The sequence below is a fragment of the Phaethon aethereus genome (genome assembly GCF_964289735.1).
Source record: "Phaethon aethereus genome assembly, chromosome: 2".
NCBI lineage: Eukaryota > Metazoa > Chordata > Aves > Phaethontiformes > Phaethontidae > Phaethon > Phaethon aethereus.
The window spans coordinates 88,908,281-88,980,369 of record NC_138582.1 but is presented as its reverse complement, the minus strand read 5'-3'; positions in this window follow the sequence as shown (position 1 = coordinate 88,980,369).

The window sequence follows — 72,089 nt, the reverse complement described above, 5'->3', positions numbered from 1 at the left end:
TGCATTCATGGAAAAATACTGCTTTCCAAATGAGAGAACACAGAGAAGATACATGTTGCAACCAAATTCCCAAAGGAGTTGCTTAAAAAAAAAAAAGGGTCTTGATACAAGTTAAGTTCTTCAAAACTTAAAAAACCCCAAGCTTTTGCTTGCGCGCTATCGCACATTGAACTGGATCATAATTCAACCTACAGTGAAATACAAAACTACACTTAGAGCAAAATGGTTCACTATGTCATCAAGTGTCTTCAGAATGAAACACTGGGGCTACATCTTCTCTGCTACACAATGGTAACAAATTCCTTCCATATGTATAAAAGCATAACAGAAATGGTAAAACTGGTATGAAGAGAGAATGAAGAAGAATATCCAGGTGTGGAAACCCTGGAGAAATGAGAAGAATGGTTATGAGAACAAGGTGTCATCAGGGTCAAAGCACATCTCCATTGAGCTTCTCAGAACAGCTAGATTAGGAAAACAGAGAGGATGGCCTAGACACACACTAAAACAAACACTTAACAGCTGAAGAAATGATGGGAAAAAGACAGAGAACATAGGTTTGGTACCCTGAGACATCTAGATAAGAAAACAAAAGTCAGTGAGTAAATCCTAATAATCAGAGGGGCGAAAAGATGGAGATGAAAGGCTGCAATCACCATCAGCTCCCAGAGAGAATTAAAAAAGGCTCTGTTTAAAGAAAACCCTCTGGCCAATGAAAGAAGAACCCAGAAGGCATGAGGTGGTCTCACTAGCTGACGGTCTTCATTCAACGTCACTTTGAATGAAATCCTTAGCAGGTCTCTTTGATACAAACATTTCGGTGCCTGAATGCTGGGCAAGTTTTACGAGTTTGTAAGTATGAGAATTTAAGAAAATAAAATTAAAAAAAAAAATTAGTCACCTTCCTCTCCTACAAGATTTCACATTGAGAGTTGCTCCATTTTTGCTAGTTTTCTAGTTCTTCTAGTTCTGTTGTTACACTGATACCAGGATAAACTTTGCAATGCACAAAAAATGGTTTGTCTTATAATAAACAATAGCACTTATTGCCTCTGATAATATCAGAGTCTTCATTATTGTGAGCGGGCAGCTTTAATATCATCACCCCTTGGACAATTGTTATTTTATTTAAAAGTCTGGGACGAGAGAAGTATTTTTACTAGACAAGAGGTCAATGGAATCAGAGGTACATTTTGTTTTGTCTTTAAGGATTATATTAAAGAGTGGAGTGTGACATTGGTATTACTCCATGGAAAGCTATTCTGTGTTTGTTTCTTGTCTTTTTTTTTGTTTCTCTCCAGCTACTCCTTCGATTACCAAGTGATATCCTTAACACAGTGACACAATCCCTCTGGATCACACCACTCTATTATACTACTCCTATACTACTTTTTTCACAGATCTAAACTAAACCCATTTGAGATCTACATTTTCCCCATCCCACACATCAAGAAGTGCTCCAGTCAACATTCTACATAAACTACCTGCTGGACAATTTTGATGGCTGGTTGGAAATCCCTTGACATAACAACTCTTTTTTTTTTTCTTTTTTACTTTTTTCCCCCTGAAATGCACCTGCTGTCATCCAGTTATGACACTACTTATTTTGAACACTTCACCATCCATATAATGAAAAGCACACTGGTGACAAAAAAATCTACAGGCTCCAAATCAAAACTTCTATTGGAATGAATGCTGATGTGTGGTTAAAATTATTGGAGAAATTATCTTAGGAAACAAGAATTAACAGAGGTTGGAGATAGAAATAAGGATTGCAGAAGAATCAGGTTCATGTATGTGGCTTATTTCAATAGACAAACATCTCTGCTTTGGAATAGCAACTTTTCCTTTCTGGATAAGAAGTATCTAAAAATTCAAGCTACGAACTTCATTAATTTGAGTAAAGAACAATGATTTGACCACCTACCAGTCTATCATAACTGATCACTCAGGCCCTATGTTTCCTTCCACCAATGTCAACAGTAGAACTTCTTTTTATTTGGAGCTTTTTTAATAGGCTTATTGTGAATATATATAATTGCTTGTACTTACACGTAACACAATTCTGGAATGCTAGCTGTAGCATAGAAAATTCCTACTGTAGTGCAAACAGGTTAATTTTATTTAATATAAAAAATCATTCTGCATAGAGTCATGTGTAATTAACAGAATAGTTTAGCTTAACAGAACTGCAAAAGCATTCAATTAGCACATTCAGATTCTTAAAAAGCTTCAGATACATACCCTTGGGTATTTATTATTTGCTAGGTCTTTCTAAGATTATGGATATTCATGTGAGAATCAGATGTTTGCATAAGAATCAAAGGTATTAGTTCCCCATTCAGTATTAAAAAGACTATTGGTTTTGTTTTATTATAGTTGTTAGCTTGAACATTATAACACAGGGACATGCTTTAGCTTTCTGGCTTTGTTTTACTGCTTTCTAAGAATCTGTTTAAAAAATGGGTTTCAAATTATCTCTGTTGTCCTTATGCCAGCAGTTCTTCATAATGTATACACATATAATGACAGAAACCAAAATATCTTCCCTCAGAAGGGGTCAAAATATTACAGTACAGAGTTGCAGGTTAAGTACATGTCATAGTTCATCGTTAGCTACACTGTGGCTTTATTCATATCTAAACACTGTAAAAATGTTTTGGAAGGGAAGAAAGAAGTAGGAAAAAAAGTGGTTTTGTGACTTCAGGGAAAAAAAGTCAAGAATAAGTTTTAAAAATGAACTCTTCTGTTCAGAGATAAAAATATGTGTATCAAAGAGAGTATGAACTGTATGTTTGAAATCTTCCTCAGGCCTGAATATCTGAGAAACCTGATCTAGTTGAAGATGGCCCTGCTCATTGCGAGGAGGGGGCGTGGACTAGATGACCTTTAAAGGTCCCTTCCAACCCAAACTATTCTATGATTTTTTGATTCTATGATCTTATTTCTGCAAACATTTCAATGCAGAATTTTGACACTCCAAGTCACTTATGACTACCCTGGCAAGAGATATATGAAGTAATTTAAATATGCGTAAGTATAATTTATAAAGCTGTTACACAGAGAAACAGATTTGAGGTCTTGTCATACACCGTACACAGATCTTGGTTATTTTTGTTATGTTTGATATCCACTGCCAACATTTCATCTGCAAATACCTCTCAAAGCCTCCAAAAACTGGCATACAACACAACAAATGCATCAGCATATCTTTAGATAAATTTATTATGCAGCCAGAACTGTTATTTCACCCTTTATGACTGTATTGTCACTTACTCATCCAGTTTCTATAATGATTTAAAGAATTTGTAGCAATAAATTTCATTAGAAAGCATGATTTTTAGGTTCCAAACTAATTAAATGTTTTTCTTGCATTGCATCTGTCTATAGTTATATTTTTTCCAGTATCTCAAGCTATTCTTCCTCTTTTGATACTCATTATATATAACTGCAGGATCAAAATGTTATTTTTTAAGTTGAACATCAGATACACATTTCAGAAAGATGAGAAAAAAACAAAGCACATGCTATGATTCTATTTAGAGTTTTGTTCTATTAACATCTTTTTCCCTCACAAGAGATAGAGGATTCAGAATTATTAAATTTCTGGGGAAAAAAGAGCACTTTGTAAGTACACAAATATTTGCTTTCATCTCTGAAATCAAGGTCATTTTAAAGCCTCTAGAATTAATCAAAATTAATGATAAATAATTTTACAAAAGTGTCAAAATGAAAGAGAAAACTCCGAACTTTCTCACCATAGCTACAATTCATACCAAATTAAGACCTGTACAACAGAAAGCCAATACAAAACTGGGAGCCAACTGACAAATATTGCTTTCACAGCAATGTCTATAAATAATTTCTTATCAAATAAATAAAATATTATAATCACAACTTTCAATTCAGTCAAGAACATTTCCCAGCATTATCTGAATAGAAGATGTCAATAACAAGGCTGGAGCTATCAGCATTAGGTTAGACAAAGCAATGGGCAATGTGATGTCAAAACAGTACAAAATTTGTGTACACTGCTCACAGGCAAAGATTTCTAAACTATCTTGAAAAGCTCCACATAAAGACATTGGAACTTCTGAAAGGGATATTTAGATCAGCTCTTTGATATCGGAGTATAAAAAGGAACCAAATGTAGAAGTGGTCAAAGTATGTCAAGAACTAATCAGTAAAAATGAGACAGTTCAAAAAGTATCAAGAAAATTGATGACAAAAGACAACAGCATCATTCTCAATCCACAGAAAATCAACTAAGATACAAACCTATTTTGCTATATATGATAGTGTCAAATATCACAACTATGACTGTTTTCCCTTGAACGAAGCCAAAAATTTAGATAAAGGAGGCCACACAGAGCTAAGAGAAAGGAAGTAAATAAACCAGAATCAAAATTAGCTCTGCAAAAATGTCAGAAACAAACAAACAAATCCCAAAACTGTAATGAAACAGAGAGCAGATTAAAAAATTGTTGTGGATAATATTGTAACATTTAATGGATGAAGCAGCTGTTAAAAGGCATGGTGATAACATTTTTATGGGTTCAGTAAGTACCAAGTAAGCTGTTAAGTTTCCACCACCCAGCCTGCCCAAGAGAAACGGGTTAAGAAGTTAGCAGAAGAGAAAACATGCCAATTCAGAGAATACTATCAAGACCAGAAAAACAGACAAATATCAGAAAAAGAAATGTCTCTGACGAATTTATTTCACGGAATTAGGCTCTGTAATGTATCTTAGCAAACCAAAGGTATGAAAGGTGCAGTTATATGATCAGTTTTTTAAAAGTACAGGAAAGAACAAGTTAATAGAAATAACGCTGAAAATTCACAATACTTCAAGTTACAAAACTCTAAGATTTCAATCAGGAAAGCATCTAAAACAATGATGAAGTAACATATTTCAAGTGTTAAAATAATGGAATTGTATGCAATTGCAGGACAGCATGAAATATACTTCTCTAGAAATAAACTGTTTTGAGGCATCATTTTAGACAGAACTAAGAAATTGTTATGGAGAAGCTTATGGCAGTCTATCATTAGGACTCAAATGATCATATATTAAGCAGGTATTACAAGAAAAGGAGGTAGGAAACTATAGTTAGAAGTATATAGGAGCAAAAATTACTTATGATAAACTTCAGGTATTTCAATACAACATTTCTCCAATTCTATCTTAACTCAGAACCTTTTATAATACATATCTCAAGACAAAATTTATTTCCATGATAATATAGGGATGGAGGAGCTGAAAAATCAAAAATCTCCAGACAAATCTTAGCACCTTTATAAGGAAAATACCATAAGCACATTTAGTGTTAAATGGTGATTACCAGCATTCATGGGAGAAATCAAGTTTCTTTCCTCAGATATGCAGAAAAGGAAGAGTCAAGATGGCAAAACTGTCAGCAGTGAGGTTAGGACCCCAGAGAGAATTCTCTGCTGGAAGAGGAAAGCCACTGTGGAAACACAGGAACAAAAGACTGAATATTGAAGGTTCAGTCAAGTGCCATTAACAAGGCATCCTCTTTCCCCTTCTCCCTCAACAAAACCAAGTTCAAGGTCTTGCACTTGAACTCGGAAACTATCAATACTAACAAGGCTATAACAAGCCTGTTTAGCTGTAGTCAACATCTCTTAAACTAGGAAAGATTTCAAGGTAAACTATAAAATTGTTATTCCACTATATATTTTATCCTGTAGTATGTATTTTAAAGGAATTGTGATAACAAAATTTGCTTTTTTTGAGAGACTCCATAGGCTGAGATTAATGTACAAATGAAGTTATGCACAATGTACCAAACTTACACAGGAAACTAGGTTTGCGGATTGCAGAAAGCAGACATTTGAAATACTTGAGATTTCTGAGCGCTTGCAGGTTGCTTACAGTTTCAGTAGCACTTACAACACTTATTTCACTATGATCCACAGTACCACCAGCAAGCCCTACTTCATTTCCCTTTGAAAATTTTCAAGAATTAATATGCAATATGCATCTATGAAAAATGAAGAAAATTTATATAAATATCTGAACAGACCAATAACAGACAAGTAAGCATTGGAATTTCACAGATTCCAATCAAAGACTTACAAATTTGAAAAGGTACATTTCTAATCTTGTTACAGATTTTGAAAGGCATCAATATTTTTAAGTGTTGTATGAGGAAATTTTCATCATCTGATGAATGAAAATAATGTGAATCTTTTGAAACCCAGGCCTCACCTTTTCCTCCTTTCTTAGAAGCTCTTCAAGATCAGAAAGGATTGCAATCTTTACCCTCTGCTGTGAACGGGCTTCCAAGTGGATCTGTATATGTTAGTTTAACTAACCCACTTGAAAATCTTACTGGCCTCTAACACATCATGACTGTGTTATTTATGTAAAAAGTGAGTTTTAACTGTTGCAAAGATCGGATGCCAAACACCAAGTCACAGCTGTTCACCGAACAGATCGGAAAGGTTATGGTATTTGAATATTTCATTATTAGTGAGACAGGTCACATAACAAGACATAAATCATCTGTTTAGAGGCACTTTATTTGGTGCAAAATAGGACTTCTTTTTGTTTTTACACCTTGATAGTTTTCATCACTGACAAAGTCAGCCATCTTCATACTGAATGTGTAAATAGTGTGCAAATTGTACCTCAGAGCAAACAGGCATTACATATGATGCCCGATGCCAACTTTTTTTAGACATACACATAAATCATGTATTTACTAATATTTTTCATATATTATGTAACTAGTATATATGATACCATATGTGAGAGGGATAAAATGTTCTTTTTTTCAGAGTATGAGGGGACATGTCTTTGCTTTTGAAAGAAAAATAATTATGTTAGTATATCATAGAAAATACAACACACAGACTAGAAAATAAGAAAAATAATGCACAGAGGCTGTTTTCCAAGTGTCAGTTATATGGTAACAGAAGACCAAACTGCAGTAGGATCTGAAACAGAAAGGGAATTTAAAACACAGAAAAGCTAGAAGCCATGGGTACTAAATTTAGCAATATGAACCATTTCTTGTCATTAGCTAAGAGAGATTAAATAAACCAGTTGAGCTCTATCTATCTTTATACCAGTGGTTTACACTGAGATCTGATATGTGTTTTCATTCTACTTTTTTGCATTTACTGAGGGTTTTTTATCCTATTAAAAAAAGTGACTGTGAAAAATACAAAAGTATTTTACTTCAACACTGTAAAACCCAAAAGTCTTGAACCATAAATAACCTAGCTTCCTAAACCAACGACCATTTCCTCCACAGCACATCCAGAGATTCAATTGCATGAAAGACGGAAAGTAAGGAACTTTATGATGAAAAAGTAATATTGTCAATTTTAAGTAAAAAATAGGAATGGGATACAGAAACAGGAATACGGATAGAAAATGGAAGTTTTTAAGTGTGCAAAATGTTTCCTCTTCATAAGGAATCATAAACTTAAAAGGGCCTTCTCTGAACACCCTTATCCTTACGAAATTCTGTGTCATGACAGAAACTACTAAGACCGCCATGTCGTAACTGTTTAACTTGATTTTCAAGAACACCTTTAAGAAAATCCAACATTAAGTTTCCATAAGTTTTGTTAAAACAGGTGGATGTGACATTGGATTTTCAACACATCTTCCCCTTCTTATCTTGCTAATTTATTTTTAAGTATGACATAAAATTCTTCAAATTATCACCAAAATACTTCAGGAAGCGAGTGGTGAGGAAAACAAAGGTGAATTCAAGACTAAAAGCAATCATTTTTCCAGGTAACTTAAATATCTGAATCCTGCCAGAGCTCCAAATTTGATTTAGAAAGCAAAATCCACCTCATGCTTAGGACCACACTTTTGACTTCCAAAATCCTGAGTTATATGACATTTATTGTCTGGGTTTTTTTGGTTTTTTTTGTTTTTTTTTTTAATGGCTGATGGATGAGAAACCACAAACTCCTAAAACAGGAGGAAGGAAATGGCATTGTACATATGCCTCCATCGGAGTCCTTCAGCATGTTCAGAAGGCATTGCTACAGGACATTACCTTGGACTTAAGGGATCGGACACAAACTATCATCCTTATAATAGTTTGTCCTGCTGTACAAGAGGTCAATATAAAAGAAGGCAAAATATTTGGGAAATAAATTGAAAGATGAGCTTCACTTGGCATATAATATGAAGGTTATAAAATATTTTCCCAAAATACTTTACTAGCTTTTGATTTCCCTAAGGAAATGCATCCATTTACCAACTTGTCTCTGTAAAGTATTATCTTCTTTTAATATCTGACAGTCATATGAAAAGAATCTAATGTCTTAGTTTGGAGTCAGCAGAAATGGATTATTTCTGTTAGGAAAGTGAAAAGCATCTCACCTCTTTAAAGGTACTCGCCTAAACAGAGTGAACTGGCATAGAACAAATAGTGATTTACTGTTTGTCCTTTATAATATAGTGAATGTGTCACATTTGCATTGAATGTATTGTAACTGCTGACACCACACCTCAGTTGGCTCAGAGTCATATCTAGGATAAACAACATGTCTCAGTAAAAAGTTCTGGACAAATGTCAAAATTGCTTAGCCTATAAACAAGAATAATTCCGAGTGAAAAATTCATAAAGCAATGATGGAGAAGTCGTCTATTTTGGGTATCTTATGAAACAACTATGTGTTTTTCTTGTTATCATCATCTTTTCTTAACAATATATCTCCTGTAATATAGACAGTTGATTTGCTCCGTCATTGGCAGTATAATTTGAAGGAGCGTGTCACCTCAGAAAATGTCAAGTAACAGCAAAATTTAGCTGAAGAGAAGATGGTTGTTTATGCCTCACTCTTCAGCAAAGGAGAACACCGAGACCTGTTCCCTGGGATATTGCTTTTTGCCATTTTACTAACATGCAACACTTAATGTCAAAATCAAAGTGATCAAAACATGCTGTAAAAATAAAATACCATTCTAAGAATATAAAAGGCTGCATAATATATTTGCTCTTCTAACCCACAGAACAACAAGGCAAGAGCAACCAGAGATGATTAAAACATTGGAAGCAATTGAATGACAAGGGTTTTCCTGGTCTCCCGCATATAACAAGATAACTGCTTCTCCCAGCCAAAACTGTATCTTTAATGCCAGCTTGGTTTTCATATTTTCCAACACTGAAGAGTTAAATTTTGATTTGGTAATGCATTTTAAAGTGTGTATAGAGGTTTCTTAGCTTTTATACTTTAAAAAAAAACAAGAGACAATGACAGATCACAGAAGCAGAAAATATATTGGATTTTAAAATCAGAATAGCCATACATTTTAATAAATGTGTGCATCTTAACCATAAATTTCAAATATAAGTTTATAGAATGCTAGACACAGAATAGTATTAAGTCCTGGAGAGAAGGGTTTATAACCTACATGTGTATTTGAACAAGTTTTCTGTTCAAGTGTGACAGATAAAGTCCAGTAAAACCTTTTTCTACAGCCGTATCTAATTTCCAGACCCTCACTTATTTGTCTGTACAAGCATTTCTGGTGAATGGTGCTGGAGTTGACAAGCCACGTAGTATGAATAAAATTAAACTCTTGGTTGCAGGGGGCCAGGCAAAATCCATAATCGGTTTATAAGTAAGTATGTGAATTAAACAATGGAAGTATTGTCATCCTTAATTTCCTTGTGATTATTTTACTTCCCTTTTACTTAACAAATGGAGCAAGACACAAAATTATGGTTCTATGCAGTTTAAAAATATTTATTCTGATAATGAAGATAACGTTTCTTGACAATAATAACATAAGTTGAATCTGGATGAATCCTCAATAAAAACTGTTAGTATTTGCTTAACTGCAAAATTCTATGGTTTTCTAAACTAACTTATCATCTAGAGAAAAGTCAAGGGCAAATAACATAGATAGAGTTAGAGTTTAATATTATAATGACTTTACTTTCAATTTTCTTAAAAAGTTTGTTTCTGGAAATTTGGAAAAAATATATTCTTATCCTTTTGAGTAACATGCTAATTTTTAGCTCAAACTTTTATTCAAAAGTCATGTGAATTAAAACAGGACTTTTCAGAACCATGTGGTGAAATTTTAACTACATGAATGCAACAACTTAAGCAATAAATTACAAGCCACCCTTTTCTATGTCCTTCAGTTTCTTGACTGTGAGTTTTGTCTGAGAGTCACTTTTTATATGAAATACTACCAGTAACATTATATCAATCAGGATTTTAAGACAATCAATATAAATACTTGTTGAAGTCACTGATATTCATTGTAATTATATTCATCATCTTAGCTCACTGATCATTGCAGGCACTTAAAATACACGCAAAAACATGTATTTTCTTAAGTGACTGATATGCTTCTGGCCAGGATGCCTTCCAGCAGTTCTGTCTCCTTTTCACTTACTCGCTAGACCCATGCTTACTGTGATTAATATCATCTTGAATACCAAAATACGATCATACCATAAATAGAGCATTGATATAAAGCAAGCTACTTATTTCCATAAGGTTAAATCCACAAATGAAATACCAAATGAAATACACTCTCTTTAGGATTCTTTTGGTTTTACCAGTTTCTTTCTTCCACAGTCTTTCATCTAAAAAAAAAAAATATATACACACACACACACACATATATATATATATACACACACACACAAACACATAAAAAAACTATTGGCTTTATTCCCCAGCAGTAAGTTTAAAGGCTTGGGCCCACTGCATGCTATGTTTAAGTTTTACCTTCTTGGGTTTTTTTATTTTCTTTGTTTGACCTTTTTTAATCTCCAACTTTCCATTTTAATATTTAATTTCTGTTTTAACATCTAATTTTAATTTTCTTTTAATAAACAGTTATAACTGATCCCAAATGACAGCTATCCTCTTAAACCTTTGATATAAGATACTCATCACAATGTGGAAATATTATACAAAGAAAGGTGGTTTAGAATTTAAAACCCCTTCTGTTCCAATGAACAGTTCAAGTTGCAAAAAGTATATTGAGCAATATTCTCCTCTACTTAAGTGCATTACCAAGAGAAAAGGCAGAGAATATTAATTGGTGAGGTTGAAGTTAACAATCCTATTAAAAATTCTACAATGAGAACAGAACCTATCAAACACTGTCCCATCAAACCCTGGCTTTGCATTACAATCACCCTGTTCTGTTATATTAACTCCAGAGCATTAACCGAAAATGACTGCAGAAACCATGCATAAAATAAATAAATTGTGTATACTTTTGCACACAGAAGTACTACATAAAGTCAGTCCTTCTCACATGCCAAGTAGGTTTTGCCTGCAACCACTACTAACTGCAATTATGTGACTATACACATATAAATCCATGATAAGCACAGGTTAATGACTGTTGTGCCTATTATCTTCAGTTCAACACTGCTGATTTGGATTGATCCTTGAAATAACTATGATTTGTTTTCAAGACCAGCTTGTGTATGTAAAGAGCTCTTGCATGTGCTTTGACATAGGTCAAACATTTGACATTTACCTGTAGGTAAACAATTCATATTGTTGTACATAAACTAATTTGTTTAATAAACTCAAGGGTCACAAATAATAGCTGATGTATTCCACTAATACCTACAGTATTATAAGTGGTTTTGTAAAACATTTTCACCATCAGATACATTAGTCTATAACTGTATACTAAAGGTCACATTAAGATGTGGATGTCGTGCTAAGCTGGAACATGTCAGTTGTTACTAGCTCAAAATTTATCTAAACAGGTGAAAATTCTCAATCTTACTTGTTTTTATGAAGTCAAAATTCCTTTGCGATACAATAAGTGGTTAAATAACATTCATTTTGAAATACATGTGTGTAACTTCAAAAATTATTATACTGTAGTGTTACAGTCTCTTCCTCTATGGAAGCTGCCAACAGGAAGGTGTTACCTGAGTGCAGTAACTATTGTCTAAGTTCAATTTCTGATTAATTTTTCTTGGGAAAGATTAAAACCAGATTAACAGGTCATCTTTTAAAGCCAGTATCCCCTGTCCACCCCTCCTTTGCTCCCATTTGAGAAATTTTGCCCAAAACTGGTTCGCCACGACAGGCCTTTTGCATAAACTATTGAGAAGTTTTCATGCAAAAATTATTGATTATGCATTTTCAAAAAAATATCAGAAATAAGACCACTTATTATTGCAGTGACATACATATATCATATGCTAGTATGAAATTGAAAGGAGTTCTCAGGAGTGTCTGATCCAATATGACACTCTGGGAAGGAACAGTAGCAGAAGAGGGAGGGGTTTCTGACCTTTTTTGACCTCTACAACAAAAGCACAGAAGACTGGTGACTGCATTGAGAATACTCTGTAAGACATTGTCTATTCTTGACGTAGCACTGACAGAAGTGATGTAACAGACAGTGAAAGCCTTGCACAGCATATTCAACTTGCAGTGGGAAATGACTCCTTGCATTTACACTGGCAAAGGACTAGTTTTTGCTACATTGTTTTTACCTACAAAAATTCATGTCAACATATTTTGGGGTTAAAATATTTCCTGCAAGAGTTTGTCTTTGCTTTACTTCAAGCACTCTTAAAAGTTCTGGCATGCTTTTCTATTAATAACACAATAAGTGAAAGTGCCTATTTTACAAAACCACAAGAACAAAATGTGGTTATTTCAAGCCTCATGTACAAGATCAATGAATCTGTGGCTATGCATATTTGGTCAACATGGTCAACAATAATGGACAGTAACAGGCCCCAAAACAATATAATCCAGGATGTTCTAATAGGAAGGAGGGGAGGGATGGAGAATTTATAAACTTCTGTCGCTGGCAAAAAGGAAGACTATTTAATCCATTAATCTTACTGACTTTTAAAAGAAATAGGTTGAGCTGAAAGACCAACTACACTTTCCTCAGATGAGGAAAACTTGTTTTTCTGGTATCTCTCTTAAACTGGTCAGGCTTCACTGCATTTTATGTTTACAAACTCATTCTTAGTATGTTGATAGAACATCTATTTCTGTTCACACTCTTAGTTAAGCACATGCTTAGCCAAGCTTCTCTGTACGGCTGTCCAGTCTTCAGGAAAGCAATAGTTCATTAATCTGACTCCTTCTAGACAAGGCTGGGCAGGACATTTTGCCCCTCTCACATCATGGTTTGTAGGGTTTCTTTTTCAGGATAAGGACCTTTTATTCTTATCCATGTTGCAAGTACAGTCATGTTGAAAGCAAATAAGTTATTGCAATTTAATGAAGGGAATAAGGTAGAATTAAAAGCATTTTTTTCTGAGTTTGAGCCCTCACATGTTCAAGTCGTCCAAGCTACCCAATGATTAAAACCATCTTTACAGTCAACAAAATCCCATTTCACAATTAATCTACTCACTAATACTGGCAGGAGAAAGTAAGTGATTTGTTGTTTGTATAAAACTCTAATGTATGAAGTCATATTTAATTTTCAACTGAAAATTTCCAATGATGTATATGTTTTCTTTAAGTATTTGCTTACACTACTGTTTCCTTTTGTAATATTGGCTTCAAAGCCCATACTTAGGAAGCAACTATTAAACAGAACAAAAAGAATAAATGTGAAAATTATGGTAATAAAAATTGTTGGCACAGAAATAACTCACCTTAATTCTAAAATAAGCTTGCAGTTGAAAAACTTGATCTTGCTGAATCAGATATTAACTGGTATTAACCAAAATTAACCATAACCAAAATCTTTGAAACATGAAACCTTATGACCTCAGGCTAGAAGTCCTGCTGAACATCAGGAAGGAAAACTTGGCTCAACTGGAAATGGCTAAATTACGTAAAAATCTTATTAAGAGAGAGAAAAAGCACATTCCTCCACTTGAAGAGGGAAACCTTCACAATTTCAAATGAGTCTTATTTCCTAGCTCAACATGGACAGAGTTTAAGGAACAAACAGAGGCAACAGGCTTTTCATTGCACCACAAAGAGGATCATTAAATGAACTGTGTCCAAGAACTGATTGCTGACTCGTGCTTCCTTTTCCATTCTGACTTGTGTGCTTAATTCAGGATGGGATAATAGCATGAATTCTTCATGTAGCAAGCGGGCACCTGAAGATGACCAAACTTAAAGCAGTCTTTTCATTATCTTTATGGGTGTAATCTAAAGGCATTTGGGACAGGAAGGGAAAAGTAAATCTCTACTTACACTGCCAACATTTCCAAGGGTTACATGCTGATTTATTTTTTACAAGCTTCTCCTAGAGAAAATATTAGAAGCTTATCCTTCTCAAGTGCACAATACCGTGAAACATTCAGGAAGATCTGCCCTTTTTTTTCAAAATGAGAAAAAAATGTGATCCTCATTTTACTAGTATTTCATAGCTCTGTAAAGCTTGGTCAGTCAGTTGTAATGGAAACTATTAGGATGCCAAATGGAGGATTATCTTGTCTTGATTATGATCTCTGCAAGCAGCATGGGTAAAGGAAACTTTAAAAAAAACAAATACCCTGCTTTCTTTCAGAGACCCTAGTATCATTTAAAAAGGAAAATAAAACAAAACAAAAAGCTTTGAAAGATAATTTTACATCTAGGTCATAACTGATCTAAGTTGTCCATAAAAATATGAAAATTTTATGTTATATAACACAACATTCTACAAGCTTTATATGAACAACCCAATTATTTACAAAAGCAAGAGGGGAAACGAAGCCTGTATTTTTTAAGCTAATGCGTTTTGTTTATTGTAATCTGAAAGCATCTGGAGGGAGCACTTTTGCATTATAGGAAATTTATTCTAGATTTGTTCAGATTGCAAAAAGCTTTATGCTGTTTAGAAATATTTAGCTCTTGACAATGATTACTGGCCTTTATCTAATGTACTCTGAGGACACAAGATTGCAAAGTGCATGTTATAGTGCTGGACTACAGGTGGTTGGAAAATTAAAAGCAATGTACTGCTTGTATTTTGTACCAGTCATCCCAAAAATATAAACTCACAGCTGTGGTGCAGTATTGCAGTCTTACAAGTAAATTATTCTCATTTTCTTCAAAATGAAAAAAAACCCTAAAACATTCCAATGAATAAAAAAAGCAAAAGATCATGAGTACCTTCTGCAAACCAAATCCTTGTTGTTCTGTGCTGCATCTTTTTTTTTTTTTGTCTTTCAAAGCAAGAACAACATCTTATACTTTGATATAACACTTAGCAGTAAGACTTGGTCTGAAATGAGGTCTTCATGTGACATTCTAGCATAAATAACTACTGTTACGTTTCAAGAGTATTCTGAAATTGCATCTAGTTGGTAATTATAAAAACCAAGACCAAGCTGTGGTAATTTGCTGAGATTCTTGCAAGATGAAAATATCCTTGCTAATGAGTTTAGGACAATTACATTTAAATCAAAGAGAAGAGCCTGCGCTTGTTAATATTTTTGACTGATTTTATACATAACCCTACGCTAAGATATAATTTTTTTTTAATTATGATTTCCTATAGATCAGAGTTTACAAACCCACAAGTAACGCTGAGGCTAATGCATTTTCTATGTAACTATATAACAACTCTGTATAAGAAATACTAAAGCGTGTAATACAAGGATACAAGGAAATTGAAGAAAAGATAGAAGTTGACTTTACTTTACCGAGCTGTCTATTACTTTGGCAAGCTAGAGCATCCTGATATAAAATAATGCTAAATTTGCACAGTTAAGAACAGTCTATAAAAACATCATGTTAGTGTAAAAGAAACCTGAACATTATATTGAAGGATGTAAAAAAAATGTGGAAATCTCTACTATTAAAGAAAGTGTCTTTCAGTTAGATCAGTATTTGCAGACCAGAATAGATCTTAAGCATTTGCTTCACCTACTGCCTACAGTCATAACTAAGTAGAGGTATTCACTTTAAAAATTCCCATATATTGTAACTAAGCATCAAATAGCATACTCCTGGAAAAAGGCCAAAAAAAGTTTTACTTCCCACATGAACAATTCTGGCATCCTAATTCTGAGGCAAATACAGCAAGATTATGCAATTCTTTTATAATTAATGAGACATTTCTCCTAGTCTCTATGCACAGAAATGTGGAGGCACTGAAGAATAACTCAAGAAAGAAAAGATGAGAAGCAGCAGGCAGTTTAGAAATCCATATCAGTCTATGAGTGAATAGCTCTCCTAATACCCTGTGATATTGATCAGATGAAAAACAATGCATTATGTCAGGAAAAGTCATCTCAGAATAAGCATGCTAGATATTTTGAAAAGATAGAAGAGTGTATTTCAAATGTTTTTGAGTGTAGTCTGCAAACCACATGAAAAATCGTAGTGTATGGAAAAAAAGAAAAAAAATCATTACTAAAGCCTACAGAGCAAATTTAGGACACTGAGCATATTCACAGAAAACCTGTATTTAGAGTTATGATTAAACTAAAATTAATCAGAAAATCAATTTCCCTCCTAGCAATATGTATCACAGTTTTGAGAAGGTGTCCTCTATGTCTCATACTTAAATGAAGAACTTTAAACTTGGCCTGAAGTTCAACCCTGTCAGTAACTCCTTAAGCAAGAGCTGCATCAGTCACACACAAGTGATCATCACAGTGACAGCAGACTTCCTTGTACCATGAAATCCATATAACTGTATTCAGATGCACACACACATATCATGTATGAGTGGCAGTTATGTGAATTATACATGAATTATACATGTATGTACATATCTATATACATGGCTTCCATCAGGCCTCTTGCATGGTGGTGGTGGGGAGGTGGCCACCAGAGCTGGCCTCCAGCCCCGGCAGCTCCTCCCAGCCAACGCTCTGCTGCAAGGCCCGTCCTGAGCAGTGGCTGTTGTCATGTTGCAGCCTGCCTGGGCCTGCACCTCCTACCTGCTGACCTGCAGCTGGCTCTGTCCCTGTGCCCAGGGAGGTGACCAATACCCAGGGCTCGGGCTGTCCTGGTGACCTTGGGCAGCCCTGCTGCTGGCTGGGGTGGTAATGCACACCTTGGCTGCCAGTCCCTGTCCTGACCCACTGGGGATTCCCTAGCAATTCCTGTGGAAGTTAAAAATTCAATACATCCATTTAATAATTAGAAATATCCAGCTTCCTGAATGTCATTTTCCCCCCTTCACACTATCAGTTTCATAGGTCACCACAGCTCCTCAACAAATAACTGTGCATGACACCAGGACAATGGCAAAATCAAGTGCTTGGAATCCGGGCCCCTGGGACACAAGCTTTTCTGTACTCTGCAATTATCAAAGGACCACAATGATGCTCTTTTTTGCCATAAAATCCACCAAGTCTCACATCAAGCTGAAATACTGTCATTTAAACAAGGACATGGTATATCTAAACATGTTTTATTACTGTCCACTGCAATGTGTGAGACTGGAGGTTAAAAAAAAATCATGCCTATCTTTTCCAAAGAAAGAGGAAAATACTTACACTCAGTAGATATTAAATTCAGGCAAGAGAGTAGAAAAGGAAGTGGTAAGGGGAACAAAAGCCTTGATTTTGAGTGTGTTAATGACATATTTTGGGGATAGGTCCCATGCTCCTAATTTCAGGTTTTAAAGAATAACTGCTATGAGAAAAATAGTTGTCAACACATAAAGTTCCAATTCACTAGTATTGTGTAAAAGGGAATGTACTGAATAAAGCTTCTTCTTTTTACTCTTCTGCATATGTACAGTTTATTTTTTGTGTAGCTGTTCTTGTGTTTAGTAATTGAACATGTCTTCTTTAGACAAGCTGTGAATGAACAATAGGAAAAGCCTTTCTATTATCTGTGATTAATTTAGCTGCTCACACAATGAAGGTATTTCTTCCCTCACTCACACTGAAGTAATTGATATGTACCAGTAGAATAAGCAGGAAGATATGGCTTTATTTCATCTAACTCCACTTCTAAAGTTCTTCAAGATAATTTGTGTCTGCTACCTGGTTTACTTCATCAGAAAGTACCTCCAGAATGAATCAAACATTCTCCATCAAATTATGTGGACAAAGTCTATAGTCAGCAGATTTTTTACTATTTCTTTAAATCACTGTAGAAGTCAAATAGTGCACTAAGAGGGTCACAACAAGAATTAGAGATCTCAGCTTAGGGTTTTCAGTTGCAAAACTCCAAGATCAGATTCTAAAGAAACATCTAATAGAGAAGATTTCATAAATCTTCTTGAAAATAACTCAGCCTTCAGTAACATCTTCATGGTACCTCATGCTGTAGTAAAGACAACCCAGTGTTTTAGAGACACACTGCAACTCATACCAGCTGTAACACTGATGGATTAATATGATTATCTTTATAAAATCATGCTTTAGGTTAGAATGCATTCACCCATTAAAAAAAAAAGCTTAGCTCAATCTGTATTACATCCCCCTCCCTATCCTAATTAACTCATGATAGTAAGTGGAAGAATTTGGGTTTATCTAAAATTCCATTTTTCTCTTTCAGTTCACCTTCAAAAATCCTATTGAACATTTCAGGTCATGATTCAAGAAGCTGTACACCCCACCTCCCAATTTTATGCATGATCTCATGTGTAGCAAAAGTTTGAGAAATATGGCAGTTACATTATGAACAATACTTTGCTTTGGTTAGAAAGTCCGTACTTTAAATGGCACATCTAAAATGTATGTCTAACAGACAGTGCACTAAGACATTATTACACTATAATTAAACCAATGCATACTGAGATTTTTATTCTCACTCCAGTTATTTTTAACGTTTTGTTATCCAGTAAAATCTCCATTATGTTTAAAACTGAACAGTCACTACCTAGTTTCAGAGTCATAACAATGTGTTAGCAATGACATTTCAGTCTCTGCTAACTGCTTCAAGTCTCCTGGATTTGATGGTTACTCAAAGACCCACACTGTAATTTTGTCCATGAAATTTTTATTAATAAAGTGCTGGAAAACTGGCCTTATATTGCTGTAAGAGTAAGTACAGTACTTATGGAATGGTGAGTGCTGTGTTTTACCCATTTGTCTGAGCAAAATTAAACCCCTTGTAATGCAATTGTGTTGAGTGTTAATGGGCAAGAATCAGATGGAAGGCCAACAAGGCCAATATCGTGGTAGGAGTCTGTTATAGCCCACCCAACCAGGATGAAGAGGCAGATGAAACTTTCTATAAGCAGCTGGGAGAAGTCTCAGCCCTTGTTCTCATAGGGGATTTCAACTTACTAGATGTGTGCTTGGAAATTTAATACAGTGGAGAGGAAACAGTCTAGGAGGTTCCTCAAGTGTGTGGAAGATAACTCCTCTAGTCTGATTTGTTTCATAATAAACTAAATTAATTTTTTACCAAAGTTGACTCTGTTTTGCCTGAGACAGTAATTGTTGAATGATCTCTCCCTATCCTTATCTTGACCCACAAGTATCTCAATATACTAGGGGAGTGATAGAGCGGCTTTGGTGGGCACCTGGCATCCAGCCAAGGTCAATCCACCACACCAGGCAAAGCTTTTCTTTTCTAGTCTAATGCCTCTGAACATAGTTTTCCATTTGACAAAGTATAGCTGCTCTGGAAGAAAAAAACTCCTGTCCAAACGTCTGCTGGCTTTACAGCAGCTCAGAAGGCTGTTCCAAATTCTTTTTGGACATATTGAAGGAATCGCAATGAGAAATATGGCAATATCAAAGTATTGATACTGCAGTCTTCCTTAGAATAACTGAATGGTGCTATTACAGTAAGCACTAATGGAGTAAATACCACTGTCTGAAACAAAAGCTTGAAACATATAACAGCTTGTAAATATCTGACTATTGGGCTTATATATTTTTATTTGCAAAACTTTTGAACAAAAACAGAAACAGAACTACTCATTAATAGTCACAAAAAGTGAAGTTGCAGACAAATTCCTACAGTTTCCTACCTTTGTTTTTGTAAAGAAATAAAATTTTGTGTGACAGCACCATATTAAATGATTGATTAAAGGCAATCATTTACATTCCTTTTATATTTCCCCCTTTCTTACAAGACTTTGATCAAAAATGTTACTTTTCATCATGATAAGTTGGAATGCTTTTATATACTCACATTCTTAAAAAGAAAATGCATATGCATATACATACTGAAAAATCAACAAAGCTAAAAGGGGAAAGTTGGTTGCCATTATGACCTGGGAAAACTCCTGCTATTTTCCTTTCTTTTCCTCTACCTTAATTTCTTCTTCCTACAAACCAGGCAATGGGTACTAAACTTTAAAATGAGACAGCCTTAGAAGAATTTATCAGGAAGACATTCCTGAAGCCCTGCCTTTTTTTAATGTCAGATTACTCAAGAGTCCATGGACTTTGGCGTTAAATTTTTAACAGCATGCATAGAATTTCTTCTGTGAGACTTCAACTTAAACTATGGGTATCCCTCAAGTGGTATATGGTACAAATTATTCAAGTTCCTAGGTAGAGCATGCTGCAATTCACCTTTCTGTTAATTTTCTGTTAAGGTCCCAAAAGAGAAAAAGCAAATACATTGCTTAGGAGGAAATTTTTCACTTTGCAAAATTGGCACACCCACTGCTGTGCCATCATCATAACACTGTATGACCCTTGCCAGTGAGTCACACAGACACGTTTCTTAAAAGCTTTTAAGACTGCCCTTTACAACTTCTGATCATTTTAACAGTCAGACATACTAATTTCCAAATGTGACAGAAGTATCTGTAGCTCTATGAAAATAAGGTTACAGTTCTTAGGAAGTTCTTTAGGATTTGTACTAATTAAAGAATATAATTTTCATTCAAAACACACTTTTAATGATATTTGCCCAGAGCATTGTTCTCTTGACAAGTCTACAAATGAGAGTATCATATTCTTTCCTCTAGCCCATCTTCTCCCTTTTGTAAAAGGAAAACCTTTTGGGCCAATTACTTTCCTGCAGGATAATTCTCAGATATTCTAAGCCTGCTGGGTTAACAGCAAATAATTACATGCAGGTTCCCATGAAACCCACATTTTTCCCAGCAATATATTTCAGCATAATGATTAAAATGAGGGGAAGAAACCAATGTCCTGTAATCTCTTACAAGTTGATATATTACAAAAAAGCAGACATGCTGTATTGACAGGTTTGGATGATTATGTATAAATCCATACAATTATCAAACGCAAGAGGAGCATAATTGACCAAATATGACAAGTTAGTCCTGAAGATCCTACATTTTAAAAGCAATTCTTCTCTATCTACCTCAATTGGCCAAGACAAAGAAGAGAAATGTATCAAAAAATTCCAAAACAAGTATAACAGAGATCAAAATTTTACATGGAGATATACCAAAAGATAAATAAAATTGGGACATATACGGTTATAAACTAGTGTATTAACTTCTAATTCCAGTTTAATTTAAATGCCCTATTAGCCCATTAAGCTTAAAACACAGTAAAACCTAATCACTTCTGAAAACAAAATTTGACAAGTTTTCCTTAGTTTCAGAGACTACATACTAGTTCCACAGTATCTCCTACGTAGACTATAATGTTCAACAGCATGAAGTAAAATTATCAGTTATTCAATAGTATTTCTAATTGAAGATACTTTTCGGCACCTTTACGTCTGTTTCACAGCATATCATATTCTCTGTTGCTTTACACCTCACGCCGTCACTGAAAGACTAAGTCAGCAGTCAGACACCATCACATCGGTACCGTACTTTTACTCTACACAGATAAAGTACTTCAGAAGATACAAGGTGATAAAGGATCAGACACGTTGGGCCCAATTATGTAGTGTTCTATAATACTTTTCCACAATTCTAGAAATATAAAGTATATTTAAACTAGGACAGATACTACTGAGGAATATACCAAGCATAAAAGGGTTATCCTCAGCAGAATTAAAGCTACATCTTTGCCCCTGTTTTTTCGATCTTACCTCCATGGGAACAGAAGTAAAGGGAAGCATGGTGAGAGAACTGTCAAATTCTGACTTTTCTTATTTCGCAGCAGACACATCCAGATTATAAATAAAAAATTATCAGACTTCCACCTTGTTTAGGTTACCACCAGGTGATCTTAAGAACTTAAGAAGGAGCCAAAAGATTTCTAGGTAATAATAAAAGTACAATTTATATGCAAGACTGCTAGATTCAAGAGCAGCAGGGAATCAGTACAGAGCTGGAAGTTATTGCAATGCACTAGTTTACATCAGCTCTAGTAAAAAAAAAAAAGAGAAAGTAAATATGAATTGGTTGGAAGATACCAATATAAAAAGCTTCTGTTCTGTCACTTCTGTTACACGACACTGACCTTTAGAAAGGCTGTAATTTCAAATTATTGAATATTCTCATTCACTACAGCTGTTTGTGATTACGTTCACTGCACTTAATAAGGAGTATTAATGATGAACAACACATACTGAGTACAGCAGAATGTATTTGTGCAATATGGAGGAAGACAGTTAAGTAGTCTTACTTGGCGAGTTTAAAAAATGAAGTTAAAACATTTTTAAATAGGATACAACAGTCTATTTCAAAAATACATGCACATGCAGCAGTGCCAACAGTATGTATCTTTAAATTATGGTTCAAAAATACATCTGATTAGAATGGACAGAGGAGTAAAAACTGAATTAAATACAGCAAAGCATGAAATAAGTATAAAATAAACCTCTGGGATTTTACTCAACACCAAGGACAACAGGTAGAATGAGGAGCTAGTGTCATAAGACAGAAGCACTATGTAGTGCATACCATGATGATATAATATGGTAATGTGATACATTATTATTATATCGCATTAACATATCCCAAAAGGCAAACAATCTGAGGATAAGGCAAAAGTTATTCCTAGTAAGATACATTCAGCTGCATTAAAGTGTGGAAAACAAGTCAGTGAACACAATGACATACATAAATGTGAAGATTTTCTGTTAAACAGATGAAGACACCTCTGTCAAATTGTGTGTGATCTGACAGTATGTCTTTTAGGCAAGATAGGCTCACATTCTAAGATTCTGTATCTCACACACAGATGCTATTCAATAAAGCTTTGAATTTTGTTTACATTGTTGATCATCTTTACTAAATAAACAATATCAGAGCATAAAATATACACGTTCTCTCTTTGTGGACTTAAAGTTAAAATAAAAACTGTACCATTTTTAACGTCCATACTTATGAGCATGCGCTATAACCCCTAACAATTTCTCTGTTTTCTTTTGTTTCTTTTAATCTCACTCAAGTAGCAACAAAATCTTGAATATCCCAAGAGCTATTCTGGCATGCTGCAAAACTGAGTAATGATGCACGTTCACTTTATTGCAATCTATTCCTCAAAGTTAATTTAAAACAAAATGCCAGGAATTAAGGTTCTGCTGTTTCTGAATTAAGAGGACATTAGATATATTTTTTTTTTCAGCAAAACTTCATAACCTGTCAACAGATAAATTCGAAACTTAAAAATCAAATTAAAGCATCTGCTGAGTTTATGACTTCTCTGTAGCATCATCTGTAAATTCACCTATTCAACCCATGCTGTTCATCTTTACTTAATAGAGAAATTCAAGTCCAATCTCTCTCATCTGACAGGCACCACTTACACTTTCTTTTCAACATCTCAGACTTTAGTAAGTGGAAATTAGTAAGTCTATTTGATTCAAAGTTTAAACTTTTTATTACCTTTTTGTCCTAGCTATAAGGGCAAAATTATTAGTGTTGGAGTAATTGATGTTTAAAATTTGTGAGAAGGTAAAAGGTGAAAAGAAATGTTTTAGCCATATTTCCATATATGAAAGCAGTTCCATTTTTCAACCGCTGAAAAATAAATTATTTTGTCCTTCAAAAAAAAGTATGTCAAAAAAATTCCCCCTCTAAGAAAAGGACAATATATTAATTAAAATTCAAATCAAGTTTTCCTATGCCTTACCAATTACATACATAAACATTTTTCAGAAAATAAAATGGTAGGTATTATAGAATAACTTTGTAGCTCCCCTTTGTAATGATTACTTATTTACATACCTGTAAAACAGTCATGCTGGAAGAAGCCCTAAAATTCAATTAATCCATCCCTTTTCTAAGGGAATGTTTTACTATTATTTATGTAATTCCTGGCAGATGACTATTTAATTCATTTTTTTAAAAACCCTTGCAATGGAGGACAACCCCTTTTACAAGCTATTCCAGCGCGATGCTATCACTAAATGGGAAGCTTTCTGAATGGTAAATCTGAATCTTCCTTCCTGCAGTTTATTAGTTCATGTGTCATTCTTTGCAGACATGAAAACTAGGCTATACCTCATGCCTGTTTGCAGGTCTACTAGGTATTAAAAGATTGTTTTCTTCCTCTTGGGAGCTACAAATCCATTTTTCTTCATCAGTCATACTTCCTGGGCCTTGCATAATTTTTCTGTTTCCTGAACTGCTAAACAGCATAACTTCTAAGATGCAACATGTCACACCAGTTCTAATACTCTTACATTTGTATATAAATGTGTTTAAACACTTTTATAATGCTTTTGTGTATTTAAGTCAGTTCAAATTTGTCATTGGTGCTAATGCTGGGCCTCTGAAGGATCAGAGGTGACCTCCACTTGGATAATCTTACAAAAACTTGAATACTTATACACAGCTATTAAAGCATTTAAGTTAGCGGTTTTTTTTTTTCCTTTCCTCTCTTTTGCTCCTCCAGCATTAACTTCAGAAAAACAGGGGATGATACAAGACGTATGAGAAAACCCCTAAAACCATAAACTATCAAATCTAAGGGATCAAGATGTAGCAATTCATTTTTCAGTGTATCAATGTAGTTATCATGAAAAACTTATGACATTGAGTTCGTGTGGCAAGGTGTTGGCCACGGGTAAGAAATTGTTCATATTACACGGTTTCTGTGTTTGGTTCAGTCCTGGAAGTAAGAAGAGGCTTAAAGAGGATCTACAGACATCACAGCTACAAATGCATGGTATCTGTGTTCTGGGCTGGGATAAGCAGAGGCTGGTTCCTCTTGTCAAGCACATCCTAATGTTCGTTTGTCAGAAGTTCTGCCAATTGGAGACTGCCAAGGGCAGTACCTGTTTGAAATACCCAGAAATTTTTATGAGTCTTGCCTGAGATATTTTTCTGCTTTTAAAACTGAACTAAAGCATTTCTATTGTTGAGAATTTTATTTCTTCCAATTATTTCTCTGAACTTTACGTAAATAATTGTCCTAAGTCAACAAAATACAAACAACTCATGTCCAGTGAAATAGCCTTCCCTTGCTTTTAACTATCTCCATTATGTACATCAAATCATCACATCAGTTACACTCAGCAATCATCAACCTACCTCCTTTGACTTCCCAAAGCAACGTCTGTTTTCATTTTGCCAATACTGAAAACTCAGGCCTCCTGTTCTCTTTAGAAAGAGCAGGATGTACCGGCCTCGGGTGCCCCGGTGCTGGCGGCAGCCGGGGGGCTGCGCAACGGGCCCTGCGCGGCGGGGCCGCGGCTGCCCGGTGCCCGACGCGGCCGGTCCCAGCCGGCTCCGGCGGCCCCAGCGCAGGGCCCAGCTGAGCCCCTCAGCCCCGGGCGGGCGCCGCGGGGAAAGCCTGGGGCAGAAAGGGCACAACGCTGCCCGGCAGCCACGGCTGAGGGAAAGGCTGTGAGAAACAGCCCCACCAGCCCCGAGGGGAGAGCGGGAGGAGGGCAGGGGCTGCTCCGGGCGCCCCGGCAGAGACGCCCCCGCGGCCCCGGGAGAGGCCCCGGCGGGGCGGGCGTGTCCCGGCAGCCCCCGGGAAGGGCCCACGCTGGAGCGGGGGAAGGCGTGAGGGGGAAGGGGCGGCAGAGAGGGGCTGCTACGGGCTGACCGCAGTCCCCCATTTTCCCGTGTCACTTGGGAAAGGAAGAGGTGGAAGACTCAGGAATGAAGGAGTGAAGTTCAATCTGGGAAGAAGGTAGTGGGGAAGGTTTTTGAGTTTTATCATTGGATCCCACCATCCTACTCTTATTTTTAATTTGCAACAAATTAATTCCCCACATCGAGTCTGTTTTGCCAGCAATGGTAACTGCTGAGAGATTTTCTTGTCTTTATCTCAACCCATGAGCTTTTCCCTCTTGTTTTCTCCACCTGTCTTGTTGAGGAGAAGTAATAGGAGAGCAGCTGGGTGGGCATCTGGCAGCTAGACAAGGTTCACCCATCACATCAATAGAAAGCTTTTTATTTTATTAATATAAAAAATTACTTTAAAAGATCCACATTAGAATAAAAATTATTTATTGTTCTATTTCCTTGTACTTGCTTTATTTGTCCTCATGAAAACAAAAATATCACGTTACTTTTTCAAAGGTGCTTTGTAATTAAACATTTGTCATGGTTTGACCCCAGCCAGCAACTAAGCACTACGCAGCCGCTCAATCACTCCCCCCTGATTTACTGGTATGATTCTCTCCCCCAGCCAAAGTAAGAAAACTCATGTTTTTAGATAAAGGCGGTTTAATAGGTAAAGTAAAACCAGACAAGGAATTCACTCAATGCTTCCCATAAGGCAGGCAGGTGTTCAGATACCTCCAGGAAAGCAGGCCTCCATCGTGCACAACGGTTGCTTGGGAAGACAAATGCCATCCACCTGAATGCACCCCGCCTTTTCCCCCCAGCCTTATATGCTGAGCATGACATCATATGGTCTGGAATATCCCTTTGGTCAGTTGGGGTCAGCTGTCCCAGCTGTGTCTTCCCAGCTTCTTGTTCAGCCCCAGCCTAGTCACTGATGGGGTGGTATGAGAAGCAGAAAATGCCTTGACTGTGTAAGCACTGCTCAGCAACAACAAAAACACCTTTATGTTATCAACACTGTTTTCAGCACAAATCCAAAACATAGTCCCATACTAGCTACTGTGAAGAAAGTTAGTTCTGTCCCAACCAAAACCAGCACAACATTGCATAACTTCAAATGCAAGTGCTAATAAAGTCTTATTTTGAAAACCCAGATTTAATTACTATAAGCTACCTGTAAAATTGTATAGCATTATTGGGTCAGTTACACAGACTATGGAAGTATGAGATAACATACCAATTTTTCAGTTCTTTAAAAAGAGCAAGTGTTGGAATTCTGCTCTATCAACTGTTTCTTTTACTATGTCTTCGTGATAAAATTAATTCATCTATAGAAGATTCAAACTGGAAAAAGGTCAAGGGCACCACAGGAAACACATGGAAAAAAAACATACACTGACAGGGCCTCGTATCAGCAAAGATGACTGACCAGTCTTTAATTAGTAACTTGGTTTTGACAGAAAATTTGTAATTTCAAATGTTGAGTTGTAAATCTTCCTTTCTAGAGTCTATCCAGTTCCTTCACCTAGTTTAGTGTTCACTTTAAAACACTGCTAATAATATCATCACATTTTGTCACTCTCATAAAATACTATGAGCTCTCTACAGGTCTTTATGTTACCAAGCAATAAGGAATACTATACAAAGAATTTTCATTGTCTATTATACATCTTTAATGAATCATTTAAAGGTGAATTTGCATTTATGGTATTAGAAATATGTTAGCTTAGTCTGTGCTCTGTATTTTATCTCTTTGCTCAGTATTTTATTGTTTGGTAGGCTAAAAAAGCTTGCAATTACTCTTTAATATTCTGCATTAAAGTGGAAAGTACTTAGATTTTATTTTTGTGGAATGTTGCTTGGAACTTATACTGTTGGCATAATTTATACATATTTTATGTGATATGTTTGGTATTTGTGTATATCACTACATTTTTCTACACATAAGTAAATGTTACATGTGTTCCCAACTATAGTTTTTTCATGGTTAAATTTGGACTTAGAATAACTACACAGAAACCAAAGGTAACATTTGGGAGACTATTTTGTTCCCCACTGTATGATGGTACAAACTGAAAAGAAGCTAAAGATTTCTAAATCTAGATTTAGAAATAAACCCAATTCATTAAAATTATTGGTAAGTTGCAGTGTGGCTCATAAGAAAGGCAAATTATTACCTTTGAGAGCTTGAATCCCAACTGAAATTTTACCTTTTAAAGGTAAAATTCTGTAGCTTCAATATGACACTACATTTCAGGACTTTTTCCTATCACAATATTTTAGTCTGTAAGCTGTTAAAAAACAGAAATGGTTTTAAAGAAAGAGCATTTTCTGGTAGGAAATGAGGCAGTAGGCTGGAATTACATTTCAAAACTTCAGCTTGACATCTAAAATATAGAAGCTACTATAAAAAGAATGGAGAAAGCAACTTTTGACTTTAGACAAAATTAGACAGAGTCCTTAGTGACTAGAATGAACCAGATGGAAACAGCTATCAGAAATTAAAAGTCTTTGTAGTTGTTAGAGTGCATAAACACACTCTTGCTAGAGGCATTAAGAGGCACAAATGATGTTTTGTTCATGATATTACCAAAGGACAGGAAATAAATGACAGCTTTCACAATTCTGAATTTTTGAGGTGGGGGGCGGGGTGGACGGGCAGAAATCAAGACTTTGTCACATTGTAAACTTAATAATGGTTGCCCCAGTGGGTGAGTGGAAAGAGCAAAGCTTCTGCAAGGTATTACATTCAGATGAAGGATTGTGATTAAAAGCAAAACACACCAGTGCATTTATAAAAGTTAGTATTAGTATGCTTGAAAATATAAGGCATAATAGGGTTAAACTATCATATTTTTGACTCCTATGTGATTTTCCTAATTTACAACATTCACCCTTCCTTACCCTACAAAAGAAAACTCTACAGTAACATATTTTAAAGTGTACTAGCTGATTTTCAAGTTTTTATTAATGTTTTCTGTCCAAATCTTTCTGAAAGACATATTGCCCAGTAATTTTCAAAACTCTGAAATTTAATAAAATAAATAGTGTCATGAAATAAAACATCAGGGCAACAAAGATGATGATTGAGGGATTGCAGCAGGTCATATGCTCCATAATAAGTAGTAATAATACAGTTAAAATTGTTACGCACACAGCTTCTACCCCTTTTCTTGGTGTTATGCTCATTCTTTCCTTGCTTACCTGGGTCCTAGGGTCAGAGGTTTGAACTCGTTGGGGACCAGTGTGTGAGGGTTGTTGTGACAAGTTTTCCGGCTCTGTACTTCTTCATAAGGAGGAACATAATGTTGATGGCTGTTTCTTCTTCCAACTATTGACATGGATGGTTTCTTTTTCCACACTTCCTTCCCTGCTACCTCCTCCTAGGATGTTGAGCTTTACGATCTCATGGTCACTGTAGCCAATGCTGCCTCCAGCTTTCACATCTCTGACCAACTGGTTTATAAATATCAGGTCCAGCAGAGCACCTTTCCTTGATTTCTTGTTTACCTGCGCCAGGAAGTTATCATCAGTGCACACAAGAAGTCTCCTACATTGCTTGAATCCTGTGGTACTGTCCTTCCAGCGGATATCAGGGTGGTTAAAGCTCCCCATGAGGATCACGGCCTGTGAGCAGGAGGCTTCTTTTCAGTTCTTTGAAGAAGGCCTCATCTCAGAAGGCCTCTGCCTGAGACTTGCATCCTCCTTCTGAAGCTCTGTCTGGGTCCCAAAGTCCAACTGCAAAGGGACACTTACTCCAGCAGTGCCTGCAAACTGTGCCCTGGAGCATATGATCACCATATCAAAGATGATATCTGTTGGATAGAGAAAATTTACTAGCCCACCTGCCCTTCCTCCTCCTCACACTCACCTGCATAGGCTGCTGTGCTCTAGACCTGGCTCTTACACAGGCCTCTCCCCGGCATGAGCTAAAAGTGTGCTTGACCCTCCGTAATCACGGGTCAACTAGAACAAAGGCTGCAGGCACACTTTGATCAAGGACAGCTGAGAAAATTAGTTAGAAGCTGCTAGAGCTACCCTTACCTTATTCTTATCCTTACTTGGAATTGTAGAATCATTCAGGTGTTTAAGATCATTGAATCCAGCCGTTAACCTAATACTGATAAATCTACCACTAAACCATGGCCCTAAGCATCACATCTAAATGTTTTTTAAATACCTCCAGGGATGGTGACTCAACTACTTCCCTGGGAAGCCCGTTCCAATACTTGACAACCCTTCTGGTGAAGAAATATTTCCTAATATCTGATCTAAACCTCCCCTGGTGCAACTTGAGGCCATTTCCTCTTGTCCTACTGCTTGTTACTTGGGAAAAGAGACCGACACCCACCTCACTACAACCTCCTTTCAGGGAGTGGTAGTGAATGATCAGGTCTCCCCTCAGCCTCCTTTTTTCCAAACTGAACAACCCCAGTTCCCTCAGCCACTCCTCAGCAGGAGAAGCAGCAGGACCCCTCAGGTTCTTCCAAGGGTTCATAGGAGTTCCCAGGTTCCAGAAAAAGTACCCAGAAGCTCAAAATGATCTCAAGAAGATCCCAGAGTCTGCTGTGCAAACTGATGCATCAGCTGGGTGTTGCTGTCATCTGTTCTGTGACCAAAGCAGGCGCTGTCAGGGGACCAAAGTTTGGGACAAAAATAAGGAGTGTGGCACACTGACTCTGTAAGACATCCTGTACACCACTTCCAGTATTGAAAGCATTATCTATCGTCTCTAGTAGAGATTAAAAATATATATTTTTTCTATATATGGTGAGGGAACATTCATACTTCTATGAAAAAACAATATAAAAGCCTGAAACATATTAGTACTTTGAAGGATGTAGATCTGTCCTGCCTTTTTCACAAGATGGAGAGAAAGACCACAAATGGAAAAGGAAATAATTCTCCTTTATAGGAAAATACTTACTAAAAACATCAGCATGAGAAAAACAGGTAGTCCTACTGCAAGTTTTTGTAGGACAATTTGCTGAGAAATGCCTCTTTAGTTTGTATACTGTAAAGATCAGCAGGCAAAAGGATCACAATCCTTCCAAACAGTTAAGACATGACAGCATTCTCAACAAACTTCAACGTACATATAAGCACCTTGATACAGGCTTACATAACTGCCTTTAAAAAATTCTTTAGTCACTGTATGCCTCAAGTTTACATATATGTAGGATTTAAAAATTTGCAGCAATAAAGATGCAATTATGGTAATAGCAGCTGTAAGGATGTTCAACCATAGCTTTTGATGCAGAAAGCTGAAATATTTGAGGGGCAAGATGAGTGACTTCCCTAAAAGGAGCTATGGTACAACTGCTGTTCCATAGCTGGTCTCCCTGTTGTACAGGATATGCTGGTGTGCAAACCCCGATTATTGTCTGTAATTTATTTAACCAAAATACAATGAGGCATTCTTAGGACACTCTTTTTATTTCAGATATGACATTGTAGAGGGGGAATAATATAAAACACATTTAAATAATGCCATATAAAATTGTGCGATTTAATATACTAAATGTAAGAAAGCGTCCATTAGCTGAAATTGGATGGAACCTGATAGTATTTTAATTTCCCTGTTTTCAATCTTACAAAACTCAAAATAGTTTTGTTTCAAAAACATAGTGAAACCAGCAAATCAGAAAAACAAGCCTTTGGGTAGGACAACAGCAAAAAGGATGATTGCTTAATTTTTTTTTTCAAATTCATTTAGTGTCTTTAATGATTCTGAGAAAGAAAAAGACCAAAAGAAATACTACACTTTAATTGGTTCTAATCTGTTTATATACCTACAGGTTGTGCTGTGGTAACAGACATGTCCATGCATTAGCAGCATTTCCTAGGAAGTCTAATTTAGAAGTTTCATTCCATCAACGATACCATGCGACATCTAAACAGCAGGTGGGTAGAAGGCAAAGAAATACGCTCAGGAATACCTTGGCCTCAGTGTTAGGAGAAAAGACTTAAATTACAGAACATTTACAACATTTTTCAAAACTAGGCCTCCATTTAGATTTTCACTGTACTAGAAATCAGCATTTTGAACATAGCAAGTTTGACGTGCTTTTTTTTAGTAGTACCATCAGAACAGTATCAAAGAAACATTAAGATTTGCTAAATATTCATAATTAGGATGTCTAACCAAACTTATGGCAGCCTTCAAAGTGTTGCCATTCTCTGTCCCTCCCAAATATATTTTCTCTACAATAACTCAATATCTGCAAACAGAGTGGACAGAGTGTGGCACATCAGCCCAGGGCATGGTGTGGCAGTTTGCATGGCAGCTTGCGCAGAAGGGCACGCAGGGAGGGCGTAGTGGCACCACCAGCTCAAGAGGTGCATTGAATTGCTGGTCATCGCCCTCTCAGGAGGAGCTTAGCTGTGGTAGCTACCTGGCACAAAGCCATGTCCTCTGCACTCACCAGAATGGATGTGGCAACCCAGACGGAGCTCCCATGGAAACATGCAGCCACCCAGGTCTCAGGCTGCAGACGGTGCCAGAGCCTCTCACCAGTAATGGGTGGCAGCAGTGAGAACAGCTGTGTGAGGTGTGACCAGGTGGATGATGTGCTCAGCCTCGTGACACAGGTACAACAGGAGGTAGAAAGGTTAAGGAGCATCAGGGAGTCAGAAAGAGATCGACTCGAGGAACCATGCTCTGCTGTCCCTGAGACAGAAGCAGGAACAGCCACAAGAAAAAAAAAATAAGATCAAGGGCATCCTGTATCCTCCCACTGCCAGGCTGAAGGCAGTAGCTTAAAGGGAAGGAGCAAATGGAGGCAAGTCCATGCTCGGGACGGCAGGCGAACCCCCTCCTCGCCCACCTTGCCTCCCCAGGTGCCTCTGTACAACAGGTATGAGGCTCTGGATGTGGAAGGACAGCCCATGGATGATGTAGATGGCAGTCCATATACACCGGAGGTGCTGCCAAGGTCAGAAAGGCCTACCACCTGCACTGTGACCACCCCCACATGGAAGAAAAGATGGGTTATAGTTGTAGGCAATTCCCTTCTGCGGGGAACTGAAGGTCCAACATGCCAGACAGACCCTTCTTTTAGGGAAGTCTGCTGCCTCTCTGGGGCCCAGATTAGGGACATCACTAGGAAACTTCCTAGCCTGGTGCGGCACTTGGACCATTAACCACTACTGCTCTTCCATGTGGGTGGAGACAAAGCCGCAACTAATAGTCCAAGGGCGATCAAAAGAGACTTCAGGGCCTTGGGACAGTTGGTTAGGGAATCTGGAGCACAGGTTATTTTTACTTCCCTCCTGTCATGGCCTGAAAGGAGATGTTCAGGACGAGCTCCCTCCCCATGGGACCAACAACCAAGTTCATGATCCCCCTGGTCTGAATTAAAGTGAAATGACACCAGCCAACCAATATAACAATTTAATAATACAAAATGCAAGGCATGAGGTTACATGGATATCTCAACGACAACTACCCTAACTAAACAATTCAACTTAACAAACACGGCCCATGCAATATGTCTTTTACAATTTGACAAAGGCGGGGCAGGGGGGGGAGAGAGAGAGGGGCAGCAAAGAAGATATCACCACCCGTGGATCCAGCAGCGTCTTGTTGGTCCTCTTGATGTTCCGTGGTGGTGGGAGTTCCCCCCTTCGCATCTGATGGTGTCATTTTTATACTGTCCAAGTCCCACAATCTCTGCCCAGTTCCAAGAAACTTCATGCATATGCAACAGCCAATGACACATCTACAAACTTTGGTGTCTCTCACCTGTACCGTATCTCTGCTCTGCAGGAACTGGTATCTCGTTCTTCTTTGTGGTTTCCTCAGTACCGCAAAATGTTTAAGACAAAAACCAGATGTCGGTCTGCCACACCTCCTTCCAGTTGCAAGCAGTGTCATGGGAAGAAACAGACGGGACCAGTCTCTTAATGCATGGCTCAGTGACTGGTGCCACCACCACAATTTTGGGTTTTCTGATAATGGGGTGGCCTACACAGCACCTGGCTTGCTGGCATCAGATGAGATTAATGTTTCTCAAAGGGGGAAGATGGTCTTTGCTCACGAGCTACTGGGAATTATTGACAAGGCTGTAAACAAGACTTGAAGGAGGAGGGGGAGAATAGCAGGCTTACCCACAGCAAGTTGTGGGATGACACACCAAGGTTAGAGGGACGGGTTGCTAGCAAGGCCCCTCAGCCTGTTGTACCAGAGAAAGACCTCAAAGGACCTAAAGGGGGTTACTTTAAGAGGGTGACATGGCCGATAGCCCAGCTGAAGTGCCTCTACACCAGTGCACGCAGCATGGGCAACAAACAGAGGGAGCTGGAAGCCACTGTGCTTCTAGAAAGCTATGACCTGTTCACCATTACTGAAACTTGATAGGACAAATCCCACAGCTGGAGTGTGGCTGTCGATGGCTACAGGGTGTTCAGAGGTACAGGCAAGGAAGGAAGGGGGGAGACATTGCCCTCTACGTCAAGAAACAGATAGAGTGTGAAGAGCTGTCTGAGGAGTAGCCAGGAGCAGGTCAAAAGCTTATGGGTAAGAATCAGAGACCAAGACAACAAAGTGAATCTTGTGGTTGGTGTCTAGTACAGGCTGCCCGATCAAGGGGAGTCTGTTGATAAAGCCTTCTCACTCAAGCTACAGGAGGCATCGCACTCGCAGGCTCTCATCCTGCTGTGGGACTTCAGCCACCCCAACATCTGCTGGTAAAGTAGCACAGCGAGCTGTGGTACTTTCCAGGAGACTCCTGAAGTGCATTGGGAATAACTTCTTATGCCAAGTAATAGACAGCCCTACCAGAGGGGATGCCATACTGGACCTGTTGGTCAAAAAGCTAATTGGTGATGTCAAGATTAGAGGCAACCTGGGCTGCATTGATCATGCACTGGTAGAGTTTGCAGTTCTGAGGTATATGGCAAAGAGTAAAGTCAGAACCCTGAATTTTAGGAAAGCAAACTTCCAGCTCTTCAGGGAGTAAGTCAATAGACCCCCTAGGAAACTACCCCTCAGGGGCAAGAGAGCAGAACAGAGCTGGGAGATCTTTAAGGATGCTTTGCATAGAGTGCAACAGCTCTTGATCCCCAGGTGTAAGAAATCAGGAAAGGCAGGCAAGAGACCTGAGCCAAGACCTGCTGGGCGAACTAAAGGGCAAGAAGGATATGCACAGGCAATGGACGCAGGGACAGGTGTCCTGGGATGAGTACAGGGACACTGCCCAGTTGTGGAGGGACGGGGTCAGGAGGGCCAAGGCACATCTGGAGCGGAACTTGGCAAAGGATGCAGAGAATAATAAGGGCTTCTACAGGTATGTTAGCCAGAAAAGGAAGGTCAAAGAGAGCGTACCCCCCATGATGAGCAAGACTCTCAAACTGGTAACAACAGATGAGGAGAAGGGTGAGGTACTCAGTGAATTCTTTGCCTCAGTTTTCACTGTCAATCTCTCTTCCCACACCTCTCAAAAGGATGACCTGCAAGTTGAGGACTGGAGGAGCAAAGTTCCTCCCACTGTAAGAAGATCAGGTTCTAGATCACCTGAGGAACCTGAACATGCACAAGCCTATGGGACATGACGAGATGCATCCCAGAGTCCTGAGGGAATTGGCTGATGTAGTTGCCAAGCCACTCTCCATGACGTTTGAAAAGTCCTGGTGGTCAGGTAGCGTCCCTGGAGATTGGAAAAAGGGAAACATTGCACCCATTTTTAAAAAAGGTAGCAAGGAGGACCCTGGGAACTACTGACCCATCAGCCTCACCTCTGTGCCTGGGAAGGTTATGGAACAGATCCTCCTAGAAGCTATGCTGAGGCACATGGAGGACAGGGAGGTGATTTGAGACAGTCAGCATGGTTTCAGCAAGGACAAGGCCTGCCTGACCAACCTAGTGGCCTTCTATGATGGAGTGACCACATCAGTGGACAAGGGAAGAGCTACAGATGTCATCTATCTGGACTTCTGTGAGGCCTTCAGGATGGTCCTCCACAACACGCTTCTCTCTAAATTAAGGAGAGATACGGATTTGATGGATGGACTGTTGCAAGTATGAGAAATTGGTTGGATGGTTGCATCCAGAAGTTAGTGGTCAATGACTCAATGTCCAGATGGAGATCGGTGATGAGCGGTGTCCCTCAGGGTTCTGTATCGGGACCAGGACTCTTTAGTATCTTCATAAATGACCTAGACAGTAGGATCAAGTGCACTGTCAGCAAGTTTGCAGATGACACAAAGGTGAGTGGTGCAGTCGACACGCTGGAGGGATGGGATGCCATCCAGAGGGACCTGGACAATCTCCAAGAATGGGCCCATGTGAACCTCAGGAGGGTCAACAAGGCCAAGTGCAGGGTCCTGCACCTGGGTTGGGGCAAACCCCGGTACCAATCCAGGTTGGGGGATGAAGGGATTGAGGGCAGCCTTGCTGAGAAGAACTTGGAGGTACCCTAGAGCCCTCAGCACAGGAAGGACATGGACCTGTTGGAACTAGTCCAGAGGAGGGCAAGGAAGATGATCAGAGGGATGGAATAACTCTCCTGTGGAGACAGGCTGAGAGAGTTGGGGTTGTTCAGCCTGGAGAAGAGAAGGCTCCAGGGAGACCTTAGTGTAGCCTTCCAGTACTTAAAGGGGACTTATAGGAAAGACGGGGACAGCCTTTTTAGCAGGGCCTGTTGTGATGGGACAAGAGGTAATGGTTTTAAACTAAGAGAGGGTAGATTTCGACTAGATATAAGGTTGAAGTTTTTCACGATGAGGGTGGTGAGACAGGTTGCCCAGAGAGGTGGTAGTCACCCCATTCCTGGGAACATTGAAGGTCAGGTTGGATGGGGCTCTGAGCAACCTGATCTAGTTGAAGATGTCCCTGCTCATTGCAGGGGGGTTGGACTGGATGACCAGACTAGATGACCTTAAAAAGTTCCTTTCAACCCAAAGATTCTATGACTCTATGAGTCTATCTCTGCAGAGAGTTACATGTATTTTCTTCTTTGACACAAGAGTAGATTAGGAATTTAAACATAGACTAATTTCTCCTTGCAAAGAATGTTTTTTTCTGCTTTTGTTCAGAGAACAGCAAAATTTCAGTCTTCTCACCACTCTCAGATGGAAGTTGAAAGATGCAAGTTCTTTTAAACAATTTTCTACTATCTACCTTCTGCCTCCATGGTTGCCTTGTTCCTATTTTCTTGATACTAAAATCTTACGCCGTGCATCTGGCCCACATCTTGCCCTAGTTTATGCCACCAACAAACTCAATGCCAAAATACTTCTTTCCTCCCACTTTTATTTCTGCATCATATTAGGTTTTTTTTCCTTCTGCAATATGGAGCTCAAGGAATGGTCCAGTTTGTAGCTGTGGAGGATATGATCTAAGTAGCAATAAAAAGTTACAGAAGTTGATAGGTATGTCTCTTCTATTTTTATTTTCTGTATCTCATTTCAGACATCGATGTCGGATGTGAGAAATAGATATCAAGCAATGACAGGAAACAGTCAATGACAGCCTCCTGCAGCACTGCATAACAACACGAGATGAAAAAGGCTGGTCAGGAAGTGTGCCGGGAGCTGGCATGGAATTGACATTAGAAACTTATGATGCTCCTAGTCGTTTGCCAGGCCTTTCTGTCCTCAAAGCTACTGGCAGTTGTGTCACATACCTGAAATGAGTTTCCAAGAATTTAAAAAGAAATTCAGTACAGACAACCACATTAGCACCCAAATCTCCCTTTTTGATTTTGAGACAGTTCTAGCCATTGCTTGACCAGTCCTTGCTTCAACAGAAGTTGGGCCAGACCTTCAGAATCCACCATTATGAAACTCTCTTAGTAAGATTATGTTCTTTAAAATGGATTTGAAGTTTTGTCTGTCATTGAGATCACACTTACAGCAGAATGTCACTGTATTAAAAGGACCTACAAAAGTATATTCAACATCAGTATGGCTTAAGTTAAATTGAGTTCAAACATATAAATACATTTTCTTGGGATGCAAACACTTTTTCTCACCACCGACAAAGGCAAGATGACTAAGTTTATTCAGAATGTCAGAGACTGAAAAATCTGAAGAGAATGAACAAAGCCACAAAAAGGAAATACCACCATATCTAAGCAGATTTTAGGGGAGGTGACTTTCAAGAGACCTGAATTCATATCAAGGACGCTATCACTCCACAATATAATAGTAATCCATACACTTTTATTTTTAATCATTTTATAGAATCCATGCCTTCTTCAGAAGACATGGTGTACCATTCTATAGGAGAATACAAAACTTAGTGTGCAGAAAGATTAAAAGTTGTCTCCTCATAACTAAACCAGCTTACTCTGCTTGATCTATAGATTTATAGTCTTTCTCCCAGTTAAATTATATCTGCAGAATAAATTAACATCAGAAATACATATAAGGAAACATGTTCCTCATTCTTATATGAAAATAATTTTGGAGTTTCAGAAAATGATTTTACAGTAAGTACAACCAGTAAGTGAAATTAAAGCTGTTCTAGAAATCTGTGTAACATACATTGAGTGTGCAAAGTTAAAAGTAGATAATCCAGATAATTAATAAAATTTATTATCCTTGTTGGGGAAAACATTTTGAATTTATCAACTCAGACTAATCCCATTGAAAGAAAGAGAGGAGTAGAACTTAGTATGGGTCACAGATTATCTGAGGTACCATCTACCACGGAATATGTACAGGCAAAATAGATAGAAAAGATGAATGTCAGTTAAGCACACATCTAAAGGTAAGTCTAAAAAAAAAGTTTCTCTTACAGTGCTTGTAAATAAAATTTTCAGAGATGATCCTTTAGGCAATTTAAAGAAAGTAAGTTATGTCAATAAAGAAATCATGCTAGTGTCTGCCATGTCATGTTAATGTAACCATACTATAAATCAATTTAGTGCAAACTAAGCTCTCAAGCAAGCCTCTCCCAGCTCTTCTTTCCCTTGCAACGGAATTAGAAAATAACATACGTCTTGATTATGATCTTTACATGACTGTAAATCAGGAACCATTGAAATCAATATATATACTTCTGATTTATAAGTATAAACTATGTGCATGGCATACAATACTTCTGAGATGTATACTTCATTCTCTCTAAGGAGTAAAAATCAATTGATTGAAGCTTTTGGCTGTAAAATATAGCTAACGTTTTCCTAAGATTTATATAACATTTTTTCTCTTCACTTATATGTTAGCTTATGTGATGTAAAAAAAAATATTTTCACAGTATCAATCTTAAAACTGTGAAACCTGAAATAGATTATTTTCTTTGATGAGAGGAAAATGAGTGTACAGCCAACACAGGAGTAATTACACTAATCTGGTTTTACGTAAAGAAAAGGAAAAGAAAGAACTTGATTTTTCAAAACAGGAAAGGTTCACATAATGCCATGAATATGTAATAAAGTGCAGTGACAGTAATCTCAATGTTCACCCGCAGGAGCAAATATTTCCAGGATTCACAAATCAGAGCATATGTGAAAGCAGACTATGTGCTCAAGCCCTGATTATCCTTTCATTACAAAACAAAGCAGCCCAAATGCTGCTGTAAGATAGGTAGATTTGCTGACAAGATAGATTTGCTGACAAGGACTCGAGCAGAGTTGAAGTTATATATGGAAACTGTGGCAATGTCCGTATCAGCTTTCTTAAAATCAGGGACATGACAACAGAGACAATTTCTTCTTTAGTGAACATAATGAAGAGGCAGAGCAAGCTGAAGCTTTGTTGTACAGCACACACCTGAATCCCTTAACCTGTATACATACAAACAATTTTTAAAAAAGCATCTAAAAAAGCATTACTTGAACCTTAGTCATGCCAAAAATTAATGGAGGTCAGGAATACATACTCGATCATGGAAAAGGAGCACATCTTTGGCAGAACTTCTGTTCAAGAGTCCTACTTCTCACGGAATGATCTCCAATAGAAGGGAAAAACTGAATAAACTTGCCTCAGAATTTAATTTCTTCTCACCATCACTGGAGTTGAAGTGACTGTGTTGAGTTATGCCTGACTCCAAGAAGAATTATGGAAGTAGAAAGTACAATTATTCAATTAGAAGCCAGAAAACTTCATATGACCCTGAAACTGATCACTGAGATGTATTGCAATGGCAAAGCTATGTAACAGCGGAAAGCTACTGGGAGACGTCTCTTTGTTTAGAAGCCAGGGAGACTTCAGTGAACACAGATTTACATCCACATATTTGTTTTGCTATTTCAGTCACCATGGAGCAGGATATCCTGGAAAATAAGAGAGCTGTTAAACATCAGAATAATGATGCAGGTACTCATTTGCATGAACTCATCTTGATGGCATTCCTATGTCTGCCCTGTTCTTTGCCTTTAATGAAACTTATTTTCTTCTATAAAAGCACTCAGTACTTCTGAGAAGGAATAATATATTAACAGCAGTCAGAAAATACGTGTTAACATCAAGTTTCTGATTGAGGGACTGAGTTGAGGTTTTTGGCCATTTTAAAGCATACATCCGTAAGATATTTTAGTCTGATCTTAAAACCAGGAAAACAAATTTGTGCCTTTCATTTAAAAAAACTTCGTGACTTAATCAACTTCAATTTTCAAAGGTAAAACCCACCAGCACAACTATCATCATGTGGATAATCTTCTTTTCCTACAGTTAGAACTGGAAAAGGAAAGGAAGCAGTTTAATATGGAATTACACTAGAAACTAATTTTTTATTCTGCATTCACCAATCTTCCACATGAAGACTAACACTTTTGTTTCACTTTCATTTGAAAAATAATTTTTTGGTCCCAAAAATCCATTTAGGTAGAAAATAGTCTATTACCTTCATTTTCCTATTCTGATAAAGTATAATATTTTTTATCAAATTGTCATAGTTATCTGCTGTCAAAAATGACAAGATACAACAATGACACCATGCTGGTACTATCAGGTACAGCAATAAAAGTATTGCAATAACGTCCATGTTAGAGAAATCTGCATTAGACACAATCACATGTTTTTGGCAGGACCTTTGTTCCTTCTGTTCCTACATGTTTGCTGTTCAGTACCTTTGTGAATGGTGCTGGAAAAAAGACACATAGGAAAGAATCAGTTGAAGGCTGTTTCGGAACTTTTTGTTTGGGGGGGTGCACTTTTGGTCATTTGTAGCTTTCTTAGATGTTGTTGCAAAACACACCATCACACCTCGCGTTATTCATGTACATGCACTCTCTAATTATTTTATGTAAAAGTCCATAACAAATAGTGACAGCTGAAAAAAGACTGTCAAAATTAAGGAGACTTTTAGTTTTTCCTTTTTTTAATCACAGGTCAGTTATTTACATCACAGGACAACAAAAATAGTCTTTCCCCCTGTCCTGGTTTCAGCCAGGATAGAGCTGGTTTTCTTCACAGAAGCCAGTGTGAGACTATGTTTTGGATTTGGGATGAGAAACTGTTGATAATGTGCTGATGTTTTGGGTTGCTGCTGAGCAGTCAAGGACAGTCCAGCTTCTTGTGCTGGGCTGCCAGCGAGCAGGCTGGGGGTGCACGGGGAGCTGGGAGGGGACACAGCCGGGACAGCTGACCCAGACTGGCCAAAGAGATATTCCCTACCATCCGACGTCATGCCCAGTACATAAACTGGAGTTGGCCGGGGGGCGGAAATCGCTGCTCGGGGACAGGCTGTCGATCGCCGGGTGGTGAGCAATTGCTGTATTGGGCATCACTTGTTCTTGTACATTCCTTTGTCGGTATTATCATTGTTGTTTCCTTCTTTCTTTCTGTCCTATTAAACTGTGTTTATCTCAACCCACAAGGTTTTTTTTTCCTAATTCTCTCCCCCACCCTACTGTGGGAGGGGGAGTGAGCGAGCGGCTGCGTGGTGCTTAGTTGCCGGCTGGGGCTAAACCACGACACCCCCTAAACAATGGTCTAAACCTGACACAAATACTGTAAATCCTGAAGAAAAACTTCATAATTTGGACTGCAGATGCACAGTTATTTTATTTCTTCCAGTTTATCTGACAGTCACTAGGGTGATAAGTGAATAAAGTCAAAGCAAGAGGAAAAAAAAGGATCAATTAATATACCGAGAGGATATCAGAAATATTGTCAAGAAATGCCCAGCATCATGAGACCACAATGTATTTCCAGATGCATTTTCAAGATTAAGGCATCAAACTCCTTAAATGAATACAACTTCAATGCTGAAAAAAAATAGGTAAATGCCTGTAGAGAGGGTCACAACACGGTAGTGAGGACCAAGTCCACGTTTTTATAAACAAGGACTTGTATTACCTGGGTGTATCTGGAAGAGATTAATTTCATATGTAACTTATGTAAAATGAGGAAAAAATAAAAATAAATCAGATTGTATAATAACTATGCCTGTACAGTCTCTCCTGACCCTGGAATCATCTTCCATTCTTATTTTTATAATATGTCTGAAGTATCAGCCCAAATCTCTCATGTTATGTTCAAGTTGCAGTTATCCACTGAGGGAAAATAAAAAACTGAATCATTTGTCTGAGCCACAACATAATGAAGATAGCAACTGGCATGTGCAAAGAGCAGAACATGCAATCAATACATGGTCTGGCAGGTTGATGGTATTTTTTAAAACACCAAATTATATTCAACAGTTTAAAAATGCAGGCAGTTTAGTAGAAGGTGGTGTTTGTTGATTAATTCATTCACACTGAACCCCTAGAAATCTGGTAATCCTACAGTACACTTTTACAGTTATACATGGTACCTTTAAATATGAAAAAATAGGGTTTTTTGGATAAGGGCACTTGTCAATTAGAAAGAGTGGGATGATTTTAAAGTAGGAGGAATTATAGCTTTCAACATCTACATGCAAAGACAGACACAATTACTTACAATAAGACAGTGACAGCAAAGATCCTTTTGCTAAGCAACCCTGAACAACCCGTTTTAAGGAATAATGGCATGCCACATGTTGAATTAAAGGACAAGCAGAAATAGAAATTCTTAAATATAAATGCTTATTGGGATAAGTTTGGTTAATAAAAGAATGATTGTATATAATAGATTAACAAAATAGTATACACAAATACAAATTCTGGACTACTGACTTAGTTGTTCTGTCCTTCAGGAAGTAACTGGCAACGTATGTATTTTGTGAGATATATATACATATTACACATACATAGACAAGAAAAAAATTATAGAAAGAAAAAAAAAATCCAACAGTTAGTGTTTCAGCTGTGGCATATTTTTATTTGTAATTTTTTTCTGTTTTGGTTGATTAAAACAGATCTTCAATATGAAACCAGTGACTATAAAACACAAGTGCTGGATGTGTCTACCAAGTTGATGGGGAGTCCTTTTGTTTCCACTGGAGCAGCTGAGAAGTTTAGCAAGAGGCTTTATGCAGATTTTTCTGTAATGAGGGATGAAGAGAAAACTAGGAGACTTTTCAAAGATTCCGTGGACCACTTGCAGTTGGACATGCAGGTTGGTATGAAATGGTCTAAACAGAGCAATACAGAGCTCTTGCATTTGCTGAGACTGAGTAGAGGGACTTTTTTGCATCCGTTGACTTCTACAGCTACTTTGGCAGCCAACATTCACACTTCAAATGCCTCTTGAAACAAACACCTCCATCAGGATTTCCCAGTTGCTTTTGCATGCACCCCATGCAGTTTAAACATGAGAACAATTTTTGTTTCCCAGGTTATAGGTTAGGTATAGCACACTTCATATACACACTACACAAGTGTTGTACAGAACAGCTGAACATGGGTAGTCATAGAAAAATTGGATATTGATCTGGAAAACATCAGGAAAGAAATACTTTGGATTAGCCAACATTCATAAAACCAGTGCTGTCTATAACTCCTTGAGTATGTCCTACAGGCCTATGCAAATTATTGGAAAGTATTCCTCAGAAGAGCAATTATTTCCTCAATGTAACCAACCAATACAACAACTACAAACCTCTGTAAAGGGACTACTAGCATAGAAGAGGTCTGAAAAGGACAGAATTTTTCTAAGAGAATTATTCCCTTTTGTTTTGCTCAAGATTCTGTTTACAGGCAAAGAGGAAGCACACCTATATCTATTTATCCTTAATATATATAAAATGTTTCAAAAATCATTGATCCAAATCTATTTGTTACAGGAGTAAAGAAAAATGAGGCAGTTACAATACTTCCATATAGAAATAACCTCAGTATCAATAATAACACTGAAAATTGCAATACACACTTTTCATTTCTATCCTTGTTTTCTGCTGTTCTGCTTACCCTTCCTCTGCCCCTCCTGGGTCTTGAGATTGGTAGTTGCAGACTGCTGAAAGACATTTTCTTAACATGCTTTTATACATTTCTTTTTCTTCATGGTTTTCCAGCATCGTTACATCTGAATGTATTCTATATGGTGGATTTTACATGTCAGATACTATTTCTGTGCCCTCTTTGTTACCCCTAAGATCAGGTGTGTCCATCCCTGGGTCTACATTTCTTGAACTGACCACTGGAGACTTGTTGGTAGTTGTGGGATCTCCAATGCCAAGCCTGTGTCCCCTCGCTTCTCGTCCCATGCCTCTACTCCTCTACATTGTATCCCGTGTCTCCACTTCTCAGGGTGTCTACAATCATATCAGACCTGCATCTCTCTACACTACATTATTATGTTGTGTGGTAAAAGTGTTGTAAAAGTGTTGTAAAAATTATTTCGGATAGATAGCAGTAACAAGCAGATATTCCATATAAAACTACGGTTGTGTAAGATAAAAAAAAGTAAAGTAAATTTGCCATAGACACTTGGTAAATTAACGAAATTGCTGTCACAGTTAAATCAAGTAAAACAAAGCTACAAGCAGGTAAAACAAAGTTCAGACAGAACAGGGTGGATAAGCCTGAGTCCTGAGGCCTTGCAGATTCAGTGCAGAGCTCACAGGCTGTTACTAGCAATGGCAGTGCTGTGGTACAGGACTACACGGTTTCTCTTTGCATGCTGTATCAGAGCAGAAGAAAGGATTCACATGGGGCTGTTAATTTATACCTTTTCATGTTTATGTTTATTTTAGGTGGAAGAATCACGTGTAATGGTGCTTTGACCTTTTGACTTTTCATGTCCAACAGTTTTCTTTTAATGGGACCAGATTAACTTTCTCAATTTATTAAAAAATTAAACAATTGTGATATATCCATTTACACTAATGTGAGCTACTGCTTCAATATTTTTGACAATTAAGGAAAAAACTGCTAGAGTTCCTGTTCTTTCTATTCTTTTCTTCTTATCTGTGAAGAGAAAAGGGCTATTGTAAAAAAAACCACCAACACAAACATTCCTATCATCACAGCTGCTTTCCATGTTTATTCACTATTGTGATTCTAACTTAGGAAGTACTTTTCCTGTTTCTTTGAGGTTTTTTTAACAAAAAATAATAATTTAATATAATTAACATAATATAATTTTTTAAAACATGCTGCCGAAAAGACCTGTATTGCCTGACATCTGTTAGCTCTTTATTGATTAGAAAATGAAGCAAGCTCTCCAAACTCAGTTATTTCGTGCAGCTTGTGTTAAGTGTTTTTGCCTTCAAAAGAAATTTTAAAATTTCATTCTTTTTGTGTAGACACCAGAAGCTTAATCAAGAGGTTTAATACAAGATTACAAAAAAACTCCACTCAAGAAAACCAAACTCAAGACAAAACCCAAAAACCCCTCTATGAAATGTAGGCTACAGCATAATCTCAAAGTCTGAAGATTCAGTCAAGAAGCAGTTATAATCATGGTGCCCAGAATCAAGTTTTGTTGCTTTGCTTCTGCTTTCACCCAGCAGCACTGTGGTGGTGCATTTCGCCACAAGCACTCACCCCAACACATGATGGAACCCCAATTAGAGATCTTCTGAGATCTTAAAGAGCGAGGCTAAAGAAAATATTGCAAAATGTTATAACAAGTGCAAGTCAAAACAGTAACAGCCTTTTAAAATCCCTGTATACTACTCCAGTAATCATACTGAGTTTCCAAATTGATTTGCTGCATAAGGAAATGTAAGTAAATACACAAGCAGATAAAATTCCAATGAAGAGACATAATTCACCACAGCTTTTTGTCAAGAATATTCTGCAGTGATGCAGCACTCAGATGATGATTTTGACCACTTCAGCAAACAACTGAAACACCTGAAAATGAACTTAGTTTTCATTGGCCAGAAAGTTTTATTATAATTTTTCACAAGATTGTTTCCTAAATATATTGGTATTTCCAATGATGTGTTATATTTGCTCATTGAATAATTTTAGTACGTGCAACAAATAAAAATCTCAGATTGTTTTTACCCTTATTTCAGAAGCGGTACAACTGTTTCAGTTTTTAATAAACATTCAGTTACTACTGTGACAGTTACTATAGTATTAATGATACCATGATACGGAATTCTACTCTCACTGAACTGAAACAAATGTTTAATTTCATGTGAGTTTTTGAAAAGAGATGGAAGAAGCCCTTCAATCACTCCCATGATGTATCAGTAACAGCATTTTGCATTGGCAGATTTGAATCTTGCAGATATATTCAAGTCTGGGTAGGATAAAACTAAGAGCAAATCAGACTTTAAAACTCCAGACAAATTTGGAGTTTTAAGAGTGTATCCACTCTAAGATATATTTATTTATTTATTTATTTATTTACACATGAAGCCCGCTTCAGTGTCAAAATGCAAATTGGATTTTGCTTCCCTTGTTTTTCAGCATGTTCATTCTAAACACTATGTAAGATAATATCTGTGATAGAAAAACATGCTAGGAGTCAAGTACCAAAATTGATTTCCGGAATAATTTCCCTACTAACATTGGTGCCCATACAACATAAGAAATTTTCTGCTTCTGCTTCTGCTTCAAAGAAGGTGAATGAGCTAAATCATCTTTCCTTCTTTATGCCATCATTTCATCCAGCAACCACAACACCTTGATGCTTTCTGAATGTTTTTGTTCCACAAGTTAAGAATATATTTAATTAGAGCTATTTTCTTTGAACCATCACAGTAAAAATGCAGCAGTAGAAGATGTTGCTGCTGTATACAAAGATCTGGTATTTCTATGTTGTGATCAGGATCTGGACCTTGTTTCTTTTGGAGACAGCCTAAATGCAAAAATGAAAAGCTGGAGTGCTTTGAAAATGCAACTCTCTGCAGTATTTACTTTCTATATAAGTACTTAGAAATATTTACTTAACACATGGGATAGTCCTTCAGCTACACTATTTTATGTCTAAGAGTAGGTGATGTTTTTAGAGCACTGAATTATTACCTCTGTATGGCTTTACAACTGGTGTGTCATGAGTGTTAAGTAAAGTATACAGACTGAAAAGTTAACTCCAAAAGATTCATTACACCTAAATATCTGTTTCATGATAGTATTTTCAGAATGGCTGAAGTTATCAGTGAAACATTGACATTAGATATGTCCATTGACATTGGATACATGATTAGGCTTGTGGTAGTTGAACAAAGGCTGCGTGAGTTTTGGAGGTATTGAGAGGCAGGTAGTGTTTAGTTGTTTTTGTTTGGGTTTTTTTTTTTTTTTTAGTCCTGGCTAGTGAGGAGAGAAAGTTTTGTAGCCTTTTCACTGGTTTGGAATAATGTTCCCTTCAGCATACTGTATGCACTGTACAATGGAAAAGGAATTAACAAGGAGGGTAGCCTCACAGATATATTAGAGGACAGAAGGCATAATGAAGAGATAGAAAAGGAAATGAATCATAATGATTCTTCCACAGGTAATATCTTCCACTGGAGTCTAATCATCCATTTAATGTTATAAGAGTTCTTATGGAATATGGTGAATCATATCTAATGAATAGTGATGAGATTCACCTCATTAATGACCTTAGCAGGTGAAACTGATTTTTAAGCAGAATTGTTATCTTGAGAGATTGATTAAATTGATTCAAATTGCAACTGGTTACATACTTATTCGGTACACATTTTCTTGCAAGTAGTGTGAATTGAATCAGTTTTCAGATCTGTAATGGCAACATCAAGTAGTTTTGATTCTTCATTGCTCATTTCTAGGTACTTCTCTAAAGAAGTGATATGTCAAGAAGCTTCTTTATGCTATACTATATATAAAGAAAGCCAAAAGAGTTTGGGATTTATTTAACAGTAATTTGGGGAGGGTTCCCTCCTGCCTCTTTTCTGTTTTTGAAATGTCAGAGAAGCTTTGTTTTCTGTGTTCCCACCACACAGGATTGCTTAGGAATCTAAGTATGAAAGGATGCTCAGATGTCTCAGATACTAGAAAAACAGATGAGTTGATAAATGCCTTAACTTTTTTTCTCAAAAATAACCATTCTTACCCACTCAGATTTTTTAAATCAAATTAAAATTCAGTATATTCTTTTCTGAATACTAGGACTTGGGGGGGAAAGAAAAAGCAAGCTTGCATTGCATCCATATTAATCAGATCTTTCATGATTGGTTTTGTTCTGAGGTTTTTCCTGGCATTAAAATACAGTATTTAATCCAGGTTTTGTAGCCTTCCTTGTAGTCTTTGGGTGGCTACATATGTTCAACAAACTTCTTAGTGCTGGACTGACACTCAAAAGGTGTAATATTTTAATCCTATTAGTTCACCACTCAAAAAAGTTTTCTGGGGAAAGGAACAAAGCGCACAAACCCGATCCTCCTTTATACTAAATATAAAATCTCCACCATTTCAAATCTGTTTGTATACCATAAGGACTAGAAAGACAATAAATAGCACTTTTTTCTGAAAACCATTCAGATACATTTCAGTAAAATAAATTATATGAGTGGGTTTTGTCCATACTATTATTCCTCTGATGAACAATAGAAAGTCCATGGTTTTGGGGGACTGATTTCCAACTGAGAAGGAATTAAAGTTGTAAAACATGCTGAATTTGTCAATAACTTAGCTACAACATATAATCCTGTTTTACCTTCAACAGACAGCTGAAAGTGTACCTAGGAAATTTCTTTGCTGAAATTCCAGATAACATACCACTGATTCCTGTCCTGTTGCCAAGAAACGGCTCTCTTCTGTCTCCCTCGGTGCTAATCTCTACTTTTAGCACTGTTCCTCTATTCTCATTAGTCATGCAATGCTTCTCTTAAATGTTAAAGCGAGTGCTGAACATTTTGCCAATTCGTATATCTGGCAATCTTGAAAATGTATATGCTATCTGTGGAACAGCCTGTGCATTGACTGCTAGGTTACAGCAAGTTGAAACTCAAGAGCACTAATGAATATATGGTTTTATACATGCACCTATATTTTAAATAATTGTTCAAGAAATGAAAATTCTTTTGAAATGAAATGATTTAGATTTCTGGAAAGAAATGCTAAAAACATTGCAGTAACTGAACTAATTCCAGGACAACTGGAATATTGCCTTTAAGAGTATTTAATTGTGCACAAAATGTGTGTAAGGAAGTAAACAAGCCATTGTGAATTCCACATCTGAAAAGAATGTAGTCTCTTTTACGTTAGATAAGAGAGTAGCAATATAGCCCAAATAATGTAGTAAACATTGCAGAAATGAATAAGCATATTTGCTAGAAGGTGTCAGTAAAGAAAACCTGTCTCAAAAAAAATCTGCCAAATTAAAAATCCAAAGCAGAAAGATACATCAAATGACTAGTCAATTGACAATCTTGGGCTTAGTTAACTATACTATACTTATGCATGAGTCTTCATTCAATAACGTGGTGGAGCAAAACATTCTAGATTTTAAGATTACATTGTATGAAAGTGTAGATAGAAATGTAAAAACCTTAAGACATGCTTAAGTTTTCATTACAAGCTGTAGACAATCCACAAGTTTGGTTCCTATTTTGAAACTTTAGACATCAATACATCCTTTAATTTGAACAGAAGTGCATTTTTAATGCAAGTTTAGGTCTTTTAAATCAATAATATTTAATAAAGAATTTTGTGCACTTATTCAGCTCCTTAGATCCGTATTGAAATGTAAATATGCCTACAAAATGAAAATCAGTGCTGCCAATGTGAGTTCTATGTTAACATTCTGGTATTTTGTGCTTTTTTTCAAGTCCTGGTGATACTCAGCTGACTTTTACAATAACTCGTGAGTTCAGAGAAAAGCTTGCTAACATAAATGCTGGTGACTCAGAAAGGAAGAAAATAAATTACAGTTTATCATCCAAATCTTTGAAGCTGTGGAGGATGATAGCAAGCAACGTGCCCATGATCTAGAGAAGTGTTAAGTCTCCACTTCTGTTAATTTTCTAGAAGAGAATGCCATACTGATTTTCCTTACTCTCATCCATGTCTTCTCAAAGAAAAATGGTCTTCCAATTGTGAATCTCCTCCACAATAAGTTTTCAAATAACAGCAGTTTGCAAGACATGGTGTAAAGACGTGTTGTCTCCCTTTGTTTTGTTTAGCTTTGTAATCAGTGAGCATTGTAAATTCCCGCGTACTTTATCCATGAGCCACAGTATGTACTTTTGTTAGAATGAAAGCAGATATAGAAAGAGGGTTTTGTTTGCTCATTACACAGTTGTTTCCAAAAGAGAAGACTAAGTAAATGCTTAAACACAGAAAGACTTGCAATGAAATCTGAGTTGAAACTTAAAGGTGAAAAAGAACAATAAACAATTCTTTATATATTAATGAAATAATTGAAAGTATTTCATTAGTTGCCAAGCGAATGCATTGTTAGTGCCTGCATTTATCACAGATCATTGTTCTGGCTACCAAGTCAGCAGCATTAGCCATTATATCTTGTTAGCTGCCTGCCATATCTCCCTGCTCTAGCACAACATGACATCCTGAGAATATTAATTATTCATATACATATTTGTCAAAGAATAGTTTTCTGTATTGCTTTTGATCATCCAAATAAAGTGGATTCATCACATCCCAAATGCAAAACAGTCTTGGGAACAGCAAAATGGTGATCACTGCTCCGCTGGTGACATCTGCTAGCAGAACAGACATGAGAGGAAACGCCATCCAGCAGCTCCAGTTCACTGGGTAGAGTAATTTGTATCACAGAATAATTCAGGTTGAAGTGGACCTCAGGACAACTGTAGTCCAGCTTTCTGCTGGAAACAAGAAGTCAGACTAGGTTGCTGAGGGCTTTATCCTTTCGGCTTTTGAAAACGTTGAAGGATGGAGACTGCATGGCATCTGGGTAGCCTCTTCTGCTGCTTGGCTGTCCTCAGGGTGAGAAAGTTTTACTATTTAAATAAAACACGAATGAAACTCACATTTCAACTTACGTTCTTTGACTTATCATCCCACCATGCACCGCTGAAAGAGTCTGGTTTTATCTTCTTGCTTACCTCTTCTCAGGTAAGGGCAGGCTGTGCTCTATCCAGGCTGAGCAAGTCAGAGACAGTAAGAGTCAGTGTCAAAAGACTTTCTGAAGTTGAGGTAGATAGCATTCATTGTTATCTACTAGATAATCTGCTAAATACTCTAGATAAACTCATCTAGGCTCCATTTCCTACAAAAGCTTGGTCCAGAAGATCTTTCAAGGTCCCTTCCAACTGGCCTGTTCTATGATGATTATGTGATGATTTTGTGATGTTATCCTTCATCCACAAATCCAGTTGTTTTGTTGTAGAAGGCAATCAGATTGGTTAGTCATGATCTATGCTTTTTGTTGAACCCTGAGGCAAAGAAAACATTGTATACCTTGGCATTATCTGCCTTTTGTTGCTCACAAAATAACCTTTCCCACTGAGCAATGGGCACACATTTTTCTTGTTCAGCCTTTTTACTGTTAATGTAGGAGATGCTTCATTTGTTGCCCTTGATTTCACTTGCAGGTGGCAGCTCTTTGGGAGCTTTGGCTTTACTGACACTGTTCCTACATACTCTTGACAAGGTTCCTAAATTCCTCCTTTGTAGCTTGTTCCTATTTCTACTTCCGACATACAATATTTTGGCACAGGACCCTCTTCATAAGCCTGGCCTGCTTATCCAGGCTAGTCTTCTAATATGTCTGCTTGCCTTTTTGACTGTCAAAATGGACCATTTTTATGCATGAAGGAAGCTGTCTTTAAAGATCTGCCAGCTTCCTTTATCTTCTTTACTCTTCAGAGCTGCCTCCAATGCAGCTCTATCCATTCCTTGGACAAGCTTCAATCTGCTTGTCTAATGTCCAGGATATATATTCTGCTACTCTGTCAGTATCTTCAGCTTCACAGCCACCTCAGCTTCATGGTCACTACAGAAAAAGCTGTGACTGATTGCCCCATCCAAACAGCTTTTCCCTTGCCAGTGAATAGCAGATCCAGCTGTGCATTACTTCTGTTTGGCCCATTCACTACCTGTATCAAGAAGATATCCCCAGCACCCTCCAGAAGTCTCCACTGTGTTGCCCTTCTAGCAGATGGCAGGGAAGTTCAAACCCTCCAAGAGCATCAATCTGTGCTCCCAAGACCTCCTCAAATCATTTAAAGAAGTCCTTGCCCACTTCTTCACTCTGATCTGGTGGTCTGAAACACAGTCTTATCATGTTATCACCCTCACTGGCCTCTGTTTGGTTCCTGAACCACAAGCTGTTAATGAGTCCATTGTCCATCCCACGAAAGAGTCCATACATCCAAGTTGCTTTTTACCACAGAGGGCAACCTTCCCTTTCATCTTCCTTGTTTTTCCCCAAAGAGCTTGTTTCCATTCACTGAAGTACTCCATTTGTGCAAGCTGTCCTCACACATCTCAGTTATTCCAGCAACATTGTAGTTCTGTGACTGCACATGGAGCTTTTGCTCGTCCCGCTTGTTTCTCATTCTCTATCCATTTTTGTACACACAGTTCAGGATGGTGTCTTATCGCCCTTTTCTTTCCTTAGATGTGTCTGGCTACTATTACTCTGCTTGCCATTCCATTCATTGCTACCACACTTAACTGCTTGTTATATTCACCCTCTGCCATCATTCCTTTTTTAGAGCTCTCCTCACCAGGTTGGTCATCCTGCTGACAAAGACAACTCCTGCCCCATTTGACAGGTGTGTCCTGTCTCTCCCCAGCAGTCCTGGATCCTGAAAGAGGCAGAACCCTGTTGACAACAACTGTAAAAACAGATGGTGACTCACACCTGTTCCTTCTCAATCTGACAGGATCATGAGGCACCACCAACATTCCTGACTGTCCTAGAGCAGCATAGGCACTCTTGATAAACCCAAGATCTCCTTCTAACAGCATCCTTGGTGCCCATGTGGACTGGAATAGCAAGTACTGGACAAGCCTCAATCTCTCTGCAACATCCCACATCTGAGTCCCTGGCAAGCAATGAACCCCCTTTGGGGAAGTCAGATCAGTAGACATGGATTTCTGTCCCTTGCAAGAAGTTTCCCCACTGCTACCTCCTGCTGCTTTATCTTTGTACAAACCCATGGTTCAAGCTCATAGTTGGCTCTGATATGTTCCCAGACATGACTTTCTGCCCCTTGCCTGCTACCAGGACATTGTACATGCTCTACAGTTTCAAATCTGCAAGGGAGGAGATGTCTTCTTGGTGCCGCAAGTCACAAGCCCCAGCCTTACAATTTGCCACTCAGTTGAGCAGAATCATTGGCTGCCACCTCCACCTGTGCAGCTGGCGTTTCAGTCTTGTTTATGTAGGGCCTCATCACCTTCCCTCATGCTTCACAGTCTGTTCACCTCCACCCACAGCCCCTTCACCTGCTAACAGCCCCTCAGCCAGTGCACACCTTTTGTAGGTAAGGACACCCTTGCTGCCTCCTCCAGCCATGGAGAGGGGCCCCAGGTACTCCCTACAGCCCCAGATCTGTGGAGCTGCTTCCTCCCTCTGGACAGGCACTGGGTTCAAGCTTTTGCTGTGCCCTGATAGTTGCTCCAGTATCCTGTGGTGTGGCACCACCATTGCTGAGCAGTTCTGCCACCTCCAGCAGAGTTTCAGCTTCCCCTTGGCATGAATTTAGTTATTTGCACTCAGAGGTGCACGCCAGGTCTGGCAGTTATATAGCCTACTTCCTAGCATGGTTTGAAGAGTTGCTTGATGCTCCCTGACCCTTAATCTGGAGTGCTCTCGAGGCAAAAGGCACAATTTCACTGACGTGAAGGAGACTACAGGCCCTGAGAGATTAGGATTGATATCCTTGGAAAGCACATCAGGTAGAATACCAAATAGCACTCTCTAACCATGCCCATCCTACTCTTTTGCTGCTTATGAGCATTCAGCTGCCTGGCCTGAGATAAATACGCATGCCGGGCTATCATCTTTTATAACTGATTAAACTGTCTGGTACTATTGCTTATTATAAAAAGGGTGTGGGATAAAGTCCCCTATTGAGCTCAAAGACAAATTAAAATGTGTATCACATTGTATTTATATTAGAATCTTTTGCATATTTTGCCTGAGAGGGACAGCTATCTCTCTAACAGAAATACAGAACTGCAAGGGATGCATCTCCATAGACCTGCCACGATGAAATTGGAAGGTTATTTATGATAAAGAATAAATGACTACATGGTGGGGCAATGGCAAAATATTACTGAGAATTAGAGAAATAAAGCATGAAGTTCTGAAGATGAAAGGTAAAAATGTACAGAGAAATTTACAACAGATAAAATACAAGATGCCAGGAAAATAATGAAGTGTAGTGATTGTGAATAAAATGGTAACTGTAGGAAAAGTACAAAACTGACAACCAGATGCTGAAGTGCTAAGGATATCAGCAATAGATTTTTCTCAATAGACTACAAACTCCCCCACACAGTTTTTCATGGGATAATAATTCAAAAAGGACAGTCAAGCTGGTTTATTTTCAAAAGGTTAACCTATAAAAAGAGTCAGAAGTTGCTAAGCTAAATGAGTTGTCTTCTTACGATAGTACTTCAGTAATGTATAAAATGAAGTCTTCAGTTTAAAATGGAAGCAAAGAGGTGATAATGAAAAGTATAATGCCTTTGCTGTATTTCAAGGGGTCTGTCTTTACCGATGTTCAAGGTGAACATAGAGATAATCCAAATTACCATTCTCTGTTTGTGTCTTCCAGCTGGGAGCAGCCCTCAGCTTGTAGGGCCCACTGCTGTTCCTAACAACAGCTAAGGAGCTGTAAGAATTCAAATGAGGTTTACCCTCTGCAAACACTCATCAAACTCTACTACACACTTCTCAACACCTCACATTTGCCACCAACAACATGAGGAAAATGACCCTGTAGAAGGAAACTGGATATTAAAAAGAAAACTGATATCCTTCACACTCTCTTGCCTAGGCTCACAAGCACCATCTCCAAGAGCTCTGGCTGGGATTCCCTTCAATGGCATAGTTGTTTACCACCCTAGTCCAGCTTATATTTTGTAGTTTCTTTTTAGATTGGCTATCACGTTGCATTTGGATATGCCCATTGTACCCCTGAGGTGCTCACAGTGATCATGGTCTTATTTCCATCCTGTGCTACCTTTCAGAATAATTTGAATTTATCTTTTTTCCTTCTTCGGAACAGAGGGGATGGTCAGGGCTATATGTCCTTTCCCTTTCTACCAGTAACTTAGAGTAGCCTGTGTCTGAAGTCCGTCCTTGACTTTCACCAAGGGGAGGCAGTCCTGTGCTTTTCCATGAGTGTTTCAGTGTTATGTGCCAACATGTTGCAATCTTGATGACCTGCTGCTCTAGCCGTTGTCACCCCCTGCCATTCTTAACCATGCTTCTCTACTTTCCGTTGCTTCTACACCCAGACATTCCCTTCCACTCTCCATGCAGGGTAGATTTTACATTTTTATTACAATTCTGTGCATCACACAGAAAAATACATTTCATGAAAGAACCAGTGATGGAACTCCTGACTGTAGATAAACATAGCAGAATAACATCCAGCTATATTTATACAATTGATAAAATGCAAGTGAACAGAATTAAGACCTACAAGCAAGCAGCATCTCCAGGGTTCCTAATGTCCTCCCCCTTTTTCACTAAATGGTTGATTTGGGTACAATATCCAGACACAGAGAATGCATGCAATGAAAGTTAGTAATACATGAGATTTGAACATATAATGAGAGGAGATAGAATTACAGTGCTTCAAAACATTAAAAAATATGTTGCCAAATATTATGTCTGATGATACAAAGTTCTTGTGGGGATGCAGGCAGGCCACCATTCCCAGTCTGTCCAGTGTTGAAATATGAAGTCCATACATGGCAAACCTGGCAGATTCCACCAGAGACGAAAGCATTTATTAGTACAATGATGGATTATTAAACATTTTTTGTTCATGTAACATTACCAGAGAAACAATTTCCACATTAACAAACAAAAGATACAGTTTAACATTCAAGGCTATGTTAAAACAGAATGACAAGTGGTTGATTTGCTAGGCAACACCAGCCATCAGACACCTTTTTTTTTATACCAGGCAGAAATTATTATCAACAGTGTCTCAAGCCTTGAAAACAACATTTAGTAAAGATGCAAAGTTTCTCGAAGGACTTTGTGGAACAACTAAATTGTGATAGACATTAACTAGTGCAATCTGAAATTTCTTCCATATTCTGTCTTAATCAGCTAAGACTAATTCTAAACTGCCAGACTTTGTGGCTGTATTGCCTAGGATGATAGATTTGAACTTGATGATGGTTGATAAGTCCTAGGAGGTAACTAGTCCTTTCTTTGGTCATTAGTTTTTAGCTTTAGAAGAGTTTTACTTTAAAAAAAAAAAAAAAAAAGTCAATTGTTCTCTTACATGTAGGAAAGTGTTTGTTCACTGTCAAAAAGGAAACATGAGATTCAACATTCGCCTAAGAAGCAGATGCTGTAGCTCTCAGTGATATGAAGGTGGTTCTGTTCTGGATGCAGCCATAGGAATTAGCTTTTATTGTGGCTTATCACATCATGCTAGCTTTTCATGTGCAGCATCATAAGGCTGTAGCACCTGGTATTTGCCTCTTGTACAGAGCCAAAGCCAAGAACAAACTGTGGCTTATAGATATGTACCTTTTACCCTTGAACAGGTTCTGTTACGATGAATAGGAAGAGCATAGTCAGAAGATGCATTTCACAGTTAGAAGTTTCTGAGAACACAGTGAAGAGGTTTCACCTCACATCTGTTTTTTGGCTACTGACTGTCACAGATATTGCTGTCACTCAGCTGTTTCCTTCATCTTGCAGGGGATTTCAGTGAGACATTAGAAATGACAAGGAATCATCTGGAGTCTAGCTCAGTTAAGACAGAGTCAGCTGCATCTGTTAGAATACCTTTGGAACAAAGATCTGATTTCTAGCTTAAACTTCACAAAATATAAATTGCTTGTAGATATTATTGTGAGAAAAATAGCATTTAAATTCAAGGTCAGACTGAAGAGAACTATTCCTTTCAAGGAATAGTTCCTAATGATACTACTTTACCTAGAAGTAACATAAGTGCTAGATAAAGTCTGTTTCTAGAAATTCAAAAGAACAATATGGAATTGGATTAGGATTATATATTTTGCCTTGAAGCAAGATTTTTTTCTAAAAGAAGATGCAGAATTATATCCAGAAGACATACTTTTGATCCAAAGGTACCAGTAACCAACTATGAGGCTTTGTCCCAAAGACCAGTTAATGGTCTAAACAGAGTATCAAAAAATCTGTGTGGTATCTGGGAAGAATTAGATAACTCACAGGTATTCAACAGTTCTAGAATATGGTGCTATTAAAATAAGAAAGAGCATAGAGGGAAAAAATGTCTCCAGAATGACTTCTTTACAAAGGTCATTACTCTAATTCCGCTTGAAATTCATGTTCCAAAATACGGTCCCAGAGTTAGGTATGGATAGCCTTTTTCAAAGAGTATTCCTTTCTTTAAAGCTTGGAAGAAGTTTGTTAAAACTGCTCTCCTCAATACAGAAAACACCCAGGCTCAACTTCTCTCTTAAGCTGTGAGGATTCATAACTTCATCTTCCTCCTCACTGAACAGCATCTTGGTTAACATCTGGCTTTCAGCTACATTTTTCTCCCTTTCTCTTACATTCTTTGAGTGCTGATTGCAGAGCCTGTATAATAAAAAAAGGAAGTGCATTGATTCACACCACCAAGACCTTGCACTTTTGAATGGTGAAGAAGGCTACTTAGCCATTCAGGAATATTTTCTGGTAAAAGCTCAGGAAATAAAATGCAAAGACTTTGAAGGAGTTGCTCAGATTCAGGCAGAATTCAGAAAGCTCAGGTTAGTTTCCTTTATCAGACTTATTTCCCCAAATTTAAAATGGAGTTGTCACTAGTTCTAGCTCATATTACTTTTTCCAAAATATACTCACTAAAGTTAATGAGAGGGAGCATGAATGCAAAGCAATGGAAGTCATGTGATTTAACTCAGTGAAAGAATTCTCCCATTTGCTTTCTTGCCTTCACACTTCTGCTTCCCTTCCTCACACCTTGTACCAATAACAATGGTTCAGTCTGTGTACACCTAATTGCTTATCCAGCTACTCAGCCAGAGCAATATTTAAGATGGCTGTGTTGTCAGTCTGCTTTTTCTTAGTCCTTATAACCCCAGCAGCAGGAGATGATTTTTTTCTGTTCTATTTGTTTTACATTCCTGCACAGGTAAATAGTGGTTTCTCTCATCTTTCCTGCAGTTTTACTTGAATCCTTATTTCTTTTCCCATTCAATTATAATCATTCATCCAAAAAAGTGCATTACAACCATCTTCTCTCCTTTAATATTTCTACATGTAGGAAGAACACCTTGTCTATCAGAGGCTAAAACTGTATCAAATTTATTATCTTTTATGTGCTAGTGTGTATGAATTTAAAAGGAGGAAAAGCTTTAAAGTGTGTAAGCACTAGACTAAAATCTAAGCAAAAAGGTATCCTAACTCATCACAATTTTAAGCAACCTCACCTAGGAGCTAACGAGTGCATAAAATGTCAGACCACAGGGCAACTCCTTCAAAGTTATAAGCATTTGCAACTCACAGCCAATGAGCACCTTCTCAACCACAGCCGTCATGACAGAGAAAATACACCGACTGAATGGTATTTCATCTCACAGTCACAAATATGGGGAAAACACCGCGGACTAGTTGTTAAAATAATAAGCTGTAACACCTATAACTGGGAGAATAGAAATATTGAATCAGAATCAAAAAATAAAAAAGAAAGGACGAACTTGTCTGTGCCAGAGTTATCACAGTTCCCACATAAATACCTGCATCTTAAAAACATAACTTACACTACAAAGTACTTTAAGGTCTGTTTATGGCACTATTCAGCTGTCAATTATACCCAAGCAACTGATAGTAAGACAGAATCTACGATGTGTATGTACAACATGTTCAGCAAACTGAAACATAACTTGTATAGGGTGAAAAAAATATTCAGAAAACACAAAGAAAATGTTATGTCAGATGGCATCACTGACCTTTTCCTGTAGCAATGATTTAACTTACTATACCTATAGGTTACTAATAATGGATGAGAATGGCAGTCTAAGCAAGATGGATCACAGATGGAGTGTTTTTACAACATTGTCAAAAACGTTCAGAGAAGACTTGTATAGAAACAGCAATACAACAGCAATATCATAGTTATAAATACACCTGAAAAATATGTTTTCTTTATGGGACAGGCAAAAATTACATTTTGTCCTATATTAATTTATTCATTCTTAAATTCATATGTTATATCATAGTTGATAGTCATGAGGTTATTTTGGAGAATAAAGATAGCCAGCTTTAAACAATATCTGTAAATGAGTTTGGCATACTGTTAATAGCCATGAGAGATACAAAGCAGAAAGGGACTTAAATGACTGCAATAGCTGCAAAACTTAAAGTCCTAAACATTAACACTTTTAAATGTAACAACTCAAGTTCAAAAGAAAATTTCTCTCCAAATGGATATTTAAATCTGAACATGGATTTCTTTCTCTATGGTGGTTTGCTATGAAGATTACATCAGTAGAAAAATCACAGTATTTTGTGACAAACAACCATATGACAATGATATTAGTGCATAAAATGGAAGATATATGGAAGGTCTTGATCACTGAGAATCATAGACTCATACAATCTTTGGGTTGTAGGGGACCTTCAAAGGTCATCTAGTCCAACGCCCCTGCAGTAAGCAGGGACATCTTCAACCAGATCACATTGCTCAGAGCCCTGCCCAACCTGACCTTGAATGTTTCCAGGGATGGGGCATCTACCACCTCTCTGGGCAACCTGGGAAAACTGGTGCGTTTCACCACCCTCATTGTGAAAAATTTCTTCCTTATATCTAGTCAAAATCTACCCTCTTTCAGTTTAAACCATTACCCCTCATCCCTTCGCAACAGGTCTTGCTAAAACATCTGTCCCCATCTTTCCTATAGGCCCCCTCTAAGTACTGGCAGGCTGCAACAAGGTCTCCCTGGAGCCTACTCTTCCTCAGGCTGAACAAACCCAACTGTCTCAGCCTGTCCTCACAGGAGAGGTGTTCCATCCCTCTGATCATTTTGTGGCCCTCCTCTGGACCCACTCCAACAGGTCCATGTCGTTCCTGTACTGAGGGCTCCAGAGCTGGATGAAGGACTCCAGGTGGGGTCTCACCAGAGTGGAGTGGAGGGGAAGAATCACCTCCCTTGACCTGCTGGCCACGCTTTGTTGGAGGCAGGGCAGGATGTGGTTGGCCTTCTGGGCTGTGAGCGCACATTGCTGGCTCATGTCCAGCTTTTCATCCGCCAGTACCCTCAGATCCTTCTTGGCAGGACTGCTCTCAATCCCTTCATCCCCCCAGTCTATACTGATACTGGGGGTTGCCCTGACAGAGGTGCAGGACCTTGCACTTGGCCTTGTTGAACCTCATGAGGTTCAGATAGACCCATTCCTCATGCTTGTCCTGGTCTCTCTGGATGGCATCCCTTCCCTCGGGCGTGTCAGCTGCACCACTCACCTTGTGTCATCTGCAAACTTGCTGACGGTGCTACCTTTTATATAAATGGGCGCAATGCTTCCTTCTTTCCAGTCTCCAGGGATTTCACCTGACTGCCAGGACTTTTCAGTTATCATGGAGAGTGGTTTGGTAAATACATCAGCCAGTTCCCTCAGGACTCTGGGATGCATCTCATCAGGTCCCATAGGCTTATGTTTGAAATACCAAGCATTACTATAGTAGTATTATAGCACTTATGATATTAGCTTGAGGATCCCCTAATATTGATATCTGAAGTACCAAATGGAGGGAAGAGCTGAAGAAGAGTGTGAAATTGGAATGAAAAGGTGCTAATACTCACTATCATCTACGAGTTCTGAGTGACTCAGTAATGAAGCTGATCTTAGAGAAAATATTTGTCTTCCTTTAAAAAAGATGCTATGGGAGAGCAAGTGCTCTAGAAATACATATACATTTACATAGCTATATGTATATATATGGCTGCAGGGCCTGTAGCGATAGCACAAGGGGTGATGGTTTTAAACTAAAAGAGGGTAGATTTAGTGTAGGTCTAAGGAATAAATTTTTCTTCCTTAAAACACTGGCACAGGTTGCCCAGAGAGGTGGTAGATGCCCCATCCCTGGAAACACTCAAGGTCAGGTTGGACAGGGCTCTGAGCAACCTGATCTAGTTGAAGATGTCCCTGCTCATTGCAGGGGGGTTGGGCTAGATGACCTTTGACGGTCCCTTCCAACCCAAAGATTCTATGATTCTATGATTCTGTGATACCTTTGTGAATATTATTTACAATGCAGACAAATTTAACAAACTCCAGAACTGAGAATATGAGGGGAATCCAGAATCCTTTCATCTTAGCTGGAATTACTCATAACTCACCACATTAAATGTCAGTTGTCCTTTTGTAAGACCTTATTTTTTAAAAGACTGATTTTGTCTTATTTCCATGCCAAGCAATTGCTTTCCATGAAAAAGACTGGGGGGGCGGGTTCCAAGGTTTTTCTATCAACTGCTTCTTGCTGAAAATCCAGGATTTTTAGCAGTTGTTGCTCTTCACACCCTCTCCAATCTCATTCACAGCAAGTTTGCCTCATCAAAAATGTCTGTTTCATCAGAAACTTGAACACAAATGAAGAAATATCATGAAAAACACAAAGAAAATGCATGAAATAAAACATTCAGATAGCATGTACAGCTGCTTCAGACCCGTTTTTTTGTCCCTATGAGTTTGTGTCATACAGATTGTATTTTCCAATTTGTGTGAAGACAGTAGGCCTTACAGTGCGCAAATGCTCAGAAACAGAAAGGAATAGTTTATCGCAGGATTTTTAACTCTATGAGCCCAGCTGCTAGAAAAGAAGTGAGACACAAGATGAACCCTGCAAGTAACTAGAAGAGTATTTTTAATCACAATATATATTTCTGAACAGAAACATCTTTTGGAGTGAAAAATCTTAAATGGCTGCTCAAGAGTCACATTTTTTCATTTCTTCCCTATATAATGATCCCTGCTTTATGTCCAAGAATAAGGCTAGATTCATCCCATTTTGTGAGGGTTGGTGTACACAGGAGATTTATATTATGGAAATTGCCGTGGAACAAAATCCTTATAGGCACCTTTATTATATGAGTGCTGCCATATACGTATGCTATCATGACTTAACCTGACATCATTCTTGCTTTAACCCTACTGTCTCTGTCAGCAGTGAGGAAAAAAATCTTGTCTTCAATAATGCCTTCTCAAACACAATGTAATCTCTGATTTTGATAAACATAATCAATTCAAACTTCATTATGATGTCATTAAGCTATTAAAAAAAAGAGCAAAGGATGCACTTTTCTTATTCTTAGACAGAACTTCAGTCACTTATATGACTAAAATCAGTTTTTACTGTTCTTAATCCTTAAAAGCAGCCTGCTATTCAAACACAAACACACACAAAGAGAATGATCAGGTACAGTTACAACAGTTGTCTCATTGCTGGCTGAAGTGTACTGAAGTTTTTCTGGAAGATAATTGTTGGTATGGGAGGAGAACCAATCACATCCTAAGAACAAAGCCTGTTTTTACAGCCCAACCTTGTATCTGTTGACAAACTCTTTTTTTGGAGGGGTTATGATTTGTGAGGAACAAGCTCAAAGTGACTGTAAAGTGTTTTCAGAGTAACAAGATTTACTAGAAAGGTATTTGATAAGGTTGTTTATCATATGCAAGCTTTTGTTGTTGTTGTTGTTTTCACTATAGCATATTTATATATTCTGTACCACATAATGGTATTCCTAGAACTCCAAAATCAACTAGAGAGGTGAAATAAAATCTACATTAATCTGAAGTGTCTCATTGCAATTAAATAAGAAAAGTACTTTGTTCAGTATGCCTGTGGGTTTTTTTATTTTCCAAAGACCTATGAAATTTTAAGCATCAAGATATATTAAAATATTTATGTAAGGATAGTGTCCATCCTACCCATTTTTTGGAACCATTTCTCAGCAAGTTACTAGAACTAAGATGAGGAACAACAGTTTTCAGTGGCAAATGCTAAGAAGTTTATTTTTCTTTTTCATTTTAAAACTAAATTTATAAATTATAAATTAATAAATGGGAATATATTACAGCATTTGTTTCCCTTTTGACAGTGATACATGCCAGTTGTCAGCTATTTGAAATATTCTTTTCTCAACATTAAAATCTGTTTAAAATGTTAATTTAGGAATGCTATTTCTTTATCCTAGTGCTGTTAAATATAAGCAGTTTTAATTTTTAACTGTCACTTATGCCATGTTAATTAAACATAAAATAATCAGAACTATTGAAGGAAAAAAGCTTCAAATGAGAGCTTTCTCACAAAGAGCTCAGGAAATTCCCTTAAGTCATTCCTCTCACTAATATGAATATATTTAGTGCTGCTTTCATGTTTCAAGGCAGAGCAATGTATTACTTTAGCCAATCAGTCCTTAATTTATTTTCCATACACAACTGAAAAACCAGGTTCACAACACTTGGTGTGGAGCTGTGCTCTGTGATGAGGTGGAAGAGGTGTTAATTGACAATCGTTAATTTTCAATCTGATTGACACAAAAGCTAAAGTGATTCAGATGTGTCACTTTGGGCACTCCCTGAGGCCTCAAAAACCAGGAGGAAGGGTTTCCTTCAATCAGTTGTTACAGCCCTGTGAATGTCTCATGCAGGTACCTGCACTTTCAGAAGAGTGAAATGTATGTCAGAAATACCAAGCTATTTTTAAATGTTACTAAGAATGGATGAATGAGGTTTCCTGCATGTAGTCGTGGCAGCTGACAACACTAATTCTTCCAGTCTACCATGACGCTGTACCTTTTGGCCCCCTCACCTCCCCTCAGATATTATTGCCTCTTTAGGACTACACCTGCATGTGATTTGGTAAATCAAAACCGTAGATACTGAGGCTCCTCATACCTCCATTAAACGAGCCTTAGGAAACATTAGGTCTAGTCCCCTGACAAAACATCCACATTTTTCACATGTTCAATACTGTCTAAAAAAAGCAGTCCTTCTGGGAGGATATCTTTTCTTCCTCAACTGAAGGCGCCGTTGCCGAGAAGCATCACACTGCTTTCACCTGTTTTCCTGGACGAAGGTAGCAATTAGTGCCTTTGCCATCACTGCTCTTTTAACAACCTCTTCTCAGAAAAAATGCTTCTACTCCTGTTTGTGCTATTTTCTAAGTGAAACCATGGTGACAGCTGACCAGTCCTCACAGGGATGATTTCCTCAGTTTCCAGCAAAAGGTCACATTGTACCTAAGCATTTAGGTTTCACCTAGAGTTTCCATGACTTGACAAAATGACAGTATCTATGTGTTCTCAGCCTCCTATAATCCCTTTTTGCACACAGAAGTCTTCACAAACAAAAGATTTCAATAAGTTAAACCAGTAGCTAAGTATTCCTTGTTTTCTCAAGAGCTTTGAAAAGCTGCACCACATGCCTTATGCTAAAACACTTTACTACTAGCTACACAGCCCTAATTCCATCCCCCATATTTATACATTTCTTCCCCTTCCCTCTTTTCTTTGATTGACTCAGTATTTATGTCAGGCAAATGTAGCTCCTGTGCTACTGATCACCCTCTGTATACCCTTGTTTTGTTCCAGACATCTGCTTTCAAGAATAGGTGGTAAGCATATAGAAACAAATACAACATCTTGACTACTTAATGGTTCCTAGGATTTTCTATGTGGGCCTAATCTCTTTGTATGTATGGCAACATGAGGAGTCTGCTAAAATGAATGTTTTCATTCCAGATTTTGTCTCTTCTTGTAAGCAATATCATGTAGGCATTTATACTTTATAACCAGACAAGAATCAGAATATATGGCACCGGTAAGGACTTAATAATTTCTAAATGAGATGGAAAGAGTCTGGGCAATGTGACAGATTGTTTGACTTTTTTGATCTCAGTTTGCCTCTTATATCCTATTAGAAAAGTGAATGGGTTAGATTGACCCTTAGAAGAGAAATTGCTTTCCTGGTAAACAGCTGAGTCTGGGGGAGAAGGCTCCAGAGTGGAAACTGCAAAAGAAGCATTGAAAGAATCAAAGCTGGGAGCTTGCAACACAAGTAGAGAGAGTGCAGTGGGGAACAGGGAACAGCCACAGGCAGAACTCTGAGGGCATGGACAGAAGTCTTTGTGGGGACTAGGACAAGTTGGATAAAGTTTCTTGTAACTCAAAAAGGTAGTAAGAAACCTAGACAGGAGTCAAAGACTGTTCTGATTTGATTATTTAAACTATTAAGTAATGTAGTTTCTATTTTAATATAAGCTTAAGTTGTAAATATAGATTATGTATTTCATGCCTTCTTTTGGGAGGCAGCAATAAGGAAAAGTTCCCAACAGATTCACTGCAAAGAACATCCTGTCATTGGAGCATCAATTAGGTAACATAGTAAAGTTAGCATGTAACATGAAACAAAGATACTTTATGATCTTTGTTATATCATTTCCAGCAGAATTTTCTGTTTTAGGGATCTCTGAACATACAAGATAGGTATTAAAGGAAATTAATTTGATTTATTACCAATCAAATCAGAGTAGGCGAATGAGAAATAAAAACTAAATCTTAAAAACGCCTTTCTCTCACACCTATCTTCTTCCTGGGCTCAACTTGACTCCTGATATTCCCTACCTCCTCCACCCCTGAGCGGCGCAGGGGGACGGGGAATGGGGGTTGTGGTCAGTTCATCACACGCTGTCTCTGCTGCTCCTTCCTCCTCAGGGGGAGGACTCCTCACACTCTTCCCCTACGCCAATGTGGCATCCCTCCCACAGGAGACAGTCCTCCATGAACTTCTCCAGCGTGAGTCCTTTCCACAGGCTGCAGTTCTTCATGAACTCCTTCAGCCTGGGTCCCTTCCACAGGGTGCAGACCCCAGAAACAGACGGCTCCAGCGTGGGTCCCCCACAGGGTCACAAATCCTGCCGGCAAACCTGCTCCAGCCTGGGCTCCTCTCTCCACGGGTTCACGTGTACTTCCAGCAAATCTGCTGCAGTGCGGGCTTCCTGCAGGGTCACAGCCTCCTTTGGGTGCATCCACATGCTCCGGCATGGGGTCTTCCATGGGCTGCAGGTGGAGATCTGCTCTACCATGGAGCTCCATTGGCTGCAGGGAGACAGCCGGCCTCACCATGGTCTTCACCACAGGCTGCAGGGGAATCTCTGCTCTGGTACCTGGAGCACCTCCTGCCCCTCCTTCTTCCCTGACCTTGGTGTCTGCAGAGCTGTTTCTCTCACATATTCTCACTCCTCTCTTCGGCTGCAACTGTGCAGTTTTATTTTCTGCCTTCTTAAATCTGTTACCCCAGAGGTTCTACCACTGTTGCTGATGGGCTCGGCCTTGGCCAGTGGCAGGTCCATCTTGGAGCTGGCTGGCACCGGCTCTGTTGGACACAGGGGAAGCTTCTGGCAGCTTCTCACAAAAGCCACCTCTGCAGTCTCCCCCACTAAGAAACCCTTGTTACACAAGCCCGATATACCCTTTTACAAAGCATGGCTGGATACACAAAAACGTATAATACAGGTTCAAGAAATGAGTATCACAAGTTTGGATACATTTCTGTGTAATTTATTTCCATTACACATACCTGTCAGCCTTCTAACAATGTTAATCACAAACAATCAGTGGGGCAATTATTATCTCAGATATCCATGTCTGGAAATGAATGTAGAATTCTATAGAGCAAATATCATTAAAAAAATGAACTCTAAAAGGAACCAAAGGCTTTTTTTTTTTTTGTAATAACATATCTCTACCCTCACAACTGCTGTTGGAACAGATCTCCCCATGGCAGAATATTTGTTCACATGCCTTATGAAAAAGAGCTTGGAAAACAGTATGGATTGTCCTAGTTGGTGACATCCTCTTTAAAAAACAGAAGTTTATTTAATGGTTTTCGTATTTCACAGAAAGAGAACAAAATCGTGGCAGTAAAAATAGCTGGAAGAAAAAAGAAAAGCATTGTAAAAATGTCAAATTTGAATGGATGCAGGACATATAAAGAACATTACTTCTAATTTTTTCATTGTCAAGTAACAAAACATAATGTAAATGTTACTAGGTCACAAATGATTACCCAGTACTCTTCCTGATACACCTTGAACTGTGAATACTTATCTACTCATAAAGGTAAACTTCAATAAGCTTGGATATTCAGTAATGAGTAGTTCTTTTAGTAGATAAGACTAAGGAAAAAGGAAATTTGGGAAACACTCAATTATTCAAAGAAATAATACTGAGAGCATAAGTATAAAATCAGAAAAATATAGGAAGTTGAGTAGGAGATCAGCTAGGTTAAACTACGAAAGAAGCATTTAGAAAGTAAAAATTGGGACAAATTACTGAGGACAAAAATAAAGCCTAGGCATAGAAGAAAAAAATTGAAAGGTCAAGAGGCGAATGAGATGCAATTAGCAAAAGGCCTAAGAATGACAAGAAATCAGTTTCTAAGTATAAGAGGAAGACCAAAGAAAGCATTGTTCCACTACTAATCAAGAAGGAAGGCTATGCACAGATAACACAGAGAAAGCTGAAGCTTTTAATAGCTTTTTTTGCATCAATCTGCAGTAAAAACATCCATTAAGGAGAAGTGCCTAGCATAATTAATATCAGCAACAAAAGGGGAAGATCTCAACATGAAATAGAAAAGACATGAGTTGCAGAGCACTTAGATAAGTTAAATCAATGTGATCTGATGAACTTCATCCTAGGATACTGGCTGATGCAATCAAAAAACTCTTAGTGGTTATCTTTGAGAACTCTTGGAAGATAGCTACGGTACCAAATGATTTGAAAAAAAACCCCAACTTTTACATAAAAGAAGAGAAAAGAAGAGGCTGGAGAATTATACAGCAGTTAGTCTGACTTCATTCTTCAGAATATAAAAAGATCTTTTTAAAAGAAAAAAAACCCCAAACTGCTTGTAAACAGTGTGAAGATGACAAGGAGCTGAATGAGAGTCTATGTAGGTTTGTCAAGAACAAATCCTATCAAAGCAGTCTGTTTTTCTCTTCTGACAGGTTAACAGGCCTTTGAATAGGAGAGCGTTAATAGATGTCACATGTAAGCTAGGACGCAAGGATGAATCAGTGCTACACAGGTCAAATCTGCAACTTACAGTGGTACATATAAAAGCTTGAAAAACAGGAATTCATGTGTATATAATTTAGCTGTTATGCAGATGAAAGCTAAATGTGAGGTACATGAGTTACTTAAGAGGAGCTATTTTATTTATCTGGTGAAATCCTTACATCTATACGATGAAGTGAGTAAGAAAATCAAGCAGCTGAGTATGGGCAAGAAATTAATTTGGATATTGAAGAAAAAAATTTGTCAATATCATATAGTATAGTCAGAGGTTAGAGGAGGGCTGTATTACTGATATTAATAATGATTGTCTGCACGTTGGTGAGTGAATATAGGTTTGAGCAAATTAAGAAATTCATGTCAGACATAAGTGAAACGACAATAGCCAGGAAAAGAACACATAACACAATGTGATAGGAATAACCAAATACTTGAAAAGGGAAATTAGATGTGGCTAGGCAAACTGTTCCCTGAAAGGAGTATATTTGGAACAGATTTTGAAACAGACAGCTGCGGTGAGCATCCGAGCAATAACACTCTGGATGGCTGAAAATTGTAAGAGCCTATAACTGGGGTGCAGAAGTTTCCAAAGTACCTGGGTGGCCTAGGTGTCACTGGCACTGATTGGTCAGTGACATTTAGTAGCCTCAAATTCAGAAAAGAAAAGGCAACTTATGACATCATGGTGGCTTTAGATGCTATTTTATATGACATCCCCAGGAGCAAACCACAGAAATAGAGCAAAGACAGAACCACCATAATATAAAAAGCTGACTGGTTAATTTTCCTGGAATACAGCTGGTCCACTGGCAAAAAGGAGTCTGCCTTGACTCTGATTCATTTCTGGGTTATTATTATTTACCTGGATACTGGAATAAATAGAAATATAGAGATAGGAATAGATTAAATGATAGAAATACAAAATATTACACTGAACAGATAAAACCAGCTGTATTGATGTAGGATATAAAACATCTAGAACCTGATAATTCTCCAAGAAAGGATCTGGGATTTTTGGCAAATAACAAGCTGCCAATGTAATGACATTATGCTTTTACAATAAAGACAAACGTCTCACAAAAATTTATGAACAGACTTCTGGACTGCTGATCACATTATTCGTATCTGTGTAATAATTCGGATGTTTACACATCCTCCTACTTTATGCACATTGGTAAAATCTCAGCTGGAATAGTATATGCAGGTTTACATATTGCACTTCAGGAAAGATGTGCATTTATTGTGAAAAATACAGGACAGAAATTAAAGAAGGTCCTCAGGCAGGACCCTAAGACAGTCAGGCTTTTGGAAAGAGACTGTGCCTACTATTTTCTTTATAGTGAAATCCCCAAAGAAGAACGACTTGTTCTTAAATTCACAAAAGTCAGGAGTTATTAAAATATTAACTAGAATTCCTAGCTTTTAAAATACAGACAGATTAGAAATATGAAGCATTTATATGTAGTACTGTCTCTCCCAACCCACTGCTTCTTTACTTCCAGCCTGCTCAGTGACTAAGCCACAGCAAATCGTCCCCAGTTTCCCTGTGCTCCCCTCCAACAGCTCTGAAAATTTCCTGTCTGCTCCCTGCTTCTCCTCAGCAACTCAGGTTCTCCTCCACCTGCAGACTTCTACATCTTTCAAGTGACTTTCTCACTCCCTTCTTCTATTTGCCACAGCATGCAGTTTCCAGGAGCCCTGCTCTCTGCCAGATTCAGCTGCTTCCTGGGAAGAAGCATGTCTTTTCTGCCTCCAGATAAGTATCTTGGTTAATCCCTCTCCTGAAAGGAGCATAACATGCAAAATAAGAAGATACAAAGATACCATCTGTCCCATTTCTCTAAGTACTCACCAGAAATAATCTGTTCTCCATTGCAGATATGGAGAAGAAAAAAAAAAAAAAGTCTTAAATTTCAACAAGAAGGATTCAGGTTAGACACAAGGCACTGGAACAGATTACTTGGAAGACTCAAGTATCTCTCATCAGAGATACTTTAAAAAAGAGTTAGCTATTCAACTGTCAGCAACAATATCAATATAGGAGCAGAGGCAAAAAGATCCCCCATAACTTTTTTTTTTCAAATTTTACTCAAATGTATTTTGTTACTGTATGACTTTTCCAGGTTGTTGATTTCAGCAGATGTTAAAACTAGAATGTAATTTTGCATATTCATGATTACTGGAGACTGGGTGAACCTGAAAATCACACAAACTTGGGAGTGACATGAAAGCATATGAGCAGGAAAGAAACTACTTCAAAAATATATATTGCTTGACTTAGAACTATTTGAAACTTAATGCTTTCAAAGAAGTTGTGCTTTGAAGTTTTGAGTCTGCGTGACTCCTGTACCCATGGGTATGCCCTGAAACTTATAAAACCAATGTGACACGGAACCATCAGTCTGTGTAGGTTATTAGACAATGTTTAAATTCAGTGCTGAATAGGCAGGGAAAAGGGGTGATGCAATGCCTGTAGCATGAAAATGTATGAACAATGCAAAGTTTAGATATTAGTGTAGTGGCTTTTGAAATAATTAAGAAAATATTTTATTTAAGTTTTTCCTATAGTTGTGCAGCTTAATTTTCAAGAAAGCAACTGACTGGGATTTTTTTGTTTGTTTTGTGGGGTTTTTTTTCTTTTTAATTTACATAGAGATACAATACTGGGGTTTGTTTGGTGTGGGGTTTTTTTTTGTTTAGTTTGTTTTTTTATTATTATTTTCCCATGGTCTTTTTTTTCAGCTGAGACCATTAAAGGATACAAGGTGTTGAGCAGTAATTGAAATCCACCTCCAGCTATTTCAATATTAATTAGTTGTCAACATTTCTTCTAAATGATACTTCTAACTTGTTCCTGAACTTACCTGCTCTTTGTCATTTATAGCAGGTTCAATGCTTAAAAATAAAATTCTAAAATAATATTTTGTCATATCTATGTCAGTTTTACAGCAACCTTCTATATGACATATGATCTTTATTTTATGCAAAATAAAAAATCACTCTCATGTCCCATACAGCTCACTGGAATTTTTTTTCCTACCAGAGGTATGTGGGTTCAATATATGTGCAGAGAATATTGTAAAAGAGGCTTCCATTGTCCACTTCCAATTATATCCAGAATGATATTTGTAAAATTTATTAGAAAAGAAAAAAAAATATTATCAGATTGAAAGCAATTAGGTACTTATAAAGCATACAGGTAAAGCAACCTTATGGTCACATATAAACCAGACTTGTATGCTGTTCAGACAGCAAATTTGAAAGTATCGGTTTAAGAGCAGCTGCAACAGGTTTGTTGGTCCACACATGCATGCTAACTTAGGGTGCTGCTGGGCACAACTGCATGGTCCAGGTGCAAGGAGACTTCAGTACTTTCCACCTATTTTGGCTGAGGATTAGAGGTGAATGGGTCAAAATTGGATCCTATCATATTTACAGCTGCTTCACAATTGTTCCTTCAGAGCATCAGCAAAAAAGCCTGGAATTCTGTCTCTTTTAATGAACAGAAAGGAGCAGGTCACAGCACAGAATCATAGAATAGTTTGGGTTGGAAGGGACCTTTAAATCCCCCTGTAATAAGCAGGGACATCTTCAACTAAATCAGGTTGCTCAGAGCCCTGTCCAACCTGACCTTGAATGTTTCCAGAGATGGGGCATCTACCACCTCTCTGGGCAACCTGTGTCAGTATTTCATCACCCTCATTGTGAATAATTGCATCCTTATACCTAGTCGAAATCTACCCTCTCTTAGTTTAAACCATTACCCCGTGTCCTATCAGGGCTCCAGGCCCTACTAAAAAGTCTGTCCCCATCCTATAAGCCCCCTTTAAGTGCTGGAAGGCTGCAATAAGGTCTCCCTGAAGCCTTCGCTTCTCCTGGCTGAACAACCCCAACTCGCTCAGCCTGTCCTCACAGGAGAGGTGTTCCATCCCTCTGATCATTTT